The 71,355-nt window shown below is 51.3% G+C and overlaps 1 protein-coding gene across 2 annotated transcripts; it reads right to left on the reverse strand.

Annotated features, from left to right (window-relative positions):
• Positions 1-14,269: 14,269 nt before the first annotated feature.
• Positions 14,270-56,247, reverse strand: LOC309832552 (tyrosine-protein phosphatase non-receptor type substrate 1-like; the record flags this gene model as incomplete). Of its 2 annotated transcripts, XM_082670432.1 has the most annotated exons (8): positions 14,270-16,749; positions 19,161-19,200; positions 25,636-25,660; positions 28,675-28,785; positions 30,592-30,921; positions 31,507-31,827; positions 37,844-38,197; positions 56,166-56,247. In XM_082670432.1, the coding sequence occupies 8 exons, from the start codon at positions 56,242-56,244 to the stop codon at positions 16,495-16,497; spliced, it is 1,515 nt and encodes a 504-aa protein (XP_082526558.1). In that variant the 3' UTR covers positions 14,270-16,494. The 2 variants fall into 2 exon arrangements, with proteins under 2 accessions (XP_082526558.1, XP_082526559.1); XM_082670433.1 differs by lacking the exons at positions 30,592-30,921; positions 31,507-31,827 and having other exon boundaries at positions 28,675-28,780; positions 37,851-38,197; positions 56,166-56,244.
• Positions 56,248-71,355: the final 15,108 nt, after the last annotated feature.

Consider the following 71,355-nt stretch of genomic DNA (forward strand, 5'->3'; position numbering starts at 1 on the left):
CTCTAAAAGAGGAAGTTGACAGTAACACAAAAATAGTGGGGGACTTTAAAACCTCACTTACACCAATGGACAGATCATCCAGACAGAAAATTAATAAGGAAACACAAGGTTTAAATGACACAATAGACCAGATAGATTTAATTGATATTTAGACATTCCACCCAAAAACAGCAGATTACACTTTCTTCTCAAGTGCACATGGAACATTCTCCAGGATAGATCACATCCTGGGTCACACATCAAGCCTTGGTAAATTTCAGAAAAATGAAATTCTATCAAGCATCTTTTCCGACCACAATGCTATGAGATTAGAAATAAATTACAAGGAAGAAAACGTAAAACACACAAACATGGAGGCTAAACAATACATTACTAAATAACCAAGAGATCACTGAAGAAATCAAAGAGGAAATCAAAAAATACCTAGAGACAAATGACAGTGAAAACACGACAATCTAAAACCTATGGGATGCAGTAAAAGCAGTTCTAAGAGGGAAGTTTATAGCAATACAATCCTACCTCAAGAAATAAAAAGAGGGGCTTGCCTGGTGGCACAGTGCTTAAGAATCTGCCTGCCAATGCAGAGGACATGTGTTCAAGTCCTGGCCTGGGAAGATTCCACATGCTGTGGAGCAATTAAGCCCATGTGCCACAACTACTGAGCCTGGGCTCCAGAGCCCGCGTGCCACAACTACTGAAGACTGTGCGCCTAGAGCCCATGCTCTGCAACAAGAGAAGCCACCACAATGAGAAGCTCATACACCACAAAGAAGAGTAGCCCCCGCTCGCTGCAACTAGAGAAAAGCCCACACACAGCAACAAAGACCCAATGCAGCCAAAAATAAATAAATTTATATAAAAAAAAGGAAACAAGAAAAATCTCAAATAAACAATCTAACCTTACACCTAAAGTAACTAGAGAAAGAGAAAACAAACAAAGCCCAAAGTTAGTAGAAGGAAAGAAATCATAAAGATCAGAGCAGAAATAAATGAAAGAGAAACAAAGAAAATGACAGCAAAGATCAATAAAACTAAAAGCTGGTTCTTGCAGAAGATAAACAAAATTGATAAATCTTTTAGCTGTCAAGAAAAAGAGGGAGAGGATTCAAATCAATAAAATTAGAAATGAAAAAGGAGAAGTTATAACGGACACTGCAGAAATACAAAGCATCCTAAGAGACTACTACAAGCAACTCTATGTCAATAAAATGGACAACCTGGAAGAAATGGACAAATTCTTAGAAAAGCATAGCCTTCCAAGACTGAACCAGGAAGAAATAGAAAATATGAACAGACCAATCACAAGTAATGAAATTGAAACTGTGATTAAAAATCTTCCAACAAACAGATGTCCAGGACCAGATGGTTTCACAGGTGAATTCTACCAAACATTTAGGGAGGAGCTAACATCCATCCTTTTCAAAGTCTTCCAAAAAACTTCAGAGGAAGGAACACTCTCAAACTCATTCTATGAGACCACCATCACCCTGATACCAAAACCAGACAAAGATACTGCAAAAAAAGAAAATTACAGACCAATATCATCATTGATGAATATAGATGCAAACATCCTCAACAAAATACTAGCAAACAGAATCCAAGAGCACATTAAAAGGATCATATACCATGATCAAGTGGGATTTATCCCAGGGATGCAAGGATTCTTCAATATACACATATCAATCAATGTGATACACCATATTAACAAATTGAAGAAGAAAAACTATATGATCATCTCAATAGATGCAGAAAAAGCTTTTGACAAAATTCAACACCCACCTATGATAAAAACTCTCCAGAGAGTGAGCATAGAGGGAACCTACCTCAACATAATAAAGGCCATATACACAAACCCACAGCAAACATCATTCTCAATGGTGAAAAACTGAAAGCATTTCCTCTAAGATCAGGAAAAAGACAAGGATGTCCACTCTTGCCACTGTTATTCAACATAGTTTTGGAAGTCCTAGCCACAGCAATCAGAGAAGAAAAAGAAATAAAAGGAATACAAATTGGAAAAGAAGTAAAACTGTCACTGTTTGCAGATGACATGATACTATACATAGAGAATTCTAAAGATGCCACCAGAAAACTACTAGAGCTAATCAATGAATTTGGTAAAGTTGCAAGATACAAAATTAATGCACAGAAATATCTTGCATTCCTATACACTAACAATGAAAAATCAGAAAGAGAAATTAAGGGAACAATCCCATTCTCCATTACAAGAAACATAATAAAAAACCTAGGAATAAACCTACCTAAGGAGGTAAAAGTCCTGTATGCAGAAAACTATAAGACACTGATGAAAGAAATCAAAGATGACACAAACAGTTGGAGAGATATACCATGTTTTTGGACTGAAAGAATCAATATTGTGAAAATGACTATACTACCCAAAGCAATCTACAGGTTCAATGCAATCCCTTACAAATTACCAATGGCAATTTTCACAGAACTAGAACAAAAAATCTTAAAATTTGTATGGAGACACAAAAGACCCCAAATAGCCAAAGCAATCCTGAGGGAAAAAAATGGAGCAGGAGGAATCAGACTCCCTAAATTCAGACTATACAATAAAGCTACAGTAATTAAGACAGTATGATATTTCCAGAAAAACAGAAATATAGATCAATGGAACAGGATAGGAAGCCCAGAGATAAACCCACGCACCTATGCTCAGCTATCCAACTATAATTAGTTGTATATTCTTGCCAAAGAGGGCAAAGATATGCAATGGAGAAAAGACAGCCCCTTCAGTAAGTGGTGCTGGGAAAACTGGACAGCTACATGTAAAAGAATGAAATTAGAACACTCCCTAACAGCATAAACAAAAATAAACTCAAAATGGATTAGAGACCTAAATGTAAGACCAGACACTATAAAACTCTTAGAGGAAAATATAGGAGAAACACTCTTTGACATAAATCACAGTAAGATCTATTTTGACCCACCTCCTAGAGTAATGGAAATATAAACAAATGGGACCTAATGAAACTTAAAAGCTTTTGCACAGCAAAGGAAGCTATAAACAAGATGAAAAGGCAACCCTCAGAATGGGAGAAAATGTTTGCAAGCGAATCAGTGGACAAAGGATTAACCTCCAAGATATATAAACAGCTCATGCAGCTCAATATTAAAAAAAAAAAAAAAATCCAAAAATGGGCAGAAGACCTAAACAGACATTTCTCTAAAGAAGACATACAGATGGCCAAGAGGCACATGAAAAGATGCTCAACATCACTAATTATTAAAGAAATGCAAATCAAAGCTACAATGAGGTATCATCTCACATCCGTCAGAATGGTCATCATCAAAAAATCTACAAACAATAAATGCCGGAGAGGGTGTGGAGGAAACAGAACCGTCTTGCCCTGTTGGTGGGAATGTAAATTGATACAGCCACTATGGAGAACAGTATGAAGGTTCCTTAAAAAAAACTAAAAATAGAACTACCATATGACCCAGCAATCTCACTACTGGGCATATACCCTGAGAAAACCATAATTCAAGAAGGGACATGTACCACAATGTTCACTGCAGCACTATTTATAATAGCCAGGACATGGAAGCAACCTAAGTGTCCGTTGACAGATGAATGTATAAAGAAGATGTGGTACATATGTACAATGGAATATTACTCAGCCATAAAAAGAAATGAAATTGAGTTATTTGTAGTGAGGTGCATGGACCTAGAGTCTGCCATACAGAGTGAAGTAAGTCAGAAAGAGAAAAACATTGATTCCTTAAAAAAAAAGAGAAAGAGAAACAAATACCGTATGGTAACACATATATATGGAATCTAAAAAAAAAACAAGAAAATGGTTCTGATGAACCTAGTTGCAGGACAGGGATAAAGACACAGACCTAGAGAATGGACTTGAGGTTACGGGGAAGGGGTAGGGTAAGCTGGGAAGAAGTGAGAGAGTGAGGGCTTCCCTGGTGGTTCAGTGGTTAAGAATCCGCCTGCCAATGTAGGGGATATGGGTTCGAGCCCTGGTCCAGGAAGATCCCACATGCCACAGAGCAACTAAGCCCATGCACCACAACTACTGAGCCTGCACTCTAGAGCCTGCAAGCCACAACTACTGAGTCTGTGTGCCACAACTACTGAAGCCTGTGCGCCTAGAGCCCGTGCTCTGCAACAAGAGAAGCCACCACAATGAGAAGCCTGCACACCACAATGAAGAGTAGCACCCGCTCGCTGCAACTAAGGAAAGACTGCGTGCAGCAACGAAGACCCAATGCAGCCAAAAATGAATAAATAAGTAAAATAATTAAAAAAAAAAAAGAAGTGAGAGAGTGGCATGGACATATATACACTACCAAATGTAAAATAGTTAAGTAGTGGGAAGGAGCTGCATAGCACAGGGAGATCAGCTCGGTGCTTTGTGACCACCTAGAGGGGTGTGATAAGGGAGGGTGGGAGGGAGATGCAAGAGGGAGGGGTTATGGAGATATATGTATATATATAGCTGTTTCACTTTGTTATGCAGCAGAAGCTAACACAACATTGTAAAGCAATTACACTCCAATAAAGACGTTAAAAAAAATAGACATATGCACCCCAATGTTCATTGCAGCACTATTTACAATAGCCAGGTCATGGAAGCAACCTAAATGCCCATCGACAGATGAATGGATAAAGAAGATGTGGTACGTATATTCAATGGAATATTACTCAGCCATAAAAAGGAATGAAATTGGGTCATTTATAGAGACATGGATGGACCTAGAGATTTTCATACAGAGTGAAGTAAGTCAGAAAGAGAAAAACAAATATCGTACATTAACGCATATAAGTGGAATCTAGAAAAATGGTACAGATGAACCAGTTTGCAGGGCAGAAATAGAGACACAGATGTAGAGAACAAACATATGGGCACCAAGGGGGAAAAGTGGGGTGGGGGTTTGGTGGTGGTGGTATGAATTAGGAGATTGGGATTGACATGTATTCACTAATATGTATAAAATAGATAAGTAATAAGAACCTGCTGTATAAAAAATAAATAAAATTAAAAAATATAAAAAGAACACTATGAAGTTTTACAATAAGGAAGTATATCTCTATGTGTTACCTGGAAAGGTGCCTGCCCCAAGTGTATAAAGTAGCTGGATATGAACCCATTTATGTAAAAAAAAAAAAAAAAAAAATAGCCTATACAATAAGAATAGCTCCCAGTTTTTGAGGGCTAATGATCATCTGGGCCCATTATAACCACTTTTTTTTTTTTGCGGTACGCGGGCCTCTCACTGCTGTGGCCTTTCCCACTGCGGAGCACAGGCCCCGGACGCGCAGGCTCAGCGGCCACGGCTCACGGGCCCAGCCGCTCAGCAGCATGTGGGATCTTCTCGGACCGGGGCACGAACCCACGTCCCCTTCATCGGCAGGCGGACTCTCAACCACCACGCCACCAGGGAAGCCCTGTCATAACCACTTTTACATTGTCTTGTCTCATTTGATCATCACAGCAACCCTTTGGGGTAGGCACAGTTTTAGGCACCTTTCTATAGAGGAGGAAACTTTCACAGAGAGGTTAGGAAACTTGCCTAAGATCACACAGCTGGAAAGTCGAGAGCCAGAAAATGAATCCAGAGTCTGACTTCCAAAAATATATTCACTAAATGGGTGTAGAGTGATTATTTCAGGGGGCGGAGAGGGGTGAGTTGAGGTTCAGGAGACCCTGGGATGCCAGGCAAAGGGCCCAGATGTCAATGCTTTTCTTAGGGCACTGTGTGATCTCAGGCAAGTCAGCTCCCTTCTCGGTGCTCACCTGGGAACCCAGGGTGGTGGGCCAGAGCTACTGAGAAGAATCAATTGGATAATGTCGCCAGAGTGCCCAGCTCGGGGCCTCAAGACACGGTAGGTCACAGCAAATGTTATGAATGTTTGGGGAAGCAGACCTGACCTTGGCTGCCTGAAAGCCTTGTTCCGTTTCCTGCATCCAAGGCCACACAGGGTCTCCCCAGGGCCTGGGTACTTGGTTCAAGGCCACTGTCCACATGGGGCTCCAGGGCTCCCAGCTGTCGCCCATCGAGCTGCTCCCACTGTGCTGGAATGTGACTCCCTGGGTGGCCCAGCCAGGGGAATGCGCAGGGGTCATTCTTGACATAGCTGAGCTCTGGGCACAAGGTGCTAAGAGCGGGGCAGTCAATTTCAAAGGGCCTTTGCTGCATCTCTTGAAAGATGTGACTCTAAAACTTGTCCTGCCTCAGCGGAATACACAGCTTGAAAGGGAAGTCGAGTTAGGAGCAGGTGGCTCAGGCCTTTGGTGCCTGCCTGCCGGGCAGAGCTGCTTCTGCACAAACGGGTGAGGGAGTACTTGTGGGCAGCTCCCAGTCTGGACTGTGCATCTGGTTTCCTGCACCTTCCCTCTGAGCGGCAAATTCACGTCTATTTTTGTAATTATTTGGTGATTCCCTCATGCCTCCCCCCACCCCCCGCCATTTCCCTCAAAGGCCTGGGACCTTGTCAGCTGCTCTCTCTGTGTACACAGTATGACTTGCAGTAGGTGCTGAGTAAATATTTCTCGAATAAATGGATTGCCCCCTTCTGCCAGTTTTGTCATGTTGGAAAGGCCCTGGGATTTATTTATTTATTTATTTTTAACAGATTTATTGAAGTCTAATTGATATACAAAGAAATGCACATATTTAATGTGGGCAGTTTGATGAGTTTGGACATGTGCAAACACCCATGATACCATCACCACAATCAACATAACAGACATATGCAACACCTTCCAAAGTTCCCTTGTGTCCTCTTGTTTTCGTTTTTTGGAGTGCACAATACCATACTGTTAGCAATTGGCACTACGTTGTACAGCACATCTTTAAAACTTATTCACCTAGCATAACTGAACTTTATAAAAGATAGTTATTTTTAATTGCTTAAATTACAATACAGAGTTTAATTTTTCCTTTCACTTTCCAAAAATGCATATACAACATAATACCTAAAAATATGTTGGCATCAATAGATAAATTTTCGGGAGGTCTTTACATGTTTTGGCATCTGTCAAGAATAAAGAAAGGTCTTTCTGATATAGTGACATTTGGACACAGACTGGGAGGAAATAATGAACGTTCCAGACAGAAGGAACACTAAGGGCAACAACCCTGAGGTAGAAGCACGTGTGGCAAATTCAGGGAAGACCAAGGACACCAGTATGGTTGGTGCAAGTGCTCAAGCTGAAGGCCCTGGGATTTAATCCTGCTTCTAGGACTAGTTGGGTAACTTTGAACTTCGCTTTCAAGGCGATAAGCCTCCGGAGACGGCCTGTCTGGGTTTGAACCCAGGCTCTGCCTCTTCTTACTAGTCACATCAACTGAGGAAAGTTTCTGAACGTCTCTGCCTCGGTTTCCTCATTTGGGAAATGGGGCCCTCGCTGTGCCTACATCACAGATCAGCGTGAAGGATAAATGGCTCAGCACGTGGCAAGCACTTACAATAAGGCAAGGCACAGAGTAAGGTCTAGATAAATATTAACTCGTATTATTTTATTATTGAATCAACTTTATTAAGGTGTAACTTACAAACAATAACAGGCATTCATCTTAAGAATACGATTTGATGAGTTTTGATGGATATATATACACCTATGTAAGCACAATCTCAATCAGAGGACGATCCCACCTCCGCAAGTGCTCCCTCTGCCCATTCGGTCAACCCCCTCTCCCCTGGCCCCCACTTGTCTGCTCTCTGTCTCCATAGCTCAGTTTTGATGGTTCTGGAACTTTATATAAACGGAGTCTTACAGTGTGTGCTCCAGCCTCTGGCTCCTTTTTCTCAATGTGTTTTCATCCATGCTGTTGTGTATATCGGTAGTTTGTTCCTTTTTATTGCTGTAACTCATGTTATTACCAGTGATATTCTCAGTCTCAGTTTCCTCTTCTGTGAAATGAGGTTAATAATTTCCACCTCATAGAATGCGGTGAAGGAGAAACAGGACCCTGAGTAGTGTGGCCGCATCACCGATCCCCGCACAGAGGACCCTGCATCCTGCACTCAAGCCATGCTCTCCCACCACCTCCCCCTGGTCCCCAGAGAGGGGCCCTTCCAACGTCACCAGGAGCCTGGAGCCCAGAGGGTCAAGGGCTTTGCGGGGTCGACTGGGGAGGGCCCTCTGAATAGATGCACAGCCGTGAGATGATGGCTGTGTTTATAAAGCACACTGTTATTTTTTAATTCTTCTCCTTGTGTCCTTTCCCCTACTTCTCTCTTTCAAGGATAATTAAAATGCAAGCTGGCACTCCCTGCAAGGAGACAGCTGAAGATTTAATTGCCCCAAGAAAAATTTTCCAGTGAAAGGTCTTGCAGTAATGGCAGCTCCCGGCCTGGCTGCCCAAGAGGCTTTGCATCTCGCACATAATATTAGCTGTAATGCCTTCATCTGCATGTGCATGGGTTCCATTTACTGGCACGGAAGGAGTCAGGGCAGAACGGAGCCGACAGCCTCAGTCGGGCCATCGCCTTCTCACCATTAAACTCTCACCCGGCCTCACTCTGGAGACAGGTCTGTGGCCCAGATCCATGCGGCCGGCTGCCACACCAGCTGACCCTGCCCCGAGCGGGCCTGCGGGGGCAGGAGGCCCGGGCGCCTGGGAACAGCCCCTTCCACCACGAAGGTTTGGCCTGTCGTCCTTGAAGTGGGGCCAGGAGGACACGTCTGCTGAGCGGCCAAGCCCCACCAGCTCTCCACGTCGGGCCAGTTGCCAGCTGTGCTTGGGTTGCCCAATTTCAGGGCAGAGAAAGATCCTGCAATCTCTCATTCTGTTTTCCAAGTGTAGTACCAGTTTCCCCAGATGAGGCATCAAAGGCTCAGACAAGGGTCCCTGGCTCCTTGCCTGTTGGGAAGCGTGCATCAATTTTTTAAAAAGTGATCGCTCTGAACCCTGGATCATGATGAGAGGCAGAGTGACTCATTGGGAAAGTCAGACGGACTGGGGTTTGAGTCCTAGTTCCAAACCTGCCAGCTGGGGCACTTTTATTTCTCCTAAGGTGCCGTGCGGTCTCCAATTTCGGGACATTTGTGCATGCTCTTCTTTCCCCACCTTTCTTCCCTCCTTCTATTCCTTCCTTCCATCCTTCTTTCCTTCCTATCCAGACATCCATCCTCCCATGCATCTATCCATCTATCCATTCATCTTCCCTCCATCCTCCCATCCTTCCATCCCTCCTCCCATCCATCCAACAAATTCTTATTGGACACAGCCTGTGAGCTGAGCACAGGAGTTACATTAGTAAGCAAAGCTGGCACCCCCTTGCCCTGAGGCAGCTCCCAGGGCAGTGGAGGAGAGGAGTGTTAAGTCACCACAAGGTCAATGTATACTTACAAATTGTGACCAGGGCTGCAACGGAGAAGCTCTGGACAGGTTGTTACCGTGGTGTTCAACAAAGGAACTCAGCCCATCTTTGATTTGGAAGACAAGCCAGAAAGACGTAGCAAGTGTTCCAGGCAGGGGGAACAGCATGTGCAAAGGCCCTGTGGTTCCTGCCAGGAAGTGTCGGGAGGCTGGAGTTGCCGGTGGAGGGAGTGATGGGGAGAGTAACACAGGGCCAACCCCCACGGGGAAGGGCAGAGCCTGCACCGGTGCCTCCACACCCTCTTTCTCTGGCTCATTCTTACTCATCCTTTAGGGCTCAGCTCAGGAATTACCCCTCCAGGAAGCCTCTCTGCCCTATGCAGGTTGAGTGAGGCCTGTGTACTTTCTCCTAATAGGAAAAAGTGTCCAAAACTCAGAAATAAGGAAAGAAGGTGGCACTTCCTTTCGTTGCCATACTGGGGCCTTGTTTAAAAGGCCCACTAAAGGATCAGTTAGTTTTCTGGGATATATACCCAAGTTTGACTTTGCTATTCTGTACTTGTCATGTTTTATCATTTCCTGAAATGTCAAGTTGACACCCCCTTGTTCTAGTGGTGCTCATGCAGTGTTAGGATTATTACTAGGAGCTCTGGCTCCCTCACCCTTCATGGGCTCACAAGGGTATGGTCATCTTTTGTCAACATTGTATCCTCAGAATTTTGCACAGGGCCAGGTTCACAGCCTGAGAAATAATTATTGGCTGAATGAGTGATCTTGACCTTATCTCTTCACTTCTCTGAGCCTCAATTTTCTTATCTGTGAAATGGACATCATAGCACCCATCTGCAAAGGAAGTAAAGTTTCAGTGAAATACAGAATTCAGTTCCCTGTAATCCTGTGGGCTTCAGTCCCCCTTCTCCCAGGGGCTGGATCCCAAAGGTAGGAAATGAAGATCTGGTGTGGGGAGCTCATGGTCTGGTTGGGGGTGGTACTTAGTCACTGGAGGAAGGGAAGGTGACTCTCTGTGGGGCCAGGGCAGCCAGAGGCAGATCCATGTGGTATTTGTTGGGACAGGGAGACCAGCCTGGCTGGGGAAGAGCAGGAAGTAGCCTTAAATAGACCAGGTAGGGTGTAAGGAAGAGACCCTGGAAACCAGGCTGGGGTGTTGGATTCCCCAAAGTTGGTAAGAGGGAGCCATCCTAGGCTAATGAGGGAGGGAGGGACTCGATGAAATCATTTCAGCCAGGAGAGGAGAGCCACCATTGCTGAGCTCCTCTGAGAACCTGGCCTTGGGGTGTGTGTGTGTGTGTGTGTGTGTGTGTGAGAGAGAGAGAGATTGTGTGTATAAATGTGTGTGAATCTGTGTGGGGGGCATGTGAGAGTGGGGGTGTGAATGTGGGTGTGGGTGTGTGTGAAGGTATATGTGTGTGAGTGGGCGTGTGTGAATATGCGTGCGTGTTGACTGCCATCTGCACCACACTGTTGCAAAGGGCTGATCTATTCTCTATCTAACCTTCACTGGAGCCCCCTGAGCTGAAGACTACTACTCCCCCATCTCACAGGGGACCAAATGGAGGCTCAGAGGCGAAGGCATTTGCCCAAGGTCACAGGGTGAGGACTGCGCAGCTGTCTTGACACCCCTAGGTGGAGAGAGGAGGGCTTTGGGCGCAGGGTGAGGAGGGAAGGAGGGGTGTAATTAAGGGAGCCTCAGTAGACAAAGTGATGACAGATAAATGGTTCCTCACTGTTTCTCTTGCTGTTGAGGTCACCTGGATGTTATCTTTCAAAGGAATTCAGCAATGCTCCCTAATATCTCACCTGGGCCAGGCCCTGGGCTGAGCTCCTGGACAAAAGATAAGGCATGGGCTCCATCTTAAGAAAGTGTCAGGTTGGGGCAGGCATCAAAGTTGGGGGTGGGGTTGAATCCCCAGGGAACCAGGGCACCAGTCTTCTTAAAACGCTGAGGTATATCTTGTATGCAGAGAAATGCAGATATTGAGTATGTACTTGATGGATTTTTATATCTGCAAGTCCCCACATAACCACCACTCGGGTGGGGAAACAGCATCCCATCACCCCTAGAGGGCCCCCAGAGGGCCCCTAGGCCTTCTCCCCTTCACTACGTCCTCCAAGGATAGCCCCCCCTCTGACCTTTGTCACCAAGCTGTTGCCTGGTTTTGAACATCTGGGGTCCATGTCTCTTTGGAAAGCATTTTAAATTTCATAATCCTGTATTCAGAAAACAGACCCAGATTCCAGTCAAACACAGTGCCATGGTTAAGGGGGGGACAGAGGGGACCACAGTGGTGGCAGGCTGAACCCCGGGGAGGCCCAAGGGTACATTGGCTGGCTGGTGACCGGATAAGGGAGCGAGACCACCCTGAGACCGCATGATGTTTCCTGGCTCCCAATAGGGTCCAGTGCACCCCAACCCTGTATGTGGCCACTGCTGTCTCTCCAGCAACCCCCTGTCCCCATCATGCCCGTCCAGTGCCCACCCATACCCACAGTGGCACCACTGTCCAGAGGGACAGTGGCTCTTGAACAAAATTCATAACCTCTCTGCGCTTCAGTTTCTCTGTTAAACCGGGGATAATCTTAGGACCTACCTTACAGGTGTGTTAAGAGGCTGGAGTGAACTGATATTAAATAAGTTAATATTTGTACAGAGTTTAGGAGACTTTCTGATACGTGTAAGGGCTTATGTTAAAACTAAATAAAATAAACTAACGTGGATCCAATCTTGGCTGGTGTGAATATGCTAGAAGACGCAGTCGCTTTTACAGCTGGGCATTAGAACCTTGAGAAGGGGCAGAGATTTTCGTGATTATAATGTAAAGTGGGCAGGTCTGCAGAAGGGAGCGCACGGGTCCTCAGGGATGGGGGCAGGTTGCGGCGGTCCTATCGCTCTCCTTTGCACAAGGAACACCCAGGAAGTGCCTGATAAATGCCGAATGCTTAACTTATTTCCCGGCAGGAGGGAGAGGGTCACTTGGGTCCCATGAACTTAGATTTCGCCTGCCAACCTCAGCCCTAGAGATACGGGCTGTGGAGAAGTGAGGCCCAGGTGCTGCGTGAATTACATCCCCGGGTCTCCTCGCCTGGATGTGCAGTCGGCACCCCCGCTCTCGCCTTCCCAGAGAACGAAGGCATTTCCCCACCTGCTCAGCCTGTATTCATGCCTGGAACACCTCATCCTGCAAGCAGCACATGTATTTCACAAGCTGGGGCCAAGGGAGGAGAGCTGAGTTCTCTGTCACAGCCAAGGTCCTGGAGGGTGAGGCAGGTGACCTCTCTGAGCCCAGCAGGAAGCTCCTTGCCTTCTGTGTGGTCACATGGACCAGGCCAAGGGCTCAGGGCTGATCCCGGGTGGGCTCGTGGATCCAAGTGCAAGTCCCAGCTTGACTAAAGATTCATTGTGTGAGATTGGCCAGGTCATGTGCACTTCTGAGCCTCAAATTTCTGTCTCTCTCTGCAAAATGGGCACAGCCACCACCACTACTGGACAGTTAGGAGAATTAAACATGATGGAGAGACTTCCCTGGCGGTCCAGTGGTAAAGAATCTGCTTTACAATGCAGGGGATGTGAGTTCGATCCCTGGTCAGGGAGCTAGGATCCCACATGCTGCGGGGCAACTAAGCCCGCGAGCCACAACTCTTGAGTTCGCGCACCTCAACAAGAGAGCCCATGTACCACAAACTGCAGAGCCCATGCGCCCTGGAGCCTGTGCGCCACAACTAGAGAGAAGCCTGTACGCCACAACGAAAGATCCTGCATGCCTCAACGAAGATCCCGCGTGCCACAACTAAAGACCTGATGCAGCCAAAGAAAAAAGAAAAAAGAGAAAGAAAGAAGAGGCAGACTACTTGGGCTCTGCCATGGGGCGTTAGGGAAATGACTTAGCTTCTCTGTGCCTCGGTTTACTCATCTGTAAAACAGGGATAATAGGAGTTCCTACCTCACATGGTGGTTGGGGGATTAAATGAGTTAATAACTGTAAAGCATTTGGCATATTACTCACCACAGCAGGCATTAGCTATTATTACTGCTAATAATTTTGCAGAGTCAGTGCCCATATGTAATGTGTTGATATTAACTCAGTGGCTAGAAGTTGGGCTCTGAAGCTGGCAGCTAGAGTTTGAGTCTCAGCAACATCACTCATTAGTTGTGTGACCCCATAAAAGTTACACCACCTCTCTGTGCCTTGTCTATAAACAAGGTCAGTACTATTATTTACCTGGCGTTGTGAGGTATAAAGGGGTTAATCAGTGCAAAGCGCCGACACACAGTAAGCACTAACTATGAATGTTATGTTGCCATCATTATACAACTGTCATTAATATCATTAATATTCTGATGGAGGGGACATAAAGAAACTAACATTTATTGAGCACCTACTATATACTAGCACGAGACATGAATCATCTGGCAGTGTTATTCTAGGACAAGCATTAGCTTCCACATTTGGTAGAGGAGGAAAGTGCCCCGAGAGGGTGACCTGCTTGTCCAAGATCCCACAGGTGGTGAGGGGTGACCAGACCCCACTGTGCAATGTTTAGGGCAGGAAGACCCAACGCTTAGTGAAGGCCTGCCATGTGCCGAGCACCCTAGCCCCTTTAATCCCCACACTAAACCTAGAGGGGGTATTATTGTCCCCATTGTGCCAATGACCAGCCTGAGTCTCAGAGAGGTGAGTGGTTTGTTCCCGCAGCTACAAAGTGGCAGAGCCGGGATTCAAACTTGGTTTTCTGTTGGAATTCTGCTCAAGCAGGTGTTTGGGTGGCCTTACCCTGACTCCCTCTGAGCCAGGGGAAACAAAGTCTTTGTGTCTATAAAACACAAGAGAGGATCAAACGCTGAAGTCACTTCCAAGCCCTGGGGCCCACATGATCTTCTCCCAGGCTCGTGGGCGCAGGGACAAACTCACAGAGACAAGGACACTCAACACCCAGAGGGGCCGTTGTTACCCAGAAATCTTTATTACAAAAATATTTTGCAAGCCAAAAAGTTTAAGTTGCAACTATATACAAAATAGGGCCTGTTTCCTTCCCCGCAGTTTGAAAATAAACTCCAGAAACCATGCTCCTTCCATACTGTTGTTTCGACTGCTTCCTTTTCCTGGGGTTCGGTTCACAAGGTATGGGAATCTCCAGGCTGCCGGCCTGAAGCTAAACTACGTGACTTTCTTGGCCTCCTTCCTTACTCCCCTTCCAAAATTCAAAATAAAATAAAATGAAAATGGCACCAAGAAAACATTTTTTTAAAATTCTGTGTGTGTGCGTGTGTGTGCTCACATGCGTGTGCTGTCTCTGGGCAGAAGAGAGGGAGATCAAGGTTTACAAGCCAAGCTTTTGGAATCTGGAAATAGCTCGAGCCACTGTGCTCCTAGATGCCACAGAGAAGCTCTGGCTTGTGGGGCCAGAGCTGCCCACATGGCCTGTTGGCTCAGCCAGTTCCTGCATGCCATCATGTAAAACAGATCACTGTCCCCCAGAGAGCTGGGTCTGCACTCGGCTCCCCGAGTTCCACCTGGAGGACCTGCTGATGGGCAGGATGGCTCAGCTTCTGCCTCTGACAGCGTGAGCCAGGAATCCCTCGGGCATCAAATGGCTGGACCCAGGGGGCAGTGAAGATTGGCATCTCAGCTCTGAGAGCTGATCAGTTACACGTGAAGACCGAATAAACAGGGCTTGCAATATCTTCTTGCCCTGGGCCCAGCCAGGCCCCCACACTGAAATGGAGGGGTGCGGGGTCCGAGGATAACAGGGTCACGGCCTCTGCCCAACCTCTTGACAGAGGGACAGAAGGTAGGTCATTCCTGGCGTCACAGCTACCCAGTCCTCCTGGCTGTCTTTGATTTGTTCCAGTTTGATTTCGACAGGGTTTGGGAGCAGAAATGGAAGATTCCACCTTCAGAGATGAGCTCAGAGAGCTGGAATGGGGAAAACATCCAGGCACAGCTTCCTACCCTGCATGGCCCTAAAGTGCTTGTGAGCGATGGAGGGGAGGGATGGCATCTTTCCTCTCCCCTCTTTACAGGTGAGCAGACTGAGGCATTGGGTCTTGGCCAGACGGAGAAGGAGGCAGCCTGGAGAAGCATGGGCAGGTTCAGACTTAGCACACTGGGGGCTCGGAAGGCAGAAGTACCAGCCTCGTGGAGAGAGGGCTAAGTGTCTCCATGAAGCAGCCAACCTGGAACCTTCTTCCCCACCCTCAAGCCTCTGGGACTGGGAGGAACTCAGTTTCCACTGTAAGAGCATCCCTCCAGGACAACCGACCGTTCAACCTTAGACTGCACAAGACCCAACCACACACTTCAACACATGACAAAGAGCCAGGATAACACTGCTGTTGTTTTAAGAAAAATACAGAACAAAACACCACAGATCAAATTTTCTAACACCTCAGTTTCAAGATTGCACATTTCACATTTCTCAATAATTTACAGGCGTCCACAGCGAGAGGTTGTGAGTTAGTGCTTGCTGAAGGAAGCGAGCTCAGGTATGGAAGGGAGAGGTGGGGCCACGTGGAGTATCACCGTAGGAGGTCCTCCAGGTCTCGAGGGCCGTGAGGAGGAGGGGCATTTTGTCTCAGTCCTTGGTGGCGGAGGAGTTCCTCAGACGGTCCTCTCCTCCCCGGGGCTTGTGGCTGGTCAGTGCAGGGAGGGGAGACCGGGACTGCTGGCAGCCACGGCACCAAGTCTCGGGATGCGCGTCCAGCTTCTTCGCCATGGATGGGCAGTTCGATCTAAAGGGAAAACTTTCCCCAAAGCCCCAGGTGGGTGGTGCTGGGACGAGGAGGTGGGTTTTCTCCCTCCTCACTCTGGAAGATCGGGCTGCAGAGTGTCAAGGAGGCAGTCAGTGGTCTCCAAGACCATGACAAAGACCCACAGTTGATGGACAGAGGCGTGAGAGTTCTTGCACCCCTGATGGCTCTGGCCAGCTCCCAGGTCGGTTCCCTGCCTAGTCTGGCAACACTAGCCTCCATGTGTGGCCACATAGAGGGGCCATGGCTCCCGTGGAAATGCTGGAGAGCCAGCTGGGCTGGGGAGACAAGAGCTACCCTCACTGTTGGGTCCTGTCCCACCCTGGCCCTCCAGGAACTGGGCTGGCTGTCCTCATCAAGGTTGCCCGCAACGGGACAGGAAGGCTCATGGGGACAGATCCTAGAGATGACCACGGCCCTGCTCACTTCCTCTGGACCTGGACACTGGCATACTCTGAGTAGGATGGCTCAGGCTTGGGGGCTGGCTGCTTAGGGTTCCGGTTGAGGTGGACCATGTCCAGGTCGGCGTAGGTGAGGGTGTCCTCGGACACAGGTGGTGGGCAGGCCTGAATGCTGGCATACTCCGTGTGGTTGTTGGGTTCGTCGGCCTTGGGGGTGGACTTCTTCCCCTTGGGCAGGTTCAGGTCTGCATATGTGATGTCGTTGTTGTCCTGGATCTAAGTGAGATGGAGAGAAGGTCATTCTGGAGCCCCCAGCCACTCACTCACCCTCGGTACCAAGTCTGGTTGCTTCTGTCTCTTCTTGGCCTCCACCGGCTCAGCCCTAGTTCATGGCCCCTCTTCTCCAGCCAAGGTCATCTGTCTCCAGCCTTGCCCTTCCAATCAGCCTCTTCCTCACATGGCCTGAAGGGTCTTCCTAACCGTCAGTGTAGTGGCCTCATGTCCCTGCTTCAACGTCACCCCCTCCTGCAGTTCTCGCCTGCCTTTCCTGATGCTCTTTCCTCTGCCTACAGTGTCCGGCCCTCCTTCTTCTTGTAATGAAACCCAATCCACCCTGTCAATTTCATCCTAAGACCCTCCTCTCAGCTGGGTCCAGAGCTCTGTCTCTGTGCTTCCTCAGTCTGTGCTTCTGCATCACAGCACCCGCCACCTAGGGCTGTCTGTGCCTGTTTGGAGGTCTGAGAAGATGCTGACCCCCCAGTGGAAGCAGACATTCACTTATTCACTCATTTATTCAACAAAAATTCACTAGGCATCTGTTATGATGCAGAAACCAAGGCTGGCACAGAAGAAGCCCCATGGATGTTAAATGAACGAATGAATGAGTGGTAGATGGATAAATGGATGGCAACAGTTTCAGCCCCGCTTCTGGTGAAGCTGGGGACTGGGGGACAGAAGACAGGGGTGTGTGAGAATGAGGCCAGCAGTGAACAGGAGGTAAATGTTCTGTAGGCAGAAGTCGGAGTATGAATCCTGGTTCTGCTCTCTCTGGCTGAGGGACTGGGCAGTTCACTTAGCCTCTCTGGGCCTTGGTTTCCCTATCTGTAAAGTGGGTCTAATAATAGTATCTATTGCCAGGGTCACTGGGAGGATCCGATGAGATGGTCCAGGTAAAGCTCTTAGGACGGAGCCTGGCTCATGCCAAGTGCACATATGTTCAGCACGTGTCAGCTGTCATCTGCCACCTGGCAAACCTGAACCTCTCCCACATGCTCATCTTATTACACACAACTGCCGCCTTGAAATTACCCATCATGAATGACATACTTTGCTCCTTCTGTGCCTGGCACCTGCGCTGTAGACGTGGAGGGGAGCTACCAACGCCCATGATCCTACCTGATGCACAAAAACAACCTCAGTCCCCAACAGCTGACAGGCGCCCTGCTCTCACGTGGATCACCCGATTTAGGCCCTAACACAACTCTGCTTGGTAGGAATTATTTACTCTATTTTACGGTGAAGCATCTGAGAGCCAGAGAAGTTAAATTCGGTCAAAGTCACACAGCCAGAAAAGAGCCAAGGTCTGCTGGCCTCTGAAGCTGTGCTCCGACGGCCCACAGCACTGGGAGTCCTAGTCACGGGGCTGCAAGCTCCACAAGAGCCTTGCTCACTGCCCAGGGCCTGGCACATAGTAGGTGCTCAGGAAGTCCCAACTGACTGAATTCTGTATAGGTTTCAGTGCTCTTCTCACCATCATTCTTTCCCTGCAAAGTTCCAGAAAGAACTTTGACTTTGAAAGGCCCAGAAAGTAAAATGACGGGGGAGAAGGCCTTCCTGTCCCATGACTGGAAATGGTCTTGGATTTCTAATCACCACCTGAGCTCATGCCCAGGACCCGCTGGAGGCAGGAAGGGTGGGGTGGGGCTGTGCTGGGTCAGGAGAGTTTTGGCCTCGAAGCACCGTGCCTCTCACCAGCCCTGACTCTCTTCAACAGACTACAGATACGACGATGACAACTGCCAGGAAAATGTCAAGGACAGCTGCCATGTTCTCATTCCAGGTTCAGGGTAGGGCCTGTCTCCTTACAAGGCTCAGAGGAGCCCTCTGCCTCCAAGGTCTGACAGTGTCAGCTGGTGCAGACAGGGCCAGAGTTCTTGGAGACAAGCCAGCCATGGTGCCTTGAAATCCCCTCAGTGATGCTGGGGCGAAAGTGCCAGCTCAAGGGAGTGTGCCCTTGCATGAGGTCATTAACGGCATGGGGTCTTCCCACCAGCACAGGCAGCGCAGTGCTGTGCGTTACCCCGTGTGAGCGGCACAGGGCTGCAAGGGTGCTCCTGGTGGAAGGACTGGCTGGGCACGTGCACGGAGGCTGGATGGCGTGATGAACACTAAGCCCGACTCCAGGGCACCGTTTAGACAGAACACATGGTGGACGGTGCCCTTCCAAGCTGTGCAGTGTTTGGCACTGAGTCAGACAGGCAGGGACAGACTCTCGGTGGTATGATTTCCTTGCATCAACAGGAGTTGCAGATCCTGTTCTAAATTAAGACTCCTTCGCCAGGGTGGGCGGGTGCCAGGGGTGGAGGATCCTTGCTTTCCTGAGTGCCCCCCTCCCTCTGCTCCAGCTGGGAGAGTCTGTCCCAGCCTGTTCCTGTTTCCCAGGAAGGGCATCTCACCAAGCACCGTACCTGGGTTGTTTCTCTAGTGTTCTTCTCGGGCTCATGCAACCTAAAAAGGAAAGAGACGCACAGATAAAAATACCCTCACTATCTCCAGTGCTCATGCAAATGGGTAAGAATAACATTTAGGTTCCACTTCCTATATGGGTGGGGGACGTGGATGAGCGATTCCCAACAGAAACACAACTGCTTATCACATGTTTGGACCAAAGGGCTTTTCAGCATGTACTACCTTTTTTTTGTTTAACCTACTTTATCATCAAGGATCTTTAAAAATTATAATACTCGGTGCTGGGGAAGGTGCAGTGAAACTGGCAGGTTCACACACTGCTGGTAGGGGGGGCCGACCGACAACGTTTTCTGGAAGCCGCTTGGCAAAGTCAAGAGCTTGGAAGTTGTCCTCATCTTTTGACTCATAATCGCACACTTGGCCGGGTGAGGGGGGGGGATTCAAAATATAGAAAAAACTTTATGCACAGAGGCATTTACCACAGAACGCGATGGGGGAGGAAGGTTTACACCTCACAGCTCCACCAACTGGGACTGGTTAAGGAAATTAGGATAGATTTGTAGATAAAGACTTAAAAGGTTTATGAGGAAGTTTTTTTTTTAAATTACAAATCACATTAAAATGATAAGTATAAAAGCAAAATTCTCTGTGGAATGATTTCAATTATGAAAAATGTGTGGATAACACTGGAAGGAAACATAGTAAAATGTTAACAGCAGGGGTCCTTGGGTGGTATTTTTTCTTCTTTTTAGTTTCCCATGTTTTCCCAATGTTCTACATTATACACATCTAAGTCACCACTAAGAAAGGAAAAGAGAAGGACCAAGTGTTCTGGTTAATCAAAGAAGCTCTTCAAGCACTTGATTCTGTAATTGGAGGCCGTGGCTTGGCTCACTGCAGGGTCACAGTCAAGGTGGTGAGCAAACCAGAGCCACTGGCTCTGCAGGAGTTGTGTAAATTCTCAAGCTGGCCACTCTGGGGATGTTAGCCTGGATCATGTCAGAAGTGAGCAATGGGGCTTGGCAGTGGGGTTATTAATGGATTTGGCATGAGCACTTGGCTCAGGAAGCAGTTCTGGGGCAGGACGGGTCCCACGTGGCCAAGCAACGGCCCTCCAGGAGCAGGGACACCGTCTGGAGGGGACCATCACTCACTCAGTCTCCATCCATACCCCTCCTGCTTCCAACGGGTCTGGCTTCCCACTGCCTTTGGTTCAAGTCCAATGCCTCGCCCTGCTTGTAAGCCCTGTGCAGTCTGTCCCTGGCTGACCTCCCTAGGGGTCATTCACTCCCTTGGCCTCATTCACCCACTTATTCACTCACCCAATATTTCTCAAGGGCTACTTGATGTGGCCAACTTTACATGTCAACAACAGCCTTGAAGAACCCCCTCAACCACTTTTCCTCTTGGTTAACCTTTGCTCATCCTTCAAGACTCAACTATGTTGTCACTTCCTTGGGAAGGCTCTGACAGTGCTGGGCTGGCTGGGCTGCCCCTCCATGACAATTTCAAACTTCTTGCATATTTTCCCATCTGGTTTGTGTGTCTGGCTGTCTGCCATGCTTCTTCACCACATAGGTATGGGTGCTCAAAACTGACTTGGAATGAATGACAATCAGGCTGCCCCAGGGCCTCTGCACACTCATTCCTCCTTGCCTCTTCATCTGATTCACTCCTTCTCTTCCCTCAGAGCTGTTTCAAATAGTTCTTTCTCAGGGAAACCTTCACTGAATCCCAAACTCCATTCTCAGAACACTGGGCTCCTCTCTCAGAGCAATTATTACAGAACAGAAGCAGTTATCCATTTTTCATGTCTGTCTCTCCTCCGGTCCCTCCTTGTCTCAGTGAACGGCATTGCTGTTACTCATCCCTGTGCTCGGCTAAGGAAGTGGGAATCACCCCCGATTCTCCTCCCTCCTCCTTTAAAACCTGTGTCTAATCCACTGCAAGGTTTGTCGACTCTGCCTCCGAAGTACATATCGAACCCCTCCAGTCCGTCATCACCACCATCCAGGTTTTAAATTTCCGAGGAGCCTCTGGCGTCTCTGCTCTATTCCTGCCCTGCCTGCACTCCACTCCCCACATGTAAAATGCATCTGCGATGTCATATCATCTTTCTGCTTAAAACCCTCAACTCCTTCCCACCACGCAGTGAAATCCATCTCCGAGTCCTGACTGCCTGGCCTGCGTGACGTGCCCTCACCCAATGCTCTAGTCCTGTCTCCGCCCTCGATCACTCAGCTCTGGCCCCCTTGCCTCCTCCATGGTCTGTGAACACGTCCAACTGCTCCTGCCTCGGGGTCTTGGCACTGGCCATTCCCTCTGCCTGGTCTACTCTTGTTCCCGATATTCCCATGGCTAGAGCCTTCTCGCCCCTCAGCTGTCTCCTAAATGTCCCCTCCTTAGATGGTCTTCCCTGACCGCCCACCGCACACCCACCCCCTGCCCCCCCAACCTCTGCTCTGCGTCTGACTTTGTGTTATTTAGTCAGTGCCTGCAGCACATCGTGTATTAACCTCCTAGCTTGTTTGGTAACTTGCCTCCCTGTGGACCACTAGCTCCATGTGGGCAGGGACTAGGCCCGTGTCATTCACCACCAGAGCCCTGACACCTAGTAATGGGCCGGTGCGCCATTAGCATGCCATAGATGTTTGCTGAATGAATGAACATCTCTCCCATGGGATCAAAAGTGCCACGAGACCAGGGCTAGTGTCCTTTTTGCTACTCTTTGCAATCCCCCGGCTTAAGGCCTGGCGCTCAATCCAGATGAATAAATGAAAAGAGTCAGGGAAGCCTTAAATATTCCAAGAATAAATTCAGTGAATGTCTGACAAGTGAACAAATGGCCGACCGAATGAACCCCAGTGCCCAATTAAGGGAGCAGAGCCACATTTTTCTCTCATCTGAGCTGAGGAAGATTACAACGTTCTCTTGTACGGTCCTAACCTAGGGAGTTAGAAATAGCCAGTCTCCCCACTGGCCCTGCAATCTGATGGGCCCTTTGAGCTCAAAGTGGTGGCATTGCCCCCTCCCCTGCTCCGCCCCCTCCCGGGGTGCTGGGTTGTTACCCATGCCAATGTCCTCTGGAAAGCGTCTGATCCCAGTCAGCCTAGCTGAAGCTGGCGGCTGCACGGGAAAGCACCATTACCGCTCACTAGCTAACGCTTTGGCTTAGAGAGATGAAAGGGAGCAAGTGATCTCACGGTTCCCTCGGTAGGCTCATGCTGGAAAAATAAAAAACAGGCAGAAAACGGCTGGCTTCTCTGGGGAAGAAGAAACAGGCAGCAAGAGGCACTGGATCAGTGATGAACAGCCTCAGCTTCAGCGTCAGAGAAATCTGGGTTGACTCGAGGTTCAGCACTTACTAACTGTGGGACCTTGGGAAGGTCTCACGACTTCTCTGAGCCTCACTTTCCTCAACCACAACATGGGGACAATAATAAGCTTCTAGAGCAGGGGTTCTCAAAGTCCAGCTCGGAAGCAGCAGCATCAGTGCCACCTGAGAACTTGTTAGGAATACAAATTCCGCATCAGAAACTCAGGGGGTGGCGCCAGTAATCTGCATTTTAACAAGCCCTCCAGGGAATTCTGCTACACACTCAAGTTCCAGAACCTCTGCTGAATTAAACTGGGACAAGAGTAAATCATAGGATTTTTGCAATAATTAAATCACCAATGGGCTAATATAGGTACAATCATAGATCTGTGCCTGGAACACAGTGAATGCCCGGTAAACGTTAGCCGCTGATGCTGTTGTCATTATTATTATCGACACACCCCTTTTCTTCCAGAAATGTACTGTCTAATTGAGGAGATGACATGTAAAAAAATAGTGACAACAATAAAAACAAAACAAAAAAGAGAGATCCTTCCACATCTGGGGCTGTGAAGCCACTGACAGGGAGAGTTTTAGGGATTCAGGAAGTTAGAGATCGGGGATTGCTGTGGTGGTTTGGGACGGCATTTGTTCATTCATTTATTCAACAAACCTTTACTGAGCACCCATTCCATTCCAGGCATGGTGCCAAGTTCAGCAGCAATTAGCGGTGAACGTGAGGGAAGTAACCCCTGCCTTCGAGAGGGGTGGGTTATACTATGGGGACAAGTGCAGAGACAACTTGGACACACCGGGGTGTCCATCCAGGGGCATCAGGAGAGCTCCCAGGAGGGGCCTCTGTCCCTGGAGGAGGTAACACCCTTGCTGAGCCCAGAAGGAAGAGCAAGAGGTAACCAGGTAAAAGGAGGGGCGCCTACACTAGCTTCCATGTGGCACAACTCCAGGGGGCGCTGTTCAGAGCCGGCCGTGACTGCCACCCCCTGAAGCTGTGCAGACCCTGGGTGGCTCAGGAGCAGGGATGGGGAGCACATCTCAGGGAGAGGCCCAGCGCACAGGGCGAGGAGAGCGAGGATGCAGCGTGAGGGAGGAGGTGAAGGGGGGCAGCGTTGGCTGAGGCACGGAATGTGAGCCCCAGGAGTGGCTGGGAGTAGAACTGTCCAGCGCAGCAGGGCTGGACCACGAGGTGCTTGAGGGCCTCAGGAGGGCATCTGGACTACCTCGAGGGCCACAGGGAGCCCCTGAGGGGTTTTAGGCAAAGGACGGAAGCTGAGCCTTGCCCTTGAGAAAGAGTGTACTTCGGTGGGAAGTGTGACAGTTGAAGGCCCGGCAACAGGAAGCACGTTTCCCTGGGGGCAGCGAGGAGCCTGGTTTTGCTGGAGTGGTGGCTCTGCTTGTTCAGGGATGGGGAAGCCGGGAGGCTGGCCAGGGCTCAGAGCAGGAAGCCACCTGCGGAGGTCAGAGCAGAAAGCAAGGCTCTCTCCCAAGGGCACCACAGACTCCTGCTGTGGGGCAGGAGGGACACATAGTGCTTCCTAGGGCCCTTCAGACAGGTCAGATGCTCTTGCTGTGTGCAACCGCAGTGCCTAGTATTTCCCCACTGCATCTGTGGTCCCCAACACAGGACACAGCACCCCGATGCCCCCAACCTTGGTATCGTCCTTGACCCTACAATCCATCGGCAAGTTCTCTTGGCTCTACCTGTGAAATATATCCAGAATCTGACCATTTCTAAGCCCATCCCATCACCCTGGTCTAGGCCACCACCATCTGCTTGGACAACTGCAGCAGCCTCTTCTCTGGCCTCTCTGCCTCCACCCTCACCTCCTTTACCTTGGTCCACACACAGTGGTCAGGATGATGGCTTTTAAAACAAAGTCAGATCATCTCCCTCCTAAGCCTCCTCATCCAACCGGGAGTAAAACCCTGAGTCCTAACAGCCACAGGCCCTAGACCCCTGGCTTCCCCTCCAGATCCTCAGTCCTGCTTTGCAATTCTGAAATCCACAAAGCTCTAAAAATATCAGAAGATTTTCAAAACCCATTTGCTGGCAAAACCTGTCCCAAACCAACATGAAGCTATTTATAGTTTGTATTTATCGTCCTTGGTGTGGACGTTCATGTTTCCATGCAGGTACATTCACGTGGTAGATGATGGGGCGCTGCCTCTACTTTGCTGGGGTGAATGTCGGGGGCCTTCCCTAAAGCTGCAAAGTCTGGATTAGTCACCCATCTGCTGCATGGGCCACAGCTAAGGTACGTGGGCCTGCACCTCCTGATCTCATCCCTTCCTGTCCCTTCACTCCTTCTGCTCCAACGGCTGGCCTCCCGTATCCTCCCGGTACTGCCCACCTTGGGCCTTTGCCTCGCCTGCTCTCTCGCCCAGCAGGTGTCCCCTCACAGGTCCCCAGCTCCAGGTCCCTGCTCATATGTCCCCTTCAGAGGAGGCCCTGCCCCTGCCCTCCCTGCCCCGCATTCTCCATCCCCTTGCTGTGTTTGATACGTCACCACCTGACGGGGCATTATACTGTTTTGCCTTCAGGCTTACTGCCTGCTTCTCTCACTGGCATCTGAGCCTCATGAAGGCCCAGACTGACTCTTGTTCACTGCTGTATCCTGAGTGCTCAGAACAGAGCTGGTGCACAGTAGAGACTCAGCAAAAACCACCGATAATGCGAACCAACAAACTAATGTACCATCTGTGATGTCATGTCATCGGCTTAGCTTCTGACCAGGTCACGGGCTTCAGGAGGGCACAGATGCTTCTATCCCACTCATGCCGGCATTGCCAGGGCCGTCTGTGCCAAAGCACTCAATGAATATTTAGTGAACGAAGGAAAGAGCAGAGTATACAATTTGGATTCGGGGGCAGAATGTGCAGGCGTTTTCTGCCACAGTCCAGATGGGATTTGATCAGGGTCTCACTGTCTGTGGACAGCAAGCAAGAAATCAGTGCCTCTGTGTGCAGAAATCCCCTCAAATCCCCTCATTTGAGATGGTAATTACAGATGGACCTGGTGAGAAGAGCTTATAAAGGAAAGAAATAGTTGACTGGCGCAGTGGGTGTGCATTACGCTTTGCAGTTTTGGAGGCAAACAACAAAATAACTACAAAAGCACCCGAGCCCAGTGATGCACTTACCTTGTAGAGGAAGTGGAGCCCTTGGCTGAAAGAGAGAAGAAACAAAAGCCAGTTATTTAACCTAGAAACACACTTTGCTCACGTAACTTTGTGTGTGTGTGTGTGTAGGGGCGGAGGCAGAGGTTTACCTCCAAGGATGTTGGGAGGAATTATTGAAATCACCTCTAAACCACAGGAAACCCCGTGTCCACCCCACTGGGGTGGGTGGCCCATTATCTTCCATGGAGGAAGACCAGTGAGCTGGGCCTTCCTGCTTTCCCATCTCTGGGAATTGCCAAAGGTCAGATCCCAGAGCAGCCTTCAGCCTGGGAGGGGGCAACTGCCCTACCTCTGTCTGAGCCTCACTTCCATCCGTCACACACCTTACCAGAGACCCTACAGCAAGCCTGGGTCCCCATCAGGGCCCTTCACTGCTGGAGAACAGGTTTTAGCAGGTCTGCTAGGTAGGGGAGTAAATGGGAATCCCACTTCTGCCACCGACTCGCTTGCTGTGTGACCCTCTGTGGGTCATTTTCCCTCTCTGAGCTTGGATTTCAGTGCTTTAACTCACAGGGTTGGGCTGGACATCCATTTTCATCTCACCACTTTCCAAAAAAGGATCTTGGGAGGAAAGAAAGGGTCCATCCGGCTCAGAGATTTTAAGCCTGTGATATGGGGCATCCCACAGAGAAGCCCTGGGGATCAGCCACCAGTTGACTCCCATTTTGCTGTAAAACTGTAATTAAAAAGCAACGTGCACAGGCAAATGTGCTCTGCACCACATTGTAACAGGCTGGGGGCTGCCACAATGCAAGAATTCTCACTGCCACATTAACGCTTGGTGCCTGGGCAGGTACTGGATTTTTAGGTGAGTGACACCAGTTAGATGCTGCAGCTCAGCATCTAACATTTGAATGGAAGATGATGGGTTGCCAAGTGCTGGGTCATGAGTCATCTCAGGGAGTCCAGTGATGGGACCAATCATCTCCATTTTATACCAAGGACACTGGATGACTCCCTAAGGTCACACAACTGGTAAGTGATAGAGTTGAAATTAGGATATTTCACTGTGAGTATGAGGTAGAGGATGGCAGATACCTCCAGGGACCAATGAGGGAGAAGGGGTGTCTCATTAGGATGGAGGTGAAGTGCAGAGTGGTCTCAAACAAAGTCCCTGGAGACCCACTGTCCAGGTGTGAATCCTGGCCTCAGCACTCACCAGTTGCGAGACCCTGAGCAAGTTTTATAACTTTCCCATGCCTCAGTTTCCTCATCTGTAAAGTGGGGTTAGGTCTGTGAACAGTGCCTGGCACATCAGAAGGTCTGACTGAGGGCCAGTTGTCACTGTCTCTAGAGCCTATGTGTGAGAGCCGGGCTCTGCACACAAGCAGACGCACCACTCAGGGCTGGGTGGCCTTCACCAGCATCTGCAGTTCTCCAACCCCCCTCCCCCTCCGGAACACTGGGTCACTGATGCCCAGGCCCATGGTAATGAGCTCACATGTGCCGGAGCCTGACGTGGTGGCCAGGGATGAGGCTCCAAAGGGGACTGGGACACTAGTGGACACCGTGAACGCTCCATCCAAGGGCTGGCTTGTCACTCTTGGTGGGCAACGGACCCTGCTTCCCCACCTGAGGAGGAGTCCTTCCTGTGCGGGGGCGCCAGGAATGTTAGGGAAACCACCCTGTAGATCAACTGGCATCATTCTGGATTCCAGAGATGCGGGCCCTGACGCCAGCCCTCCTGGACGGGAGCTGGAGGCTCAGGCAGTGTCTCAGAGCTGAGTCCCTCCAGCCAGCCCAGCGGGGAGGGAAACTTGGGGACCAGAGGAAAGGGGTTGCAGGAGGGGTGCGTGGCTGATGCACAACACGCCCGTTGAGCTCTGCCTGGAGGTCTGGGTGCAGAAGCACAGCTCGGGACCACACTTTGCACCTTATAAGCTGCAGCACGTGGTGGGTCAAAACCAGCATTTTTAAAAGAATATAGTATAAAATATGACAAAAAGGAAAATATCAGAGTTCCAATTTTATAGATGGGGTGTGTGTGCATTGGGTTGAGACATGAAATGTATTTCTATCACTTGTAACCAAAAAAGTTTCAGAAACACTGGCTTAAAATAGTCTCCTTCAAGAGTGGGAAAGAGAACATGTATCCTTTTAGGTCTGAGAATGTGTCAGAGCTGCTGTTTCACATGAGCTTATTTGTTTCATAACTAGCCTCCAAGGCAGGCACTGCCACACCCATTCTACAGGTGAGGAAATGGAGGCCAAATTGTTCAGAGCATAAAACAAGGGTCTGGAACCCTAGTTTGTCTGACTGTAGAGTCAGAGGTCTGGCTACAGCAACAACTACACACACACACACACACACACACACACACACACACACACACGTGCTTGCCCACGCACATGAATGAGCATGCAAACAAGGGGACGATGTCCTGGATTTGAACTTATACCCTCCTGCTGCAGTCCAAGGCCACACACCTTGCCACAGTGAAGGGAGCTTTCCAGGGAGGTGGCTCGTGTTTCCAGCTCATGTACAATACTGACGACAGGAGTTAACATTTATTGAGCACTTGCTGTGTGCTGGGCATCTTACTAACATTGTACCCACAGTCAGCCATTTAATCCTCCCAACGGGCTCAGAAGTAAGTTGTGGTATTATCTGGTATTATCCCCACTCCCTTCTAGCCTCCTGCCAGGGTGCCGGGCATGTAACCTGGACAGGTAAGGGGAAAGCAGAAGTCTGCCTGGGGCTCCTGGGAAACACTGTTTCCTCCCTGAGGTCCTCTTGACACCCTCGCATCTCCCTGCTTGCCACCTTGGTAGTGGTCCCATGAGGATGTGAGGCCTGGAGCAGTGATGGCTGCGGGGGTGCTGACCCACCCAGATTCCAGCCTGGTGAAGGGCCCACACAGCCATGGCACTGTTACCTTTGGACTTCTTGTTACCGGGAGTAACTGGACATCTTTATGGCTTAAACTGCATGAGGTCTCCCCCTCTGGGAAGGACAGTCCAGGGGCAAACTCATGAGGAGGAACTGAGAGATGCACCCACCTTTCTTCTGTCTGATTCGGAGGAGGTAGAGGGCGGCGATCATCAGGGCCACCAGCAGGGCACACACTACGCCCACCACGATGAAGATACTGTTCCAGTTGTCAGCCTTGTCTAGGACCACACAAAATAGAGGCTTCTTGTAGGAAAATTTAAAACAAAAAAAAAGGAAAACCCACTGCCCCTATTCACCATGAGGCAGGCTTCATTAACGGAAAACATCTGGCTCAGACATTTCAGGCCACATGGGCACGTCCATGGGTCTGCACACACCTCTCCTCATGGGTTACCCACCGGCAGTGCAAAAACCGTGCTGAGGTAACAGGGGGGAAACGCTGCTGTCAGCCTTGGAGAGGCCCAGCTGCAGGGCATGGGCGGGAATCTCCCTCCCGAGGAACAGACATATGTTCCTCCTCATCTAAGTGAGCCGTGGGGCGGCCACACAGCGAGCTCCTAATCATAGCTGGGGCATCACACAGCGCAGGGGGCAGGGGTGGCGAGGAGTGCTGGACGTGCGTCTGGACATGCAGAGCCCCGAGACTGTGCCCTGGTCCGTGCCCAGGGCCTGGGCCTAGGAGTGCTGAGCCCAGGACATGGGACACGGAGACAGGGCAGGGGTGGCGCCGGGCACAGGCAGGGGACCCCACATGAGGGCACAGTGGGAGGCCAGGAGCAGGTCTCAGACACGTGGGTTCAAATCATTGCCCTCTGTGGTGTGACCTTGAGCAGGTCATTTAAGCCCCCCTCACACACTGGCTTATGTTACTGAGGCCAATAGTAATCTCTACCTCATTGGATAGCTCTGAGGATTACCTCACTAACTAAACCAGCTCGCACATCAACCAGCTAATTCACTCTTTCATCCTTTCTAAAAGTATTTCTTGAGTGTCTACTGCATACCCAGCACTGAAGCTATAATGCTGCGACAGCTATGGTCCTAGCAGCTGAGACTCAAAGCTGGGGGATCACCAGAGTCACCTCCCTCAACATTGCCAGAAGCAGGCAGAGCAGCCCAGAGACAGGCACTGACTTGTCCAAGCTCCCCAGCAAGACTGTGACAGGCGGAGTGGATCCACACAACCTATCTCCAGGGGCAGGGCTCATCCTGTGAAAACCAGCCACTGGTGGCACCAAAGGGCACCGTGACAGGCCCAAGGCTTCTTTAGAGCTGTTTCCTTCAAGGATGCACGAAGGAAGGAAATGGACTCTATTCTAATCCATTCAAAGGGTCGCTACATACAAGCGTACAGGTGATGGAATATTCCACAGTGGTACCAAAACGCCAACTAGGTGCTGCCGTTTTGAAGAAAGAAGGGAGACACATCGACAACAGGTTGGATGGGGGCTGACACCTTTCACTCTCCCAGAAGGGTGGCAGCATCACCATCACCTTAAATGGGCCTAGAAATGTTCCCTGGGAATCGTCCCACAGAAATAGCTGTGCATGTAACAGAATATGTACAAGGACATTTAGTGCAGCACTGATTTTACTTGCGATAAGCCACAGACACCCTGAAGCCCCCATCCCTACTCCCAGTGGGGCACCCTTGCGATGGCAGCCAGGGAGACAAGGCCCAGGTAAGAAAGAGCAAGCCGGAGGGAGGAGGCAGACATGGAATGGTGAAAACAATTATTGTTAGTGAAAGAAAGCAAAAGGTAGGACACTATGGACTGGACGATCTCTCTCCTTCCCTACTTTCTTTCTTTCATGGATATTTATGTCAAAAGATCTGTAAAGAATATACCAAACTCTAACAAGTGGTCACTCTTGGGGGTGTGGGGTTTGGGGGCGGGAACTCACTCTAAAGTTCTACTTTATATCTATTCACTTCTAGATTGTTCTATAATAAGCATGAATTACTACCTTTCATATTAAATAAAAAAGGTAAAGAACTGGGTCAGTTGGAGTGGAGGCCTCACCAATACGTTCATCTGCATCCTGGTTCTTCTGGGGAGCAGAGGCCTCCAGGGTGTGGTTTTTGGTGATCGCCGGCTGTCCGTCATGCTCCACCTGGCAGGTGAGCAGCACAGCCTCCCTGTGGGCAGATGAGTTCACCAGGAGCGAGCTCGTCCGGTTAAAGGTCCCGTCCTTGTTCTCTATGAGGGTCGAGGCCATGTCCATTCGGGACACATTTCCGTTCTCCAACCAGGTCAGCTGTAGGCGCTGGGGGTAGAACTTGTTCACCTGGCAGGTGACATTCACCTGGTTCCCCACCTTGGGGTGTTGGGTAATCGTCAAGGTAGGCGGAACTGAAACAGCATAGGCAGAAGCTCTGACCTTATGGAACCAACAGGTCACAGGAGAGGGGCTGGGTAACAGCTTCCAGCACAGCAAGGGAGTCACCAGAGGACAGAGCCAGGCATGCAGCAGGCGCTCAAACACCAGGGGTGTCTTTGCATAGAAATGAAATCATAAGCACACTGTAGGGCGCACAGTAGGTGCTCGAGGACTGGGCTCCTAGTAGGTTAATGATGTGTGTCATCTACAAGCACAGCCCCTGGCATGCAGTTGGAATATAATAACTGCAGCAAAATATACGAGATCGCCAAGCACATAGGGGCCTGGCTTATAGTAGGTGCTCAGTAGTTGGAGAAACTATTGATTAAGTAAAGGAAACTACTCAGCACAGTGCTTGGCACGTGATGGGTGTCCACCTGGCAGCTGCCGTTAAAACGGTAGTTAGTGACCAGCTCATCTAGGAGCCTGGTGATGGGGCAGGACTGTCAGGAAGTAGATTCCAGGCAATTTGAGGCCTGGAGCAAAAAGCAGGGAGGAGGAAGGGGCTGGGGCCTTGAGAGCAGGTGCGGGCTTAGGCTGGCATGAGGGGCTTCTACCTCGGATGGTCTCAGACAAGTTGGCTGTCCCACGAAGAGGAGGGTCTCCCTGCAGGGTGATGTGGGTCACCTCGCAGATGACCTGGGAGCGAACATCCCCCGGGGCCAGCACCACCTTGGTTGTGCTGGAGATGCTGTAGGAAACGTTGTTTCCCTCCGGTTCCACGTCGGTCTGGGAGGCTGAGAGCTCATTGCCATTTTTGAACCATTTCAGGGAGATGTTTCTGGGGGAGAACCCGTGGGATTTGCAGGTGAAGCTCACTGTCTGCTCAGGTGTGACCCTCACTGTGGGGCCTGATACCACAGGAGGAGACGGTTTGGCTACAAAAGGAACATTTATAAATGATGAACATGATTGTAATTATCATCACTAATGATGAAAATGTGACGCAGTTAAGAACCACCACACATATTATGTTTTAAATTCCTCAAATAGTTCTGGGAGGGCAGTGTCATCATCCTCATCTGACAGAGGAGACACACAGGTTCCCAGAGGTGACTCTGAGTCAGGGGCAGGGCTGACATCAAATTCCAGGCCTGAGTTCAAAGTCCACCTTCTTACATCTGCCAGGTGATTTCCCACCAGTTTGGGCAAAGGAACAAAAGTACCGATTGGTCTCACTCTCCTATTAACTGTTCCTAGCTGGGCTCCCCCTGGAAAACTTAGGTAAGTTCGGAGAAGTGTTCACAGAAGTAAATGCAGGGGAAGCGGGGTCATCGCGGGACCACACGGAAGCTGAGCCAGGCTGGCCGTCCAACGAGAGCTGTGGCCATGGCACCTCCCAGCTCCTCGTCTGTGAAAGGGGACAGCAGGCATTACCCTTCCCGGGCTGCAGTGAGGGTTAAATCAGGCAGTGGGAGCATTTTTGCTATGAGTAAAACACAAGATGATTCTCAAAATTAAACAAACACAGATCCCTCTTTAACCCAGACTGTATTTATATCCCTTCAGGTATCTATGAATTTACTGCATAGTTTTCATTCTTTCCACAAATATTCCAGTAGGACTAATGTGCCAATCCTTGAATTTGAAAGGAAGGGAGCAAAGGGATGTTTTTCTGAATCTGGGTTCCTCTCCTGGGTCAGTTTTAGGTTGAAACAAAGATCATTGAGTGCTAAGAAACCAAAGGTGGTTAATTTCTTAATTGTTATTAAATCAGAAAAGACATAGACACAGGCCTATGAAGCAGCAGAAGCACCTCTTGTGTCCTGAAAATGTACACAAATCAGCAAATCAAAAGTGAGGGCAGGGGCTTCCCTAGTGGCGCAGTGGTTAAGAATCCGCCTGCCAATGCAGGGGACACGGGTTCGAGCCCTGGGCCGGGAAGACCCCACATGCCGCGGAGCAAATAGGCCCGTGAGCCACAACTACTGAGCTTGCGCGTCTGGAGCCTGTGCTTCGCAACAAGAGAGGCCGCGATAGTGAGAGGCCCGCACACCGCGATGAAGAGTGGCCCCCGCTCGCCGCAACTAGAGAAAGCCCTCGCACAGAAACGAAGACCCAGCACAGCCATAAATAAATAAATAAATTTATATTAAAAAAAAAAGTGAGGGCAGTTTCTCCCTGTAGAAGGGTCCTCTAGGGTGTCTCCAAATTGTTCGTTATTACGTAACACCTCCTATAAAAGTTGGCAGAGAGCAACTATTATAAATATTTGCATTTGTAAATATTTAACTTGCTTCCTAAAACTCATCAGACATTTTGAGGACATAGTAAGGAGGTGTTACTTGAATAAATCAAGTCATAGAAACACCAGCATCCTGGACGTAAGTAGAGGGAGCAGACACTGTGATCAGTTAGCACTTACAGAGAGTTTTGGGGAGCCTGGTGCTGGGCTGATTCCTCTAGGAACCTCAGCTCTCTCATTCCCCACATCAGTCCTGAGAGGGAAGCTCGAGAGTGGCCCCATTTATGGGATGAGGCTCAGGGAGGATGCAGCTGGCCAAGGGCACCCAGCGAGGAAAGGTCAGAGCTCATCTCACTGCCCACAGGACTGACTGATTTTAGGGTCTCTGATCTTTACTTAAGCCTCAGTGTCTGATTCTAGACAAAGTGGATAAAGCACCACTTGGTAAGATGAGTGAGGATGTATGTAAAACACAGAGCCTCGCATATAGTTGCTTAATCAATAATACAATAACATCTTAATCATAAGATCTGGTCATTCCTAGGTCTGAAAGTATGTATTTATTCTCTGAGTAAGAAGGCAAAACAAAAGTATTATGGAAAAAACAAGAAAAGTCTCAAATTTTGTTCCCTGCAGCTGCCATGAAAAATCCACATGAATAGAGGAGCAGGAAACCACCAAATTATGATTCTCTCCCCCTTTTTAAAAATAATCCCCTCAGGGAAAAATTTGGGGGAACCGGCTTTCAAAACACACAAGGGATCATAGGCATTTTCCTGCAGGCCAGCCCTTTACAGAAGCTGGAAGCATTTTGAAAGGAGGGAACACGTTAGACTTGGTCAGTGTCACTGCGGTGTACTGAGGCAGGAGGGCTCTGGGCTGAGCAGAGAGGGTCTACAGGGATTCTAGCACCTGTTTACACACACACACACACGTGTTTAAAATATGGGAAAGTTTCCCCAGAGATGAAGCTCGGGTCTGAACAGGGTGGTCTGAGTGCACAGGAAGCCCCTCTCAGCCCAGATGTCTGGGGAGGTGTCTCTGCCTCTCCACTCAGGCTGACTTCTTTGGGCCTCCTAAGAGCTGTCACTGTCCTGGACTATTCTAAAGCACCCACACCCGGAAGAAGTGTTCTTACAACTCAGGCACCACGGGGGACCCACCTTTGTCAGGGAAAAACCACAGCCTTCCCTCTGTGACCTCAGAGAACATGTAGATCAGGGCTCCTCTGTCCTGGCTGGGCACCAGCATCCTCTGCAGGAGTTAAAACACTCACCTGCCCAGGCCCACATCTGGCCTATTAAATCAGAATTTCTAGGGTGGGGATAGGGTCACGGGAGCTCTTCCCTGTCTCCCAGGTGATTCAAATGAGCAGCTGAGGTTGAAAGGCACCCAGCCCCACCCCAACTCCAGTTGTACTTAGTCCTGGAGGGAAAGTGACCCATCCGAGGTCCTCTGGCTTCAGCACATCAGAGCTCACGTTGGTGGAACACGTTCCGGGTGCCAGGCTCTGCTCTAAGCTCTTGACATGTATCCTTCATTCAGTCCCTGCAGCAGCTCTGTAAGGGCGGTGCTGTCACTGATGGACAAGGACACTGAGCCCCAGTGTGGGGAGGGACTTGTTAGAGGTCCCAGAGCCGGGACGGGGCAGAGCTGGGATGGAGGCCCAGGCAGGGGGGCTCGGCCCAGGCTCTCAACTGCTGTGCACTGAGCTCAGTGACACCCAACCCACTCCATCCAGGGCTTCCTAGATCCTCTTCAGTCATCACAGACCCCTGAAAGGCAGCGTGATTACCACCATTGCACAGATGGGGAAACTGAGGACTAGAGGGAACTGAGATATGCCCAAGATCACACAGCCTGGCAGGCCAGCACCATCGCTCCCTGAGGGGCTGTCCTGTCACCAGGTCGTTGTACCTTCAGGACATAATGCAAAGGCTGTGTGATTATCCTTGGTCTACAGGTGAGGAAATGGGGCCCAGTACAGGGAACTGGGTCACAGCCTTGAAAAAACACCTCGACTGGGGGGCCCCTACTCTGCTGGTGATTTAGACAGAGCACCTCAAATCCTTCCAATTCTACTGAAAGGAGACCATGATGATCACCATTTTACAGATGAGAAAACTGAGGCTGAGAGAAATGAAGGGACTGTCTCCTCACCCGCCCACTGTGTCCCAGAAGTGTTTCCTGTCACATCCAAGCTTTCATGGCCATCAGCAGAGCAGGCGCCCCACCTTCACAAGCCCCACACTGACCACCACCCTCCCCTTTTCCCTCTGAGATTTTTGACTTCAAGCAAGTACCGGGAGGAGTGGCCTCTGAGTGCCCAGGCCTGGGGACCCTGTAGCAACAAGGGAAGACATGGGCCCCTGACACCTGAGTCTAGAATATGAACTCTTGCTCACGCGGGGTCCCCAGCGCCCTCTAGGGAGCACCTCCCCCTCCTCATCGTCGGCCTGCAGAGCCAGGAATGGGCGTGCATGGTGCTGCTGGGACTGCACCGGCCCCTCTCTGTGCTGTCCGCACTGCACTTCCCGGAGCTGCTCCCCCATGAGGCCTAGTGAAGAAGCAAGATCGCAACAACAGAGGGAAAAACTCCTGGTGCTTTTAAGTGTGTCTTTTAGGAACATGTTCAGGACATCACAAGACACTGTAGTATCTGTCTGATCTGGTTGTAAAGGTAGTCCTGCCTCTCACACGGGACTTTTTCTCATAGTTATTACTGAAGAACAGAACAATACAGGATTTTATAGGAGAGGGTTGAAGCTTTCTCTACACTTTGACAAGCACAGTGGGGGTACAGAGAGCAGGGTGTGAGTCAGGACGCTGGGGGTTCAGTCTTGGCTCCCCTACCTGCTCACCAGCCACATCCCTTTCTGAGCCTCAGTGTCCTTATCTGTAGAAGGGAAAACAGACAGCCCTTCCTTCTGAGCACTGGTTATAGGGAGAAAAGGCCATGAGGAAGATTCAGCGTCTGTCAGGCTGCTGTTCCCTCGTCCCCTCCCCTCGCTCCCTTCTCATCCAGGGAATCCTCTGGGCAGGCGGCCTGGGGACGAGGACGAGCAGCCTCCTGGGAGGCAGCAGATCTGAGTGGCAGTGGAGCCACTTACTAGCTGTGATTGGCTGAGCAAGGGAACCACCAGCTGGGAAGTTTAGTAAGAGCTGCAAAGTCAGGATAAAGGCGCCTTCCCTACGTCCAGGGGTAATGGGGAGATTCGATTGCTACCACATCTAGGAGGGAAATTTGGCAATATCCACACGAATTAAAACACACATAGTCCATGATCTAGCAATGCCACCTCCAGCGGGCACCTCCCACTTGAGTACAGTGATGCAGGACAAGATTATCCACTGCAGTGCTGTTCTAATATCCTAAGTTTGGGAACAACTTGATATTTGTCAACAAAAGACTGACAGACGCTGTCTCCATATGCTGAGTGCTTTGCAGCTGCTGAAACACTGGGCAGCTCCAGGTGCTGATATGGGATGAGAGAATTGTGGCTAAAAATAGGGAGAGGTTCCCAGTCACCTTGGGCCTCAGGGCCTGAATGTGAGGGGCATTCTGAACCTTGGGGAAACCTATGTAAAGGCTCCCTGTTCAATGGTTAATTCAAGGACCTTCAACCTTGTCCCCTCTATGTGCCAGGCTCTTCCATGAAACCAGTTCCAATGGTGGTGCAGGAAGGAGTCTGGCCTGGAAACAGATTGGGTTCTGGAAGGATTCCCTCACTGACCATGTGACTGCGGTCTAGGTCCCTGTCACGTCTTGGCCTCAGGCTCCCCATGTGTACGTTGTGGGTTGCACTGGATGGTGTATAAGGTCCTCCCTGTGTCACAGTCCAGGATTCAGGAGTTAGGAAGAGGATCCAGGGTCTTTGCGAGAAAACTCTAAATGAGCACCTTTGCTACCTCAATGGGGCAGCCCCTAAGTCACCCACATGGGGAACCTCTTCCCTGGGGAGGGACATTCTGAGATGACCCAGCTCTGCTGGGAGCCTTCAGTGACTCTGTGAGTCAGTCCCTGAATCACAGGAGGGTTTTCCCAACAGACCCTCAGGAAACACCCAACCTCTGGGCATCTCCTCTAGCCCAGGCCGTCAGAGTAAACACTGAACCTATGCCTCTAGGAATTTCTTCTCAGTGTGATGTTTCTGAAGAGGAAATAAAGAAACCCTGCCCTGGATAGACTTCTCTTTGGAAGGGGAGAGAACATAAGTTCCACGGGAGAAGAGCCTTGTCTGCTTTGGTCACTGCCGCTTCCACAACATCTGGAGCAGGGCCTGGCACACAGTAGGTGCTCAATAGATGCTGAATAAAGAGAAGACTCAGCCACATTGAGGGGAGCACTCTCTGGAGGCAGGAGGTGATACCTGGGCTGTGACGGGGCAAGTCGCTCAGACCTTCAGTTCCCTCAGCCCTGGAACCAAAGGGCTAGACGGGATGGAAAAGGCAAGGGCTGTGAAGCCAGGCAGACTGGGGTTCCAGACTTTTCCCAGCTTTACCAGTTGTGGGGCCTTTGGCAAGTAGCATGACCTCTGCAGGCCTCAGTCTCCCTGATCTGTAGAAGGGAGTGAAATCAGATCATGATATAAACACCCACTGCTGCACTTGATCCTTCTTTTTTTTCTTTTTTCTCAAAGGGTGGAGGGCATTCTTGTTGACTTGTTGTCACAGACCAGGGGGACAAAAGAGACCCAGGCCATACTCACCACTCACAGTGAGATGAGTGCCTGGTCCAGACTTAAACTCCACGTCAGGGCTTCCTCTCTTGAACTTCACACAGTAGTACATACCGGCGTCTGCTGGCGTGATGTTACTGATGCGGATGGAAAAGTCCATGTTGTTTCTCCTTGTAGTATCTGCAACAGTTGTTACTCGAGGGAAGGGAACTCCGCTGACACTGTAGATTAACTCCCGGCCTGGCCCTGTGCCCCTGAACCACTTGAAGGGCCCCACGGGGAGCAGGGAGGTCACGTCGCAGCGCAGAGTGGCCGTCTCTCCTGCTGCAACTGAAACTGACCCGCCAGGCTGAATCACCTGCAGCTCGTCCTCACCTGCCACTCCTGGAGGGAAACACGATCCAGTTATTTATTCATCCTTAGGTGATCCTGTAGGTTTTCTCAAGTGTTTATCAACAACAGTTTTCATTGACTTAGTGCACCATGAGCCACACCTGAACTCAGCACCTTGCACGTGTATCACATGTAACCTGCACAACGAGCCTGTAACGTGAGACCCTAATACAAGAGAGGAAAGGGAGGCACAGAGAGCTTAAATGATGTGGCAGAGAGTAGGTTTGAGTACTTGAGCCTGCTCTGGAAGTCAGAACTGGGCTCTCAATTCAAATCTGAATTTACCAGGAATAAAGAAAGGGGCACAGTGTTCCTGAGAGGGGGAGCAGCCTGGGCAAAGGCTCAGAGGTAGGCGGCAGCATGGTGTGCGGGGGGGCTCTATAAGGAGTTTAGATTCTGTTTTGGGTCTGGCTCAGGAAGCAGGCCCTGGAAAAGTACTCAGCAGTTGGGGCTTGTCCGGGCCGTGGACTTGTGAAGTACAAGGACTTGGGTGTGAGTCCCGGCTCAAGGCTTATTGCTGTGTGACCTTGGCTATCACTCAGGTGACCGTGAAGATCCCATAGGGCGGCCTGTGAGTACGCTCGACAACTGCACACTTGACATTGCTCGATACCTTTAGTTTGGGCGGGTCCCTTTACTGCCCTCTGAGCCTCAGTCTCCTTATCTGTCAGTTACTATGGGCCCCTCTCCATGGATCTCTGGTAGGAACAAACAACATGCCTAGGCCAGGACAGTGTCAAAAAGAAGGGTCTGGTCTTTGGAGCCATCTGAACTGGTTTGAGACCTGGCTCACTTTTTATTCACCCATGACCTGATTATGCATTGCTTTAGTATCAGTTTCCTCATCTACAAGATGGGTAGACCACCCCCAGGTCTCTGCGTGTTCTGAAAAGAAAATGAGATCACACGCAGAAGTCACTTAGCACCAAGCTGGGCACAGGGGAAGCTACTGTCATCACACAATGAATAAATGAGGAGGGTCAGCTGCTCAAACTTCACTCCCACCAGATCTCGCTGATGCTCCTTCAGGCCAGGCCCAGGCTGGGTGCTGGGACACACAGGGGCTGGACCCAGGTTGGGCCTCCAGGGCTCCCAGGCTGGACAGCTGGAAGGGGTCCTAGAGGCTGGCGGTGGGGAGGGACCCGAGCCCCAAATTGGAGAGGACTGGGGCACATGAACAGGGACTCCCAGTAGAGGAGGTTGGGAGGGAGGGGGACACAGGAGGAAGATGGACAGGCCTGGTGAAGATGCTGTGAGAGGTGCTGTAGATGCTTGGAGTGAGGTGCAGCCAGGGCCTTGATTCTGAACAAGGTGTGGGGTGGGCAGAAAGGACAGATCATGAAGACCTTGGAGAAACACACACATATACACACACACAGAGACAGAGAGAGAACCACAGAGACGGGCAGAGGGAGGGGCAGACAGACAGAGATGGAGTGAGAGACTGAGAAGGAGGCGGGGGGAAAGAGAGAATAAGACAGAGACACAGAGTGGCAGCAGCCTGGCAGAGGTGCAGATGGGCCAACTGGTCTCTGCCTGGTTGCTCCACTGACCCTTGATGTGACCCTGTCCTGTCCTGACCGAGGCCACCTTGCCTTGTACATTGGACAGGGCTGCAGTTGCTGCCCCGAGCAGCCCCTCACCTCCGGCTGAGCTGGAGAGAGACCTTGTGAATTTACCCAGCCACAGACTCCTTCACTGCAGGTAAGCCCGGGGCCTCGGGACAGGCCTCTCATCCCCTTCCTGTGGTCCCAGCCCTGACTCCCATGCCAGGGATTGCCCGTTTCTCATGGCCAGTGAGTGAAAATGCAGAGTGGCAGCCTGAGGACAGCCTGACCCTCATGGTGCAGGGAAGAAACCGCTGTCTGCAGAGGACAGGGGCTTGGGGTAGAACTGTTGACCAGGTGTGTGAGAGGCACACGGAGGAGGCCCCCAGGGGCAGGCAGGGACCTCGGGAGATCCCGGGCAGCATCAAGAGCTGCCATGAGCACCCAGCAGGACCATGCCCGAAGGGCTGCGTCTACACTGGAGACTGGACTAGAAACGCCACCGGCAGGAAGCACGGGCGCTGGGGCCAGCAGGCTTGCGTGAGAGCACGGTCCACCCTCAGCCAGTTCAGCACCCGCCCTCCCTGGGCCTCCACTCCGTCACCCACGAAGTGGGGTACTGGCACCCACACCCCCGAGACAGTCATGAGGACACAGCTGGACATAAGTGCCTGCAGCACAGGTGCTGGTTAAACTTTAGTTTCTGTTCCCATTATTACCACAGATACATTATTACATACTTGATTTTCTCTGGACTGTCATGTTCCCCCCAAGCAGGACGAAGGATCCACAAGGAAGTGTTTCCAGCCCCCTACCTAGAACACTGCCTGGCACACACCGGGCCCTTGATAAATACACGTTGAATGAACGCATTAATGAAGGAAGGAGGGATTTCACTTGCTCCTGGGCAAATCCTCTCCCTGAGGCTCTTTCTTCATCTGTTAAAGGGGCTGTCACAGGCAGGTCTGGGAGATGGCGAGCCTGGAGCCCAGGACTGTGCCTGGCCCATAGACACGCCGTCAATGGTGGTTATTATTATCCTTATCAATACCACCGCACAGGGCTGTGAGGCAGCAGCTGGCGAGGGAGGCGGGAGCAGAAGAGGAGGTGCGGAGCCAGGCCTGCGGCTGGGGCAGGGCTATTCTTGTGCAGCCGGAGGCCTGCAGTCACAGCCAGGAGGCCACAATAAAATCTGGAGTTGTGTGGGGCCGCCCCCCCCGCCCCGCCTTTTTTAGCTCCTCTCAAGCTCTCTCTACCAACTGCAGCCAGATTTAGGAGGCTTAATTAATTAGCTAGTGTTTATAAAGCGTTTGAAGAATTTTAAAAGTGCGACAGAAGTGCCAAATATTATTTTAATCTGCTTGTGTGTGTGCGTTTCCAGCAGAGTCATTCCCTCGCTTGCTTGCTTTTCTTTTTCTCGGCAGGTTCTGTTCTGGGAATCGGCCTTGTTAAAAATCACTCCCGCGGTTCTGGGCCTGGGGTCATCGCGCTGGCATCACTGACAAACCCATTTCCCGCTCTCTCCTGCCCTCCTGGCAGAGAAAGCGATGGTTTAGCAGCCTGAACTGTCTCTGGGAGAGGAGGGCAGCTGGGCATCGTCACATGATGCTGGTGGGAGTGGAGAGTGGCGCATCCTTTTGGGAAAGCAGTGTGGCAGGAGGTACCACAGGTGTGAAACCTGTTCTCCAGCCCTTGCTGGGCTGTTCCATGAGGACATGACCCCGGATATGGAGTGGGGTTCCCATGTAATGATCTTGAAAAAGTTGGGAAAAAACCCAAGTGGCCAATGACAGAGGAAGGTTAAGTGAACAGTAGCCTGTCCACTAGATGGAATTACAGGCAGCCATAAAAAACCATCACTGTGAAACTGTAGCAGTCTGGAAATTTTTGCATGGCATAATTTTAAATGATACTGTGGTTAGCAAATAAAATCTGTTTATTGCAAAGCATTTAGAGAAAACAAAAAAGTATAAAAGGAAAATAATAATCTCATAGAATACCATCAAAGATAACTGTGATCAACGTTCTGATGTTGTTAAAATATGAGTGAATAAATATGTAAAATCATACTCAGGTTACTAAGGATATGCGCAAACATTTTGCTTCATTCATTCAGGTGTTGTTATAAAAATAAAAAATTGGAAATATTCTAATTTCCAAGAAAAGGAGGCTGCTGATCCCCTGATGATGAACTCACATGATGACCAAGCCTACATGTAAGGATTATAATTATGGACACAGAAATAGACTACAAGATCAGAGTCAGTTCCTGAGTGATGGTTTCAGTGTGATCCCAAACTTCTAGTTTTGAAAAAAATGTATATCTGATATTAAAGATTAGTAGTAATTAACTGTGAGTAGTAGACTTCCAAGGGATTTTGCTTTTACGTCTTCTGTTTGTGTTACTTGTGCAATGAAAAAGCAGGAAAACTGCTTTCAGTATGATCATGGCATTGTAAACTAAAACTACGTATAAATAAACAACTGCAAGGTACTATACAAAGCTATAAAACACAACTCTCTTTGGATCATGAATCTCTTTGGATCATGAATCTAATGGGTTTTTCCTTTTTTTCCTTCTATTTTGGGTATTTTCAGATTTTCTAAACTGGATGCCTATTAAAGAATATTTACAGTATCTTATTTGGTAATAAGAAAATACAGTGCTTGGCGCAGAATAGATGCTCAATAAACATCTGCAGACTGACTGATCTAATTGTCTAGAGAAAAGGCCTAGAATGATTAACATCACAATGTTGAGGTAAGTTACGACTGGGAAATGGGACCAGCGTGGACCAGGGTGGACACGGGGATAGGCATATTTTCTATTTTATAGCAAATAATATATTGAAGTCTCTCTCTTTTTTGTAGTGAACATTTGTTGCTTTTGGAAGAATATTAAGCAATGAAATAAAACACGTAAGTTATCTAATGGAAGAAGTCAGCACAGTGGGTGGAACTGCCCCGTGTACTTGTTGTACGAGGAACTCTGTCCACAGGATGCAGGGAGCTCACAGCATGGCTGGACAGTGATGAATTACCAGGATCTGCTGTGAGCCAGGCCCTCAGCTCAGGGCTGCAGAACGGCTGTGTCCTGGCCTCATGGGGCTTGCACACGAGCAGACAAGATAGACTTTAAAGAAACAACTCCAATGCTACATTTGGACTGAGCCTCAACCCTTTAGACAGGGACTCCTGCTGGCACCTCTGACCCCATCTCCTGCCCCCTCCCCATGACCTGCTTCCCCCCACCGCGCCCACTTTGTCCTCCACTAATAGGCCAAGGAGGGTGCGAGAGATGAAATAAGATGGGGACTGAAACCTGACCATTGGACTTGGAAAAATATTTGATTTTTTTTTTGTACAACAATCATGTGTAGTTTTTGAGATTAAGAAAAGATGAGGGCTTCCCTGGTGGCGCAGTGATTGAGAGTCTGCCTGCCGATGCAGGGGACAAGGGTTCGTGCCCCGGTCTGGGAAGATCCCACATGCCGCGGAGGGGCTGGGCCCGTGAGTCATGGCCGCTGAGCCTGCGCGTCCGGAGCCTGTGCTCCGCAATGGGAGAGGCCACAGCAGTTAGAGGCCCGCGTACCGCAAAAAAAAAAAAAACCAAAAAACAAAAAAGAAAAGATGAAAACAATTTCATCAGAAGTGAAAAAATAAGCATGGGTGCTTTTCTAATGGAGCAAACAAATCAACTTAGAACTGAAACTTGCCGTGAGGGAAACAGGGCCACTGTGATCTCTGGGTGTGATTCCTCCTGCTTCATAAAGATGCAGAGGCAAAGCTGAAATGCACATTTCCCAAGAGCCAGCCTTTCCCTGATGGGTGCTCACTGGCACTTGCATGGGAGCCTGCCTGCTCCTGGAAGCAGTGGGTCACCAGGGCAGGGGTCTTGGGGACAGGCTGGAGGTTACGCCTCAGATTTCCACAAACTCAAGGAGCCCGGGGCTTGGGAGGCTATGGCCGGAGGTCTGGCAGTGCCCAGGGCTCAGCATCCCAAGATGGCATCCACCGCGGCCCCCACAGCTGGGACAGCTCAGCATCCCCCTTTCCTGACCTCGATCGTTTTCGGCCATCCTCAGGGGGCTGCTGGTTTATCCCCCCAACACAGTAGCACCTCATCAGGTGCTGCCTTTGGTATCTCTGATGTCTCTGTACGAGAGTGTGTAGTGCAGGAGTGTGGATGGGAGTATGCACACAGGAGTGAAAGAGGGCAGATGCAGGAGTGGGTACACGAGTGCACAAGTGCGCCAAGAACAAGTGTTCACACACATGTGCATGGGTGGGCATGTGCACAAGATGCTCGTATGTGCAGGAACGTGCTCTGGTGCAGCTCAGAAGTGTGTCAGAAGAGGACCAGGGACCAGGGGCAGGAGGAGGGCATGAACTGTGCCCAGGAGGGTATCTGAATGTGGGTGTGAACCTGTTGGTGGCATGAGAGGGTCTGTCTGCACCTAAGGTGTGAACAGACAGATATCGGGGAGGGGTGTGAGCATGTGGGTGCATAGAATATGTGTGTGGGTAGGGGAGGATAGGAGCGGGATGTGCGCACAAGTGTGTGTGTGTGTGTGTGCGCGCACGTGCGCAGGGAGGGCACGTGTGCGATGGAAATGGTGTATACGTGAGTGTGAACGTGAGGGTGTGTGTGCTTTAAGTGCTGGGGAGCAGGGGCCCAGCGTGTGTGGAGACCACTGTCTGTGTACACCGTGTGTCCATGCACCCAAGTGTGTGAGTGTACCCAGTGGTGAACATGCCTGGCACATACAGGGTGGTGAGAGAGGAAGGAGGGCAGGGGAGATGCTTCCCTCAAATCTGGCTCCTGGTGGGAAAGTGCTGCATGGCCCCGGCACAGGGTCCTGCCCTTGACCAGAGACTCAAACCTTTACTGAGCACCTACTGACTGGGTGCTAGCCGTAGGGCACAGTGGTAAAGAAGCCAGCCTGGAAATGCCCTGCTGAAGCTCATGACCCTGGGTGGGGCAGACGGTCCCCAGGATGCATTCAGGAGGGGGCTGCATGGGTGATGGCTGTGTAGACTCTGCAGTTCCCATTTGGGGAGCTTGGGGCACTGGTTTTCCTCTGGAGTCAGAACGATTCATTCATGCCCTTTCAAACCTCACTCTATGGCTAGGCCCTGTCCTAGATGCCACAGGACACAGAGCCAAGTAAGACGGATCCCCACCACTGCGGGGCAGAGTCCCGGACACAGGCAATGATCATGTGCAGGGTGATCAGTGAGCAAGAAGAGGCTTGGGGATAGGGTATTGGAAGATGGGTGAGATCTGAGAAGACATCCTGGAGGTGGTGGTCCCTGAGCTGCATCTTGAAAGCTGACAGAGGCTGGGGAGAAGGGAAGGCACTCAAGAAGGTGGAACTTTTCTTCCTCTGCACAAAGGTGAGGAGGAGAGAAAAGGGCTTGCCACAATTCAGGGACCAGGGCACAGTCTTTGGGACATGCTCAATGGCTGTGAGCAAGCTGGGGAAGGGCTAGGGACTGGGCTAACCTAGCACCTGAAAGGATGGCTTCAGTTACCATCTGAACAGCAGGTCATCACTGGGAGCAGTCTACTGGTACCCATTGGGCGGAGATGCCCCAGGTTCTGCGGTGGAAACTAGCACCTGCCTTGGAACCAGCACAAAAGAGGATACACATGGCCTTGTGAATAAAGTGGGGGAGGGCCCAGTGGGCCCAGGGTACTTTCTCCTTCACCCCCACTCCAGGCAACTCAGAGAACTGGGTACTGTCCATTCCCTTGCAGGGAAAGGGCAGACACTGGTAGCCCCTTCCATGCAGCAGGTAAACTCCTAAGGTGCCAGGATAGTCCATAGCTTGGGCTCTGGGGCCAGAAGACCTTTATATGTCAGCCCTAGTGGAGTGACTTGGTAGAGTCACTTTTCTTCAAGCCTCCACTTTCTCACCTGTAAACAAGGGGGTACCATCGTCTCTCTCCCCAAGGCCAAATGTTCAGTGGTTGGAAGAGCTGGCCTGAGATCTGTACGTTTCCTCGACTCGCATCTTTCTCCTGACCCACAGCCAGCTATTAGCAGAGCTTGCTGCCTCACCTTCCAAGATCTGGCCAGACTCTGACCTCTCCCTACCACCTCTACTGCACCACCGTCCCTCACCTAGATCCTCATCTCAGCTTCCAAACCGGCTTCCCTGCTCCACCTCACCTCTGTGTAACATGTATCCTCCCTGTAGCCAGAGGAGCCTCTAAAACCTAAGGTAACATCATTCCTTTGTGCAAAACCCTCCTGCACCCTTCACTGTACTCAGAGTGAGGCCCAGGATCCTTGCGGTGGCCCCCAGGGCCCTGCAGTCTTGCTCTCAACCATGCCAGATTCTCTACGCACCTCAGGGCCTTTGCACTTGCCATTCTCTCTGCCTGGCACTCTCATCCCATAGATATCTGCATGTTGGGTGCCTCACCTCCTTCTGGCCTAAGAGGCCTTCCTTGGCGTGGTATATAAAACACTACCCCCCTTGATGTCCCTTGCTCTGCTTTATTTTTCTACAACACATATCACCCTGTATCTACAATATATATCACCTGACATATGACAAGCATTTGTCAGTTTCATCAGCATCTATCTCCCTACCCTAGATTTACTTATAAGCCCTCTGAGAGGGATTTAGTTTTGTTCCCTGCAGTTTCCTTCAGGTTTATACCAGTGCCTGGCATTTGTTGAATGCATGTTCTGGTTTGGATTCTAACTCTGCCACTCATGAGACCACAGGAAGTGTCTTAACCCCTTTGGACTTCTGGTTTCTCATCTGTAGAATGAGAATGATGATGATGATGATAATAATAATAACACTAGGGCTCTTCTAGGATGAAACAGGCTAATGTGTGTAAAGAGCTCAGTGCTGCTCCTGGCACAGAGGAAGCACTCGTGCAGGGCCGTGTCACCATGCAGTGGATATTTAAGGATGAAGAGGATGACAGAGGATCCCAGCCTTAAGCCTGAGAAGCTAAGGATTCTCTCTGAGGCAGAACTAGCTCTGCCCCAATGTCTGCACAAGACCCCTTGGAGCTGGACCTGTGGGCAGGCTGTATGCGCTGTTGGCGGGAGGCCGGGGGGGCGGGGAGGGTCAGAGCCCTGGTGAGCATTTGCTAGGTTTGGACGGGATCTGGAGGCAATGAAGAAATGCTCGCAGCGCAGCCCTCTTTGCAAAGCAGCAGGGAAAGAACTATGGATACGTGTGTGCTGTAAGCACCCTTCATATTCGCCAGGCCTGGTGGGGGCCAGGTGAGGCTGGGAGAGCATGCAGGGGCACTAACACCCACCATCCACTTCCTTGACAACCTAAGGACCTCCTTCCCACCTCCCCATTTTGCAGAGGGAGAAGCTGAGGACCGGAAGTGAGGCTTGGAGAGGCTGAGCACCCAGGGTGTCCTTCCAACCTCCAGGCCCAGATGTTACTCTAGGACAGGCCCTGGTGCTGCCCGGCCACGGCCTCATGGGTACAACGTGTGGATGAGGTCACATAACAGGGAGCCCTCATTTATTTAACTGTCATGACGGCCTAGTGAAGCAAGTGCTGTTGTCACCAGCCCCTTCCTACAGGTAAGGAAGCTGAGACCTGAGAGGCAGGACTCAAAACACTGAGGTCAGTCACGTGCAATCTCTTCCCCCTGTGACTGGGTCCCCTCTGGCTCAGGACTCTGGATTCTCAGGCTATCAAGGACGTACACACGTTTTCCCAGCTGAGATAACGGCCCCCTTAAAAGGAACGCACATTTATTAAATGACATTTGCCAAGGTTTCAGCACACTCTGCTGCCCACAGCAGACAGTCTCCGGACAAGATTTTTCCCCAAGCTGACACTATCCGCTGATGCCTTTTATAGTGCTTTTTGCAGTTCACAAAAGCACTTTCCACAGCTCTTAATTCCCTTAACCCTCAACAGTCCCTGTGCAGGAGGAAAGAGTGGTAGCATTTCCGTTTTACAGATGAGGAAACTGAGGCTCAGAGCAGGGCAAGACACCTGCTCCAGAGCACACAGCCAAGAAGTAGCACATGCTGGATTCACTCAGGAATGTGCCCCAAAGTGGGTACCTCTCCACTGCCTCCCCTGCTAGAGAGGGGGTCTGGGGTACCATCAAGATGAAGGGTGAGAGAGGCATCCTGGCTGGAGCATCTGAGCTGGAAGGGACCAGCAGGAGAGCAGCCAAGCTGAGCCTCCACTTCACAGAAGGGGAAACTGAGGCCCAGAGGGGCAGTGTAGTGAGTTCCAAGTCCTGGCTGGTAAGTGATGGAGCAGGACCTCCACCTGCTCTGTAGAGCTCCAACCATAAAATGGTGACCACACAGAGATAACAGTAATAGTAATGATGGTTAATGAGCATTGAGCACGGGTATTATCAGGAGCACGACAGGCTTCACCAGCCTCCGCAGGGACCCGGCAACACAGGCTGTCATCACCCCCACTTCACAGAGGGCAAGACTGAGGCTCAGAGAGGTACAGCCACTTGGCCAAGGTCACAGGGCTGCGGAGCAGTCTGACTCCACCCACAACTTCACCCACTGCACCACACAGCCTTGTGCAATGAAGGACCCACTGGGGGAGGCTGGCACCGAGTCAGGCCCTCCAAACCAAATCAAGGCCAAAAGGGCGTAGCACGAACTGTGTCATGTTTCATGGTTTGCCTGCTCGTTCACCAGGGTGTCTACACTGGGGCAAGCTGTTCTATATAGCCAGAGTTTAAGTACCAATCCCAGGGTTTCTGGGCCCCTACCTCCATCCCAGCTGGCACTGATATTTTGTGCTTCCTGATATTTTAGGGATCCCTATTTCAGCATGACAGGCAGGGATTTTCAGTGTGGTCATGGCCCCCGTTACAGAGGTAGGACTGTGTAATGGTTAGAGCACAGGTTTGCTTTCCAACCAGGGTTACTGCCTGTGTGACCTCATGGCTCTGAGCTCCCTTTTTAAAATGAGTGTCTTTCTTCATTCAACCAATATGTATTAATCTGCCTACTGTTACCAGGCCCTGTGTAAGGTCCCAGGAGGCCCAGCAGTGAATAAGACATAGTTCCTACTCTCATGTAGCTTATATTCTAGTGGGAGAGACAGGGCTGAAATAATTAAACAAATATAGAAATGGTTAGGAGTGCAAACGAATTTGGTGCCACGATAGAGAATAACAAGCAGAACCACTTTTAGAATGGGGCAGTTGTAAAAGGCATCTCCGAGGAGGTGAGATTGCAACTGAAACCTGAAGAATGCAAAGACCAAGGAAGGTGTTCCAATAGGAGAGAACAGCAAGTGCAAAAGCCCTGGGGTAGGAAAGCAGCTGGTGCATATGAAGGCCAGAAAGAAGACTGCTGTGGCTGAAGCCCATGGAGGAAGGCAAGTGTGGTACTGGTTGGGGCTGGAGAGATGGATGTGGTCCAGAAAATGCCATGTCTCATGGATCATTGTAAGGAGTTTGATTTTATTCTAAGGGCAGAGTGGGAACCACTGAAAAGTTTGGAGAAGGACAAAGAGGATTTGATTCACTCCAGCTGCTATGGGTAAAGAAACTGGAGGGGGTAAGAGTGAAAACAGGAAAGCAGTGATGAGGATACTACAGTGTTTAGTGGTCTGAGCGCAAATCCTACCTCTGCACTTATAAGACCTTAGGCAAGTCACTTCACCTCTCTGAATCTCTCTTTCTTCATATGTCCAATGGTATAATAACAGTTCCCATCTTACAGAACTGTGTGGTGAGAATTAAATGAGATGATGTACAGAGTAGTGATCATACCACATGACCTCACATGTTCAATGTCAAGTGCTCAGTGAACCAGATCCTACTTGGTCTGGCCCTGACCTCTCCTAACTCCCCTACTGCCTATCTCCCTTAAGTCCAGACTCACTGGCTATTCCTGGAACACAGTTAACCCATCCCAGCCTCAGGGCCTTTGCACTTGCTTCTCCTTCTGTGTGGCCTGCTCTTCCCCTGATATTCTCATGGTTGCTCCCTCAGTTTTATGCAGGCTTCTGCTCCTCAGAGATGCCCTCCCTCTCTCCCCACTCAACCTTCTATTCCCTCGACCTGCTTTAGTTCTCTTCACGGCACTTGTCTCCACCTGACATAATGTTTACTTGGGTCTGTTTTTCCTTCCTCACTAGTGTCAGTGCCATGAGAGCAGGTATTTTTGTCTGTTTGCAGTTGTATCCCTAGCACCTAGAGCCACCTCTGGCACATAGATGCTCAAAAATATTTGTTGAATGAATATTTGTGATTAAAATGACCATAATAAGGACAGAAAAATGGTTGAGTAAACCAAGCCTTGGATCCAGCTTTATTTAACTCTCACTGGTTATGTGGCCTTGGGAGGAGTCCAACTCAGCTTTGGGGAATCTCAGTTTCCTTACCCATAAAATGGGGATGAAGGATTCTATGCTTTTTGGCTCACTGTAAGGAGTAGACAATGGCACACATCCAAGCATTGATGGATGAAATGATGCCTGATGTCTACCATTTGCTTTACAATCCTCCCTCCTCCCCCCACCCCCAGAAAAATGAGGGGCAGGTGAAACATGAATGGCCGATGACTGTTGAAGCTGGGGTTCCTCACACCATTCCTCATCTCGCAAACGTTTGAAATTTTCCAAAATAAAAAGATAAGGAAGAGGCAGCACACATTCACAGCTCAGCTAGTCCCTAGCACACCATGCACTACTTTTTTCCAGCATGGGCCGCCACTTCTGGAGGACAATGTGGGCTCTGAAGAATGAGGGCACTAGAACCCACCGTGGCATCGTCACCCACATGCTCCGGCTCCGGGCCCCTAGCCTAAAGACTCATCCCTCACTCCTGGCTTCCAATCTCCCCCTGATCTGGGCACCTGATCTCCCTCAGCTCCTGGCTTACTCTGCAGCCATCTCACACTCTGCGCCCCCAGTCGGACGTGCCAGGAAATCTCACAGACACAAAGAACCAATTCTGTAGAATGGCCAGCTTCCACCTCAGCTGTTCTGCATCTCTCTGGACCGAGGGCCTGGCAGGACACCTGGCAGGGAAAATCCACCTTGCGGAGGGCTCCATCAAAAGACCTGTCCCAGGAACGCCCAAGTTAACAGAAAAGCAGTTTCAGTTGTGAAAACAGATGATTCCTTCTTCAGTACGGGACAGAAACACATCTTGGGAACACCCGCCGCCTCTGCCTCCCAGAAGGATACACTGATTGACAGAAATATGCGAGGAGTGCCAAGAGGGCAGGACGCCAGTACCCCAGGGCCTCAGTGTTCCTGCCTGTCAGGGCGAGGTGACGCCTAGTGAGCGTACATCATGGGTGCTATGGTCATCCTGACTCTGCCACTTACTGTGTGGCCTTGAGCAAGTTGCTCTGTTTCTCTGAGCCTAGTTTCCTCACTGGTCAGATGGATTTGATTACAACCATGCACATCACCCAGGGTAACTGTGAGTCCCACTGGGATCATACATGCCCAGTGCTGAGCCCAGTAAGTGGCCAGAAACAATGTTTCCCATTATTATTACTTTGGTATTTTCCAGGGAATTTGGGATCCTGTCAGATTTCTAGCTTTAACGATGGAAACTTCCAGCACAGCTCAGTTTTAAAGAGCCTTGGCCTGGATGACAGGGGGCTTGGCATGCCACCCAGGCCTTGCCAGGGACCTGCTGTGTGAGCCTGGCCGGTCCCTTCCTCCCTCAGGGCTGCAGTTTTCTCAGCTGCACAAAGAGGTGCTGACTGATGGCTCTCTCAGGCCCCCTCCTGCTTTCCTGGTCTAGGAATCGGCAATTCCAGCCCTGTGGATCCGGACAGAGACACCTAGAGGCAGGCTGTGCCCATGGTGGCCGCTCAGTCCCAGTAACTATTCCATCACACCAGCTGGTCGGTCTCTGCGCAACTTGTCCTCCCCAACCGCACAAAAGCCACAGGGAAAAGTGCCAATCTCGTGTTCACTCTCAACAGCTTTTGTTGTTCTGTGAGCACCTACTGTGTGCAAGGAGCTGTGCTGGGTGCTTTCCAACATCAGTCCCACTCCCATAGATGAGAATACCCAAAGAACGAAACAATGACGATTACAACACTGGTTGAACGTAACGTGCAGTAAACTGGTACTGAGCACTTACTACCTGCCAGGCATGGCTTCAAGTGTTATACATGGGTTGGCTGACTTAGTGTCTGAAATACAGTTGTTGATGTCAACTTCATTTTACAGGTGAGGAAACCGAAACACAGAGCTCAATAAATTGTCCAAGTAGGGTATGCTGTGTCTGTATGTGGAGAGGCTACAATGCAGAACCACTATGTGAACCAGAGTTAAACATGCACTCATATGTGATAAAGCAAGGGGAAAGTGATAAGTAGCTTTAGATAAATCCTGGGGTGAACGTTCAGAGGAGGAAGAGATCCCACGGAACATGAGGCAGCACAAATGGAAGGCTGAGTAGGATTCCGACATATGAAGATAGGGACGTACAGGGAAGGGCATCTCTGGTGGCAGGAACAGCATAAGTGAAGGCACAGAGATGAGAAAGTTCAGCTGAGGGTGTGGATTTGTACGAAGGCATTTACCAAACTGGGTTAGGCCGCGTGTTAATGGGCATTAAACAAACCCAATGCTTCTTGTTCATATGTCTAGGGAACCCTGGAGCAAACAAGGCCTGGCTGGGGCTTCTACAACTGCAGGCCTTCTCAGGGTCTCTTAGATGCCAATGCACTTGAGCTGCCAGGAAAGCTTTGGCTGCAGGGAGGAAGCCTGGTCGTTTAGAAGCATCTCAACAGGTCAGCTCTTTGGAAAACATGTAGCTGAGGAATAGGGCCTGTCAGGGAGGGAGCCCAGGCCTTGTTGTAGGTTTTTTTTTTTAAAAAAAGAAAACTTGGACCCACTCAACAGTTTTGAGCAGGGGAGTGACATGATTAGAATTGTGTTGACAGACCAGAAATCTGAGCACATTAAAAAGAGGCGGAGCGGGGGGCACCTTCCATCAGTCCAGGACTACAAATAAGAAAATAATCTGTCGCACGGAGCCATTGGAAGCAGCAAGCGAGCGTGTGTGGGATCTGTACAACAGTTTTAGACTGCCTTCCTCTCACACACCCCCTCTCCATCTGTCGCAAAGGGCACCAGGAAGATGCAGGGAGGAAGATTCCAGCTCTGGGGCCTCCAGAGCTCGGCTGTCCAGATCGGGGGCTCTGATGGGAGCCACACTGCTCCCAGAGCTGTCGTTTATGAGGACCAAGGGGCTGCCAGTGCTTGCATCCTCTGGGCGCTTTCAGAGAAACGACCATGGCTCAGTTAACAACTTCTGCCCCAGAAGGAACCCTTCCACAAACCTCTGTCTGAGCTGGGTGGGGGCCCCTCTGGTTCTCTTCAGCTTGGACTAAGTAACCCTGATTAAGTCATTGAATTTCCTCCCTCAAAGGCTGCCTAGCCATGAGGCCAGGATTCAAAATCCAGGCTCCCTACCACTTACTGCTTGGACAGGTTACTTCCCCAGTTCTGGACTTTATTTTCCTCATCTGCAAAATGGGGATAACAGCCAACTCATGCTTTGCTTCGCTGATTGATGGGATTACGCAGATGAGGCGCTCAGCACACAGCCTGGAATACAGGTAACATTCAAGGAACATTGGTTCTCCTCCCTTCTCTCAACACACGGTTCCCATCAGGACCTCATACGTGCTGGATGAATCACACCACGAGTCTCCACGGGGTTGGTAAAGGAATAATTAATGGCAAGAAAGTACCCAGAGAACACCAAGGCCTTAAAGGACCTTCCACAGACTGAGTTCTTTGGGGCCAAGCACTCCGCCCCCCTTTCTCTTCTTGTGAAACAGGAAGTGAGATGAACTTCACCACTTAGGGAAGTACAGAGGAGTCACCAGCATGCTACCCTCTTCCAACAGGTGAGAGGTTCAGCAGAGGGCCAGCTGTCCCCCAAAGCCTGACCCCCATTTTGGCCTGGCCTTCTCCAAGTCAGAGCGAGGAGTGAATGGGGGTTTATCTGAAGTCTGTTCAGCAGGGGTCCCAGAGGTCGCCAGACCTAGGTGGGGCCAAAGTGAGGAGCCTGCAGGCTCAGTGTCAGGCACCGCTGCTGTGCTGCAGAATCCGGCTGCCCAGCTGTCCCCACCCCGGCCCCTTGCCCTTCTGCCAGCCTCACAATCTCCCTCGGTGAAGCTGTTTGAGGAAACAGGCCTCACGCTGGCTCCAAGAACACAGGTTGGTGACTTCGCCGCCTCTTTTCAGAATTTCCCTTTGGCAGCATCTGTGCTGAGAGCAATCTTTGGAAACTTCTTTCCCTGTCTCCCCCAACCAAGATAATTCCCATGACCAGCCCCCTCCAAACAGTGATCATGTGAAGCCACAGCAGTCATGTGACACTGCCCAGGCTGACAGTTCTGCCAGAGACACTAGTAGTCATTCAATCCAAAGCTGTCTTCCTAAGCCTGACATTTGAGTTTCGCAAACAAATCCATTTTCTTAGAAAATTGCACAACTGTCTCCTTCTACCTTCCTGCCCTTCTGTCCTGCCTCTCTTGTGCTTTGTCATAAAGCCCATGCCTGGAGCCCTGGGAGAAGGGTCTGAAGGCCCATCCTTCAGCCAGACCAGGTGAATTCCATGCCACGGGCGAGGGTGACCGGGACCCTGTAGAACCGAGTGAAGGATGCTGGGATGCTTGAGCTCTGGCGGTGACACCCCCTCCCCACCACCCTCAACCAAGAAGTTTATTCTTACCTCCTAAGATTTATTTATTTCCAAGTTAATCTTTGCCCGTCTGCTGCTCCCACTTTTTCAGGCTATTGATACTGAATGGATTGGAACAGAAGTTTTATGGCCTAAACTTTACCATTTTATAGATTGTTTTTATAGGCAAAACGGGGAGAATTTCCTCCCGAGAAGGGTGTTGGTGTTCCCAGGTAGCCCTGGGAAAGGCAGCTGCCCACTCATTAATCAGCATCACCCCTCATTTGCCAGGGATGGAACCACGGGGTCCTGGTTAGAGAAGGGTCTGGAATAGACATTTAGAAATTAACTTGGACCCAGTTCCCTGCTTCAGGAAAATTAAGCGCTTGAGAGAGACCCTCGTGCACTTCCAGGCCAGGAAGGACGGCAGGGCAGGGCCTCGGACTTTTGCTGGGTGTAAATGGCCGGCTCAGGCAGGAAGGAGTAGATCGGAGATGCCACCGGCTCACCAGAGAGCCATGAAATCTATCAGGACCTCCTCTTGTCCAGCGAGGACCCAACTGTAATTGAAAGACTGGGAGAGGGGAGGTGGGGGGATGGCTGCGTGGGTTCCGGGGATCAGGGGAAACTGTGGGGCAGAGAGAAGCTGCTGTCCACCCCCACTACTCCCTCCACCCACTGTTTGATAGTTCTCCGTTTCTCACAGCTATCAGATGGTTACCAGTCTCTAGGCAAATGCAGGAGGGGGGAGGTGCCTACTGAGCTCATCTTTACCTCCTTCCTCAGGGGAGGGGAGGTGCAGAGACCCCTCTGCTGACAACACGGCTTCAAGGAGCCAAAAAAACAAGATCCCCATTCTCCCTCCAACAACTCCTTTAACGCAGTTTCTCCACCCCCCACCCCCTCCCAGGATACTCAGGGTGCTGCAAAACCCCTTTAAGAAGCAGGGCTCCTGAATGGTGACCTCACCCCTTGGCGAACACACGGTAGACTTCTGAGCCCGCCTGCTGGATACAGCCAGGTGTTTGATGTAGGCCAACAAAAAGACACGCTCAGAGCCACAGGTAACAGCCCCACAGAGCACCTGAGCTGCAGGGAGTTGCCTGGAAGCCTGGGGAACGGAGGAGGAAGGAGGAGGGCCCGGAGAGCAGCAGGGAGCACGACCATCCAGCAAGAGGCTTTGGCAACCACGGGGACAATCCGCCGTGTTTCCACATCAGGACCTGTGGATTGCAGCAGCTCACCCCAGGGTTACCCTGGCCTCCCTTCCTCTCTCTCCCCCATACTAACACTGTTTTACTCTGCGCACAAGAGGGATAGCTCACTCTTCCCTAATTGCAACAGCCTGCTTCTGTTCCATCCTGTCAGTACTGGAAGGACCTCTGCCCCTTCTCTTAGACCCTGAAGTCAAACATGTGGAAAACATAAGAGCTTCTAGAGAAGCCAGGGGCGCCTTGCTCTGAAAGCTTCTGACAGCCTGCCTCCGCCAACAGATTGGGCAGGGGCTGGTGAACCAACTCATCTGGGTCTGTCCTGGTGCCCAGCATAGTGTCGCACAGTCAGAGTCGAGAGAGACTGTGTTCCATCCTTGGCTGTGTGACCTTGGGCAAGTCGTTGTCCCTCTCTGGGCCTCAGTTTCCGCATCTGTAACCCTGGTTACGGGCACCTCTCCCCCATACTGCTCGACATTAGCCGAGTGGCGGTCTGAGAGGCCTGAACCCGCAATCTGGGGACGGCAGCGGTGGGGGGTGGGGGTGCTTACCTGACCAGGCGCTGGACGCAGCGAGCAGCAGGCAGAGCAGCGGCCTGAGGCGGCCGGGGGCCGGGCGGGCGGGCTCCATGGGCCGCGGCTGCGGAGCGAGGAGGGAGAGCGGCCGTGAGTGCGCGCTCGGGCGGGCGCGGACTGGAGCGGGGAAATGACTAAGGCTCCCCCCTCTCCTCTCCTCGCGGCCGGGTCCCCCCCCCCCCGGTATGGGCGCCTGGAGCGGCTTAGGAGCCGCCGTTAGCGCCGCGATTTTCGGAGAACCCCCCGCCCCCCGGAGAGATCGAGAGGCGGAGAGGGGGAGAGACCCCAAGCACGCGAGAAACGAAGCCAGGGACGGCCCGAAAGAAGCGGCAGGAGAGGGAAACAGACCCAAGGGAGCCAGGCAGAGAGCCAGAGACACAGAGAGGCGAGAGAGGGGGAGAGAGCGAGCGAGCGAGCGAGCGAGCGAGCTCGGAGTGAGCAAGGCGGCGCGCAGATCGAGACAGCGCGGGAGAGGGAGGACCGACGCGAGGGCAGGGCGAGGGGCAGCGGGCCCGGCCGCCCCCGCCGCTGCCCACCTGCCCCGCCCGGGCTCCTTGCGGCGCCGTGGCTCGCCTCCTCTGGCCCACAGTCCCGGCCACGGCCCCCGCCCTCCTTCCCCTCCCCCTCCTCCCGCCGGCCGCGCGGGAAGCTGCGGGGCTCCAGCCCGGCCGGCACCTCAGCCGAACGCCCGCCGGCTGCGCGCCCCGGGAGGGAGGGCGGCGCGCGCGGCCCCGGCACCCCCGCACACCGGCCCGGGCCCAGGCTGCGGCCCCCGCCGGGGGCGCCCCTCTCGGCTCAGGACTGGACGAGCCCGGGCTCCGACAATATGCCAGTTCAGAAGCCCGCGCGGCGGCCCCGGGCCCCGAACCGCCTCCCCCTCACCGCTTCCCCCTCGCCCCCTCCCTCGGCCAGCCGGGCTCGGACCTGCGCCGCCGGGCCGGCGAGGGCTGCGAGACGGTGGAAGAGCCGCCGGAGCTGCCCAGAGCCCGGGCCCCTCGCTCCACTTTGCGCAAACTTGTTTTTCTAAGGTCAGCGCCGCGAGCCGGTTACATCGTCCTCTTAAGGTGGACTGGGGAAGTTGCGGCCGGCCTCCCCTCGCCTCCGGACTCCGGCCGCGGGAGGCTGGAGGCGGCGAAGGAGCGGGGGAGTGAATGAAGGGGGAGCCTGCCTTTCGCCCCTCCCCAGTGGCCCTGCTCCTGTGCCCCAAAGCCGAAGGCCCCTCTCGGGGTGGGTGAGGGCCAGAGGGGCCCCGATTCTTTCAGAGCTTGGCCGAGGTGAAGGAAAAGCAGGAAGTAAGTGAAGGTAGGGGGAAGGGGGGAGGAAGGAGAGAGTGATGGTACAAAAATAGCGTGTGTGTAGGAAGGACTTCAGTACCGCCTGGAAAAGCTCGCGGGGAGGAGAGGGAGTAGAAGAGGGGCTGTGGCCAGGAAACCCGAAGGGAAGGGTCCGGGCCTCCCTGGGCAAGTGGGCTCTTTTAGCGAGGTTCCTCTCTGTCAAGGATGGCTGATTCAGGGGTGCGGAAGGCCCAGGCAGGGGTGCGGGGCCAGGGGGAACTTGAAGGCCTGGGCTTCAGGAAGATGGCCGGTGGTGAGGAAGATGAGGGGATGGGAGGAGAGCAGGGGCCAGAGGTCTGGAGACAGGACAGAGCCTGCTGGTGAGAAAAAAGCAACCATTCTCCCTTTCTCAATCTCTCTCACTGTTTCTCCCCTTCTTTGAGGGAAAGCTGTGTACCCAATAGCAGCCAGGCCAGAGATAGCAGGTGGGAATCCTCTGGTCACCTGGCCAAAGAAGGCTCCAGACTGTGGAAGGGAAGGGAGACCAAGACCCTCTGCTAATTGTAAATAACAGTAGCCGTTTGGCTTCAAAAAGCCATTAGGAAGATATGAAGCAAGGTGGGAGAAAGGCCAGTTCTATAAACTGTGTGGGGATTGAGGCTCAGAGAGGGAGGGGACTTGCCCAAGGCCACACAGCAAGGCCTGGGTAGAAACCAGATTTGAATTTCTGATTCCCAGGCTAAAGATCTTTGTACAGTGACAGCCCCCACTTCTCCCCCGCCTCCCCGGACCCTACCCCAGCCTCCCTGTCGAGTGCCTGGTCCTGGTATGATGCTAAGACAAGGAGGCAGGCAGGGTGCTGCCTAGGTTCAAATCCTGCCAGCCACCTCTTGTGAGCTGTGTAGACTTGAGAAAATACCTTGTCATTTTTGTGGCTCAGTTTCCTCATCTGAAATGAGGCCAACAGGAGTATCAACCTAAAAAGACTGGTGTGAGGTTTAGATAAATTAATATTTATACAACACTTTAAAAAGTGCCTGGCATGTACCAAGTGCCACATAGCATTTGATAAATAAGTCAAGCATTTGACAGCAGTCCTTGGGAACCCACAGGGACCTGGGCAGTATTTGAAGTGCCAGGGGATTTTCTTTTCTTTGGGTGGGGGAGTACAGCAGTGACCCACGCCATGTCCCTGTCTACAAGGAATTTACATTCTAGTGGGGAGACAGATATGTAGACAAGCAGAAATAATTAATGAACAACAGAAGGTCGAGCTTACACAGTGAGAAGGGTACACTCGTTTAGATAAGGGTAAGGCCTCCGGAGAAGCTGGGAGCTGAATCACAAAGAGGGGCAGCAGGGTGAGGATTTGGGGATTTGTTCCAGGAAGAGGAACCAGCACATGTAAAGGCCCAGGGGCCAGCTTGGCTGGAGGGGAACGAGTGAAGGATGGGGGAGAGTGGTCCAGCTGGGTGGCCTTGCAGGCCTTGGTAAAGCGCCTGCATTTATTCTGCAGGAAAGAAATCGCTGGCGGGTGTTAAGCATGGTCTGACTTATGTGTTTAAAAGGCCACTCTGGCTATAAGTGGAGAGTGGGCTGGAGGGCAGGGAGTGTGGAATCAGGACACCAGTGAGGAGTTTTTCTGGGATCCTCCTAGTATCTGAGGTGAGGGTAGGGAGTCTCTAGCTGTTCAAGGCCACATGTGACTGAGACCACGAAGGTGACCAGTGGGGCTTCTGGGAAAATCCATCCCCCAAATCCATGTGGGTGGAAGTGGGGGCCGGGGCCGCTACTGAAGGTCAGAGATGAGGCAGCCTCTGGCCTGGGCTTCCAGAAGGCTCTGCTGTTCACTGTACACACACACACACACAAACCTGCCCGGGATTAGGAAACTGCGGATTAGGGAAGGATAATAGTGGAACTAGCTGCTATTTATATGCAGCACCTTAGGCCAGGGCGCCCAGCAGGACTTCCCAACACCCTCACCTCCGCCCCAGGTGGGGGCCCTGGCCTTGTTCTCCTGACCCAGCATCCACATAAAAGTCACCCGTGGCTGACTGTCAGGGCTGGGAGGTCATTGAGACCAGTGGGCAGCTGGATATACTGAGGTGGGGGGACAATTTGCCTGAGGTCACACAGGTTATGGCTGATAATTGAGGTGAATCAGCCCCCTTCATAGCAGGCATCTTGGGCTGCCCCAGATTAAAATAAAACTGCCTTCGCACCTATCTCATTCATTCACACGCTTATCCATGTTTATTGAGCGTCTGCTGTGTGCCAGGCACTGGGCTGGGCACTGGGGATGAAGCAGTTAGGAAAAACAGACAAAAACCCCGCCCCAAGGAACTGACATTCTGGCGGGGCAAGCAAGTCAGTCTCTAAAATAGCTGGTCTGTGGGATGGGGGTAGGCTGCAGGGTAAATAAAGCAGGGAAGGGGCCCAGGGCTAATGAGAGAGGAGGGCGTCAGGGGAGGCCTCAGAAGAAGTGATATTTGGGCAGAGACCTGGAAAATGTGAGCTGGAGCCAGAGGTGACTCCATCCAGGCATCGGTCCTCAACTCTCTCACTCCCTGGAGCAACGTGTCAGCACATCCCCGGGCTGGACCTTCCCTCCACATCCAGAACCAAAGCACCCCTCACCCCTCCCTGCTACCACCTGGGTCTGAGCCTCCATCATCTCCCACCTGGGCTCCTTCTTCCCACCCTTGTCTGTTCTCCACTCAGCAGCCAGAGGTCAGCCCACATCCCTCCCCTGTTGTCCAGCATCGGCGGAAAGATTTGAATGAGTGTGTGGAGGGGAGGGTCAGGGCCTTGAAGTCAAGACTGCCTATTTGACTCATTGGACTTGGGGAAAAATTTTTTATGACCCTCAGTCTTTTCGTCTGTGAAATAGGAATAACAAGGTCTACCCCTCCTCGAGGGGTCAGTGGTGGCACAAATGTGAAAGCAACTGTGGTGGGAGCATATCTGGAGTTTGCCTCCGCAGGTGGGGTGATGGTGCCCCGTGTGTACCAGGCCCTTTGATGTCTTTGAAGCCTTAGCAACCCCACTGTGTCTCCAGAGGTGAGGAAACAAGCCCAGGGACAGAAAGCAACTGGACCAGGGTCACTGCCAGGGCACGCAGACACCTGCAGGAACCCAGTGCTGCCGGGCACCAGCCCTGTGGGCTCTGCTCCTCGCTTCCCGTCACCCTGGGCTTGGCGTCAGCACACAGGCCCGCCAGCCACCTTTGTGTGGAGCCTGTCATGAGGCTGGAGCTGCCAACGACCTATTTTTCTGGGCAAGAGGAGCCATTTGGAGTTAGAGGCCTCAGCTGTGGAGCCAGAGCAATAAAAATAAAACCAGCAAGGACTCCTGGGCAGCCTGGATGGGGAACCAACCGCCCCGGAGAGGAGCTGCTGAGGGGCCGGAGAGGAGCTGGGGAGGGGGGTCGGAGGAGGGACTGTCCTCACTGTACCTGGCTCTGTTCTCTGACCTCTAGGTGGGTCATCTCCAGAGGTCACAGAAACTGCAGTTCAGAGGGATGGAGCGACTTGCTCGGGACCTGGGACACACAGCTAGTGAGTGACCAAGCCGGTTAGGATTCGAGCTCAGTTCTCCAAATAGTACCGACAGTTCCCATTTCTTCAGCATCTACTATGCTTTCCAGGCATATTTTTGCGACATTTTCAAACCACACCTGGGTACTCATAATTCCTCTAAGCTGCCTTAGAGGGGTCTCTGCTCACAGGTCACCTTGCCAGACCACCCTTTTAAAAGTCATCTCCCTTGTGACCGCCTGGAGGGGTGGGATAGGGAGGGTGGGAGGGAGGGAGACGCAAGAGGGAAGAGATATGGGAACATATGTATAACTGATTCACTTTCTTATAAAGCAGAAACTAACACACCATTGTAAAGCAATTATACCCCAATAAAGATGTTAAAAAAAATAAATAAAAATAAATAAATAAAAGTCATCTCCCCCCACCCCAATGTGCTCTACCTCCTTCCCTTCTTTCTTTTGTCTTCATTGCATGCATCACAGCTTGCCAGCGTTGTGCATCTGCATTGCATGTTGTCCATCTCCTTAACTAGCTGCGGGTCAGCCTAGCCCTGGGGCCCAGTGCCCGGCTGTGGGAGCACATCCTATGGCTCAAACCCCAGCACTGCCTCAGACCAGCTGTGGGGCAAGTTACTGTGCCCATCTGTGCCTCACTTACCCAGATTCAGGGATTGATGGAACCAGACCTGAAAGGTCTCTTGTAAGGGAAATGAGTTAATCTGGGAAAAGATGTTGGCTGTTGTCATTGTTTTCTCCCAGCACTGTGGCCCCAGGGCCTTAATAGTGAACAGTAGGTTATCAGTAAATATCTATTCAATTACAAAAGTGACCTGCCCAAGATCACATGGTAAGACATCTAAGACGTGGCAGAGTCTGGATTTGAAGGAGTTTCTCTGAGCCTGTGCTTCAACGCACCCTACTTTGTAATCACCTTTCCACAGCCCCCACCTTCCGGCCAGAGCTGAACAGGAATCAGAGCTGAGCAGGTATCATCCTCACCAGGAAGGACTGTTAAACCATAGATCCCAGGGCCCCACCCCCAGAGTTTCTGATTCAGTAGGTCTCAGGTAAGATCTGAGAATCTGCATTTCTAACAAGGTCCCAGGTGATGCTGCTGCTGCTGGTCCAGTGGTTCTCAAAGAACCACTGAATGGATGGGTGGGACTGTTTCGTGAGCCCAGTTTCAGCTTTCCTGTTGTCTATCCCTCTGTTTTCTGTCCTCCCAGCCCAGGGGAAAGCAGAGGGGGCAACAGTACTGGTTCAGAGACTGCAGCTATTGCCCCAAAGCTGCGGGGCTCTGACAGATCACAGAGCCAGGGCCTGGGGGAGCCGTGCTGTAATTAGTGCTTTCCAGGGGAAGTCAGCGACTAAGCGACTTGGCAGGCAGGCAGGCAGGAAGCTCGCCTGAGCTCGTCAGGGGTGGGACTGCACTGCCAGGCCCTAAACACTGTTCTCAAGCTCTGGGGATCTGGCTCTGCCTGAAGCTGAGCCCAGCTGTGCAGAGCCTAGCCTCCCCCTACACCTCTGGGTGGGGGTCCCCTGCAGGGTGGAGATGCAAGGGTGGCATCAAGACAGAGTTGATTGGCTCAGCGTGTACTGGGGGACCTGTGTTCAAGTGCTGACTCTGCCCGATGATAATACTAATCACAGCTAAAATGTAGGACTGTTAACTAAGCCCCAGGCCGGAAGGATTTCAGTGGATTCTCTCACGCTCCTCTCACTCCAACTTTCTTACGTGGACACAGTTCTTATCCCCATTTCACAGATGAGAATACCGAGGCGCAGAGAGGTTAAGGGACTTGTGCAAGAGCACACAGCTTGTGAGTTGCAGAGTTGGACTTTGAATCCAGGAGTTCTCATTCCCCAGCCCCTGCTCCAAACCTCTGCACATTCTGACTTCTGTAGTACTTTGCTATGAGCCTGGAAGCCCCACAGCACACTCCCTGGGTCTCCATCACCATGGAAGGGCTTGCTGATTTCCAGGCCTCTCTGTGGTGCCTGAGCACCAGGCCTGCTGACGTGTTGCAGGCATGAAAGTATCTGGTGAATGAAATAATGAATCAGCAGATGAGTCTCTTTCCAGTTGTGATGGGACAATACAGTTCGGTGGCTGGGAGGCGTGCTTTCAACTCCAGGTTCTGTCCCTCACTAGCTGTGTGGTCTTGGGTGGATCTCAGCCTCCATTTCCTCGTCTGGAAACAGGTTGAGGGCAGGATTAATGGATATAAAGGGAGTGAGGAAGGGAGAGAGAGAAAGAGAGAGAGAGAGAGAGGGAGAGTGCAAACGGCAGTGAGAAGCCGGTTTGGCACGTGCCTCTGTCCCATCTTCTTCCATTCCTGCAGTTGCTCGGGCGAAATACCTTCGTGTCTTCCTTGAACCCTCTGTTCCTCGCCCCCGCCCCACTCACAGTCCTGCCTGCCAATCCTCTTGGCTCAACCATCAAAAGAGAGCCAGAATCTGATCACTTCTTACCACCCGTATTATCTTCTGTTCCCACCTGCTTCCTTCCATCTCCTCACTGGTTTCCTGTCTCTCACTGGACTCCTCATCTTGTCCTTCCTTCAGTCAAAACCTCCAAAAGCCTTGCCTCTCATCTCTTGGAATAAACCCCAAAGTTCTCCGTGTGACCTACAAGGCCCCTTGTGATCTCACCCACTCCTCCGTCTCCGAACTCGCCTACCCCCTCTCCCCCAGCTCGCTCCACTCCAGCCATACTCATCTTCTCCGTATTCCAGAAATATACCCAGCAGGTGCCCGCCTTAGGGCCTTTGCACTTGCTGCTCCCTGTGCCTAGAACCCACTCTCCCCAGCTAACCACCCGGCTTGCCCCGTCTCTTTCATTGTGTCTCTGCTCAGATGTCCCCTCCTGGGAGAAGCCTGTCCTGACCACCCTTTCTGAAAGTGTCCTATCATTTCTTACCCCGCAGCCCACTTTATTTTTCTTGGTGCTATGTAACTACGACATACTCTTTGGTCGCTGGAGTTTTCCCCCACCCGATTCGAGCTCCATGCGGGTCTCTGTGTTTGCTGTCCGGCACCTGGAGACTTGTCTGTGCAGAGTGGGGCCTCCGCACCAGCACCAGCTGCTGACAGAGTGAAAGGAGCCCGACAGGGAGCAGCTCTGTCCACAGGCGCTGGCGGGTCCCCTGAGGGGTGCAGGTTCCTCTGCCCCCTGCCCCCGCTTGGCCTGAGTTTCCTCAAGAAACAGATGTCCTCCTTGAACTTGGGTTTCCTTCCTAGGCGGGGAGGCCAGGACTCCAGCTGGCCTCATTCCTATTCCCAAGAGGAAATATCTGTCCCTGGGCAGAAAATGGCCTGGCTCTCAGGGGAAGGTGAAGCAACACACACCATGCTCCCTGCTCCCAGCTTCTGATGAGTTGGCACTGTGGCCTCAGGGCAGCGGGTGTCCATGCGGGTACCACGCTGCCACTGCCCCTGGAGGGAGGAGGGCGGTGGGATGGAGGTCCGCCCAGAACTCATTTCCAGAGCTCCTTGGCCTCTTACCCCATGGGAGCCTCACAGCCATGCTCTGCAAAGACTGGGCTTGCATGTCAGCCTTGCCCAGCTGGAGTTCGTTCCACTTATGTCTACCCAGTTGCACAGATGAGCAAACAGAGGCTCCAGGAGAGGCAGAAACTGCTGGGTGACATATCGGGCCAGTGGAAGCAAGGTGATGAACTCAGATCTTCTGATACCAAATCCTTTACTCCTCATCTTTGTCCACAATCCACACTCTTCCCTGACCAGAAAGAAAGTAATAATGGTCCCCATGGAATGGATAAGAAGACTGAGGGGAAGAGAGGGAAACAGGGTGACCCAAAGTCTCCCCACCTAGATGCTAACAGGCCAAATTGGAAGGTATTAGTCTGTGTTTGTCCTCCTAGTGTTTCTTCTCCCCAGTTTCAAGCAAATACTGGGACTTAGTAAACAGCTATCGTAGGGATTTGGCAGAAGGGTACCGAGAGTAAGAGCTTCTTGGTTTTTGTAAAGTCTGAAACTTGAAGAAGTTGCCAGAGAGAAGTGGGAGAGGCTGGAGGGAGGCAGATGTATTGCATGTGGCTGCTGGTGGGTCCCAGACGGGAGAGGGTGCCGCCCTTCCCCTGACGGGATGGGGCGTGGGACAAGGCCTCAGGGCAGGCCTCCTGGTGGCCCTGGGAGGCCAGACCTGGGTTCCAAGGCCTCTGGCCTCGCCACACAGGCTCTGTAGTCCCACAGCGCTGCTGAGCTAGCGGACCCCTGGAGTGGGACAACTCTCATGGCCTGCATTCAGTCAACAGATATTTGTTGAGCAGCTACCTTGGTCCAGGGGCTGTGCTGGGTGCTGGAGGCATTTACATTCTAGTGGGAGAGATGGGAAAATGAACGCATGAGTCATGAAATACCCTGCATGCCATGTGGGCAGCGGTAGCTGCTGAGAAAAAGGAAGCAGGGTGAGGGACACAGACTGATGGTGGTGAGGGGTGCTGCTATCCTGTGCAGGGCGGCAGTGAAGGTCTTGCTCAGGGAATGGAGTTTCCTGAAGGATGTGAGAGGGAGAGCAACAAAATGAAAGGAACAGCCGGTGCAAAGACCCTGGGGTGGCACGGTCAAGGACATGGGCAGCTGTGTGGGCTGGGGTGGGGAGGTGAGCTTGGAGAGGAAGCAGGGCTCACAGCCTCACAGGCAAGGCAAGGCCCGCAGCTTTCACTTGGAGTTACAGGAAAAGCAGTGTGGACAGATTCCTGGAAACCACCTCAGGTTTCCTGGGACTCACTAAGACTCTGGAACTGAGCAAACTCTGGAGAGGAGGGAGTCCCCAGAATGACCAAGGGTGAACTTGCTTCCCCTCATCCCAATGGGTAGGATCACAGACCAGAGGAGGTTACCGTCAGCCAGGGCTTCCCAGACTTTAACCCAGTTAAATGTAGATTCTGACTCAGTAGGTCAGGGTGGAGCCTGAGACTCTGCATTTCTAACAAGCTCCCATGTGAAGCTGTAGTTGCTCGTCCACGGACCACACTTTGAGTAGCAGGTGCCCAACTGTGCCCGTGGCCTGAGAATCCTACCTGCTGTTCAGTTTCAAGCCTAAATCCTTGGGGTGTCCTTTGAGCCTGAGGGCCTGACACTTGTAACTGTTGCTCACAAGAACCAATGGCTCTTTCCCGCCCCAGGCAAGCCCCACCCCTTCCCTGGGAGCTTGGGGGGAGCAACGGACTCCAGAGCCAGCCTGCTGGGGTCCACACTCCAGCCCTGCTGTACTCAATAAATGTTAAGCATCACTCCCTCTAATTCTGCCTGTTCTTTAAGGTGTGTAAAAAGATGTATTTTGATCTTATTAGTTCAAGTTTTTCTATTTTCGTGTCTGTCTATGAAGTATATATTAGTCTAAAAGTATATAGTACATTTATAAAATACACAAATAAATGTACATTGGGGTGCATTTTTAAAACTTTTTACTGATAGGGAATATGATTAAAACGTTTTTGAAGATGACAGATTTAAAGTCCGGTGGAACTGATAGAAATAGAGATTATTAGAGCTGGAAGGAATTTCAAAGTCCTCAGTTCCCCCATCACTCCCTCTCTCATCTGACATGCAAACCTCTCTGTTACACTAGATTGCCACTAGCAGTGGGGAGCTCACTACCTTTATGGGCAATCCAGTTTGTACAGCTCTGGGAACAGTTTCCTGAACTCGGTGCCTACCTGTGTTTCAGCTCCTCTGAGCTCCCACAACCTAACTGAACTGCTCCCTCCCACTTCATGTGTCTTAGCTCTGCAGTCTCCCAAGGGCCCAAAGCTAGGCTGTGTGCATGGTAGGCCTTCAATAATGTCCCATGTATGGGTGGGAGTGGCAGAGAGATGCGAGGGGGATGGGAAGGGTGACATTCCTGTCATTCCTCATTTGGAGGGTATACTAACATCTCAGTGCTGTGTCCTCCTGGGAGTGTGTCCATCTATATATTGTACATCTATTTGTTTGCGTTTGTTTGCATGTGTTTGTACATATGTGTATGTGTGAGTTGCCACTGTGTGTTTTACTGTTGTGGCGCGTCTCTATGGATGTGTGTGTGTGTGTGTGTGTTGCACTACAAATATCCATGTGTGCTGTACATGTCTTTCTCTGAGTCTTTGCATGTCTGTGTGTTCGGGGGGGTGTCACTGTAGGGTTGTGTGTCTGCCTCTGGTTTGTTCGCATTGTGTGTATTACACATGTGTGAGTGTGTGCTGTCTGTAGATGTCCACGTGTGGTGTGCATGTCTCTCTCTGTGTCTCTGTGTGCCTGTGTGCCTGGGGCCTTTCTTTGTGTGTTTCGCTCTGTGTGTGTGTGTCTGCATGAGTGTGTCTCCCCTCCCCTGCTCAGCCATTTCAGGGAGCCCGGTAACTCCCTGAAGCCTGGTCGACTTAAGGCCGTCTGACTGGCAGGCAGCAAGGGTTCCACACCCCTCCTGCCCTGCTCGGCTGGGCTGCGCTAATCACTGGGTTACATGCAGATGGCAAATGTGTGGCTGCCAGGCTTGGAGGAGGGACTGTGTGTGTGGGGGGTATGCAGATGAGCAGCACCGAGGAGGAGTGAGAAGGCAATTTAAAGGCAGAAAGGGGAAAACAAGCCTCCTTGGCTTTGGAGTTAGGGTTGGGGCTCTCTCCAGATGCATGGTTTTCATTAAGAGGACACGATGGCTGACATTTTCCTTCCCCTAATCAACCTAGCGTCTTAGAATCACAGGATCCTAGAATCCTAGAATTTTCCATCTATAGGATTCTAGAATCTCAGCCTCATGCAACTCTAGACTCTTAGAAGCATATTCAAGAACTCTAATCCTCTTGGGATCTTAGCATCTTCAAATGTTGTTCTCCTCTCCCTCCCCCTTCTCTTGCTTTTCTTTGTATAGAATCATGGCCAGGGAATGACTTTGAAGGTTCATCCAGTCCACCCTGACACCGCCCCCCACCGCACCCCCCCAACATCAGGCAGAGCAGTGGAGAGAGAGGCCCAGTCAGCTGGGACGTTTTTGGGGATGTTGAACTGGAATCTTCCCTCGGGCAAGGACTTGTCTCCTGAATGGTCTGGGCTCATATTACCCCTCCACCTTCTGCAGGATCTGAGACAAACGCGCCTTTGTTCCCAGGAAATGTTTTCAGCCTTTCAGGAACTTGTGTAACAGGCTGCAGGTGTGAGGAAAGCCTAGGGGCGGGGCTCCTCTGATGGCCTCAGCGGTGGAGGCTCAGTAACCCAGTCTGGGGTGCAGTGGGCACCAACCAGGCAGCCACCCTCCCCAGGATGTCCACTGAGGTGTCTCCTTCCTCTCATCGCTTCTCAAGATGACAGCTTAAAGGGTCAGATTATGTCCCATCCCAGGGATCCTGGGAGCCATGGATGGTCCCTGAGGGAGCTCACTCCACTCACTCTGAACTCCAGGACTCAGTCGAACTCTTTGGCGTGGCAGCTTTTCAGGCCCCAACTACTAGCCATCCCATCTCTCCCTCCCACGTGTGACCAGCCACACTGAACTCCCTACTCACCTTGAATCTATTTTACATCTTCATGCCTCCAAATCTTGGCATGGGCTTGTTCCCCTCTGCCTCTTCTTCAGGGTGCAAACTCATTCATCCATGGGGCGCAAGCTCCCACTCAATTGTAAGTGCTATGAAGGAAAAAGTTTGACTTATGTAATACTTTATTTCCCAGAATCTACAACAACGTTTGGCACACAGGTTTTCCACAAATGTTTGTTGAATGACTAACTGATTGAAAGTATCCTTCACAATTTCTCCTCTGAAACCTCTATTCTCCAACCCCATACAGGTATTTCCCTGGGACCCAGAACTTAACACCTTAGGCTATGGGTCTTTGCTTACATTGTCTGTCTTCTTTACTAGACGAGGAACCCCTTGAAGCTGAGGTCATGTCTGGTCAATGTTTACCTGCAGCATCCAATTCAGAGCCTGGCACCCAGCAGGTGCCCAGTAAACACAGGGCAGTTGCCAGCAGCCTGGCTTGGTGATGTGCAATCCCCTTTTGGTCCCAACTACAAGTGCTGGTCCAAGCTGTTGGGAACATCTGCTTCAAAGTCTCATTTGCAATTATACCTTCCTAGGCTCTCGCCACTTAACATTTAATAACTAGACAGCTAGCCTTCTCTGGCAGCCACTTAAGCCCCTGATTGCCTCTTGTCTGAACTTGGCCCTGAGTGAGGCCAGGACGGCTCTGGGGTTAAGTGTAAAGCCCATATCCTGAGTCTGGGGCCAGCATAAGGTGGTAGCCTCAGAGGTAGGAGGAAGGAATGCCCACTGGCTTGGAGCTCCTGGATGACCTTACCAGGCAAGGCAGGTTGGGCATTGGCTCCAGCTGGCTCCACCTCTCTTCCCTGCCATATAGGGCTGTGCTTGCTCATGCCCTCGTGGGCTGGGGAGGAGGAGAGAGGAAAAATGTCAGTGGGACCTTTCCTGACTCACATCCGAGCTGGGCAAGAAGGAAGAAAGGGGGATTCCGCCTGGGCTGTGAGCCAGCAGGAAAGGTGGGTCTAGCCTGTGTGGCTCCGCCCCCAGAGGCCAGGGCCAGCCCACACGAGGGCTGGTGGTACCACAGAATGGGTGCTGGCAGCTGTGCCAGCCTCTCTTGGCATAGGGCTGGGGAGTCCTTCCAAGTGGGCTGTGGAAGGGGATGAGGCAATGGTAATGACCTGACCCTTGGGTTTGCTCAAGCACCTGCCCAGCACTGGGAAATCCTGTAGACTGTGAAGCCGGCCTGCTCTGCAGCAGACCTCTGCAGGGTTGCTGGGGCGAGAGAGTGAGGAACAGTCATGGGAAGGCTGGGGAAGAGGGTACAGCAAACACAAAGGCTCTGAGGCTGGGCTGCTGGTACCGCTGAAGCCTTGGGGTCCAGAGAACGGTCAGGAAATGAACTTCAGAGCCAGTTTCTCAGCAGATGCTGGGGGAAGGTGCTGCTGGAATTCATACCTGGGAATCGTTGACTTTTCAGATCCCAGAGGGGAGTTTCAGAGTCAGGAGACTTGGTTTCCAGGTCTTTCTCTTCCTCTAGCAAGCCCAATGACCCTGGGCAAGTCCAGGCAAGTCCTTGCCCGGTGTTCACGCTGCCACTGCACTTACTGCACAGCATGACTGCCCGACCCTGCCAGGGTGGAGAATCCTCCTTCTCCCCTTAGAGGTCATCTGACCCAACCCAGGAAACTGAGACCAGAAACTCCACCAGCAGAGTCGGCAGGGTGGGTCTGGGTGGCAGGTTGGGCTTGGTGCAGAACATTCTGCTCTTACAATGGGCAATATTTATCAAGCACTTACTATATGCAAGGTGCCATGTTAAATAAACCCTTTACCCACATCCATAATCTAATTTCATCCTTGTTCCCTCCTTCCCTCACCCCCTTATCCATTTACGACAATTGTTGACTTTTAGAACCCAATTCTGGTCCATTTGTCTCTTTCCACCTCAGCGCTACCCTCACTGCCCCCCATCTGCTCACGCCGGGATGCTGTATCAGCCTCCTCTCAGCTCTTCTGCAATCCATCCCCAACCAGCCTCCAGGAGGCCTTTCAACAATTTAAATTGGATCACTTCCCTTCCCTGCTTTTGAACCTCCAGGGCCTGCCGTAGTGCTTAAAATCAAACCCAAGTCCTACGGCTGGCGTCGCTCAATACACCCTGTCCCTCAGTCCTCTCCATCCTGAGGTGGTACCATCCCCACTGCCCACTCTGCTTCAGCCACACAGGACTCCTTCCTGTCCTTGAACATGCTGGTCAAGTCCAACCCAGGGCTCTGTGCTTGCTCTTCCCTCTCCCTGTGACCTGCCGCCGACTGCTGGCGAGGTGGTGCCAGGGATGTGCTTTTTGATTTTGCCGCTGGCTGGGTCTCCTGCCTTGAAGCTGGGGCTAAGGGTCTAGGATTGAAGCCCAGCCTCACCCACACCCCTCTGCCCAAAGGCCACCTGCTGCAGCTCCTGTCGAGGCTTTTCAGGGCCCTGGAAGCCCCCCGTCTGATTGCTGATCAGCGATCCTAGTTCCTGCCCACCCTGTGGGTTTCCAGCACTCCCTTCTCTCTGCCGCAGTCATTGTTACACAAGTTAATGGAATAACAAGACACTTTACCCATTATCTGGTGCAAATACCTTTTGTTGCCAGAGCCAGCTCCACAACTCAGCTCTCCCTGCGACCGAGCCCATGGGCCTCCTGCTCCAGCCTCCAGCTGAGACCAGGTCGGGGCGACACCCCAGAAGTCCGTCCAGTGCTCGGGTCCAGGAAGGAGGGTCAGGAGGCACCAACCCTTCTTCTAGCTACCATATAGGAAGCCCACTGTGTGCTGGCCTTTTGCATATTCAATCTTCACATGACTGCGTGCAGTTCCGACCCCCAC

This window comes from Grampus griseus, assembly GCF_964374135.1.
Source record: "Grampus griseus genome assembly, chromosome: 14".
NCBI lineage: Eukaryota > Metazoa > Chordata > Mammalia > Artiodactyla > Delphinidae > Grampus > Grampus griseus.